The following is a 72,089-nucleotide window of genomic DNA, read 5'->3' as shown; positions in this document are numbered from 1 at the left end:
TGTTTGCCAAACTGGAAAAGTGTAACTGGTAATTAGAAAATGTACATATTCAGGTTATTTGGAAGTGATAAACTGATGGTAGCCTGACCAGAAACAACAGAAAAAGAGCCATAGTCTAAAAACTTGCAAAGCTTTAGGAGATGTGTAAAGTATATGACATGACATGATCAAAAATGTGGCTTATACTCATTATATTGGAGGTCTAAATAATATCTGCCAGTTTAGCTAAGTCGTATGCCATTCTGCAATAGCACATGTCCACAACTGAGGTTTTCTTAGTTGCATTCCAGATCATGTTGGCAGAAATTGTAGTGTGTGACCATGTGTGTGCAATTAATTTTGCTTTAGATGAACAATCAATTGGTGTATCTGTTTTGTATGTGTGAGCTATTAAGGGAAATAGAAAATCAATGTACTGCCCGTCCTAAATTATGCCAGCCAGCTGCAGGGATAACTCTGCTTACCAAAGCTACTCTCATTTGCTCTGAGCAGCAAGTTCAGCAAAATGAAACGAATGCCAAGAAAAAGCCGTAAGGGAGCAGAAGCCTACTCTACTTGGCTTTCCTGGTCATCATGATATACAATTCTCGTGAGTAGGAATTTTTCCTCTTTGTAGGAGTGTGATCATATTTATAGACCTGGAAGACATCTGAAATATTCCTAAATTTTTCAGAACTAGTTTCCTGACTAAGGTCTTTACACTTAATAGGTATAAGGAAGCAATGAAATACATGACTAATGTGCAGCTCCTCCTGAGATCTGTGGATTTCACGTTTCAAAACTGTTCTTTTAAGATGTTTAACTTCAGACTCTCGTTTCTTACAAATTTTACTGTAATATATAGGTTACTGTTTGTTAAACAACTGTTTCTAATTTTGATACACTGTGCCTAGCCCACAGCAAGTATGGTGGCACAAATCTGTTTGTTACACACTGGGAATGTAAGCTGTACAATTGTAAAGGGAACAATAACATCACCAAGCCTTTTAAATGGTGAAAGCTTGGCACTTTAGTAAAACTAAAAAAAAAAAAAAAAAAAAAAAAAAAAAGACACAACAACAGTTGTGTAAGTCTAAGTGCATAAGTATGCATTGTACAGATTTTCTTCTCCTGGAGGAGCTATCACAGCAGAAAATAACTTAGATGCTGCCTCCTGTGCTTGTGGCCTGACACAGAAAGCATGAGCTGCTGTTCTTGTTCTGCAGTAGGAATAGCTTCTGAAGGTGCTTTGCATTTAACTGCACAAATGACTCTGGGTCTAACAGAGGCCTACAGTGTTCCAAAGGGAACACAGAACTAACAGGCAGCAATATCTTAGAATTTATATGTTTGAAAAATAAAAGATGGAACAAAACCACAACTGAATTTACAGTGTTTTAATGTCTAGTGTTAACTTTGTCAAAGATAACTGTGTGTGTATGTGCCTAAAAAAAAATTAAACAGATAAATTCGCTAAAATGCCATAGCGAAGAAATTCACTTTGACAGGAATTTGTATTTTGTTATCAGGGTTGTACATGTTGAAGATATGTGGGCACTGTGGTAGATATCAGGCACGGTGACTGAGAGGTATCCTCTTTAAACCCTTTTGGTATTGTGAGACTTGGGACTAGAGATTGTCACAGGTGGGTGTGGTGAAAGTGAAGGCCATAGGCTGGATGTAGTAGCTAGCATATCTGCAGAACTGTGCTTCCAGGACTGAACTGTGGCAATTAATATAAATCATATTATCTGCATGTGAAGAAAACATCTTGAATTTCAATATACCCAGAGCAGTAATTGTATCACTGCTGTCCAAAAAAATAAAAAGGCTGGAATACTGAGCATACTTTAGTATCCGTGGGTTCCTTTGAGGAACAAAATCTGTGGTTAAGAAATCTTGTGTATGTTTGAATTCACTGTGTGTGATCAACATTGCTAATGCTTGTTGGTTATGCTTTTGCATTCAGACAGGCCCTGAAACTGCTTTGAGGATTTGGTTAAAACATGCTGGAAGCTGTTATGTTGAAGCAAACCCTTACCACATGTATGGTTTGAATATTTTCACGTGTGCCACACCACTCATTAAATTGTGGAACATACAAAACATAGCTGTGTCAATACAAATCTGGGTGACTTGGGGAAGGATTTGTTCCTGTGTAATTAGGAGTATTTAGTGTATCAGTCTTCCTTGGCCTCTGTGAATTATTCAGGTTGGACTTAAAAACATAGTGTGATCTGTAAATTGTGTGGAAAACAGCTGCTTGCAGGGGCTACTAGCCATTCCTTATATATACATGCAAAAACAAAACAAAAACCCCACTTCTGTCTCTGTCCTTTTCAACAGGGCATGTTATTGCAAGCACACACATGGGGCCAGAAAGCCACTCCATCAGAAAAACACATCTACCCAGTAGCAGCATTCAGACTCCTATTTGTTCCCAGACCTGACAGAAACATTACAATGATGTGCTGAGTTGAAAGAGCTTCTGGCTACTGGTGTCTTAATAAGGAGAGTAAGAATCCTATTTTCTCTTGGAAGGAACTTATTCTGTGCAGCCACCACAGGCGATTTTTTTACTAAATGACAACAGCTTTGATCTTGACTAGGCCTGCAGGCATAGATGCATGTTTTAATAGAAACAAGATCCCATGTCGCCACTGAACTAATATGAGCTAACAGATCATATATTGCATGAGAACCAGTGTATAACTGGCAGATTTTTTTTAATGTGGCACAGGGGATGTTTGCACTAAAGACGTAAGTTTTATCCAGGTATTAAAAATAATAATAATAATAAACGACAAAGTTCTGTCATTCACATTTAACTTCCCTATTGTAGTTTTGCTGCCAAAATTATAACTTTTCTGTAGCTCTGAATTGTAATGAGTTTTACTAATACTTGGTGGTTATCACACCACAAATCCACAAGAGGGTGCTGAGAATCCACTTCTAAATTTCTAGCCCATTTTCAGATCGTGTTTACTTCTCCTAATGGAAAGTGCACAGGCTTGCAATGCAGCTGTCTCATGTGCAAATAAAAAGCTTGTGATGCTATGAGATACACTGTACGTACATGCACTGAAATAGAAAACTAGAACCAAAACTGACAACTGCTAGAAAGGCTAGTACGGACTTGCACCTACCAGAAAAAGCTGGCAGGCAACGAAGCGTCTCATGCTGAATACACAGAATAAATAATCGTGAAATTGTCATGGTCCTAATGAAGGGCAAGTCTTGCATTTTAAAGAGTGTTTTATAAGTCGTGGCAGCTGCAAGATTTGCAGAACTGGTACCTTTTGTCTGAAGGCTGGGCAATTCAAGAACCGAGCTCCCGGAGCTTGCGTTTCTCCTTCATTAGTCCCTTTGAAACTGTTCTGTGTAGGCTTCCTGCATTTAACAAGATAGAGGAAGCAGTTCAGGATTAATTCATTTAGTCACTCATCTTTTGTATTCTATTTGTAGTTACAGCTGGTTGTTAGGAGGGGAAGAGACTATTACAGCTTCCTAGTGTTAGATTTTTCCAGTGACGACTGTTGAGCTGAATACAAGGGGTGTTTATGTTGTCATTCTACCTTATTCACTCTGATGGCACTGCAAAATGTTAATTTGGTTTGGTACTTAATCATTTTAAAACTTCACATTTCCAAGCATTTAATGCAGGTTAATTATTAAGATGCCTCTTAGAGGGAGCTCTGTGTTGTTATACCCATTCTGGATAAGGGAAAAACAAGTGTGCTTTGTGTGGGTCTTGAAGTGTTTCATCTGCCCCAGGCTCACTATAAGATTAGGGCCTCAGAGCTAAAAATTACTTGCTCAAGGCCATGCAGAATAAACTAATCCCCTGACTCCCTTGTTCTGCTCTAATCATTTGTTTTCTTAGCGCAGTGTGATTTCAAATGCAGCCTTATGAGGTTTGACTGAGGTACAGCAGATAAAGGCTCAGAGGCAGCAAATCCTTAGATACCTCAGTAATTAAAACCATGGGATTTTTATCACATATCTAAATATATATTTTTATATATTATGTAAAAATTATCTTTTCATATATAGATAATATATACATTTACAAAGCCATAGGGCTTTTTGTTTTGAAAGGCTGTCATAAGATGACCCACTTTTTTTCTTTTTTTTCTGCTTTTCCCGGCAGGGCTCTGTCTAGGATTTGAGAGCCCTGAAGACACCTCTTTTGCGGACAAGGGCACTACTGAAAAAATGAGGTGATTATCTTCCAGTATGCAAAGGGAAAGCCCCTCAACCGCAAGTCAGATGGTGCCGTGGGCACAGTCCCAGGGTATCTCAGCTCTTGCGTTACACACTGGAGACTGGCCGCGTAACCTGTTCTTCCTCAGGGCTTTGCTGAAGTGCAGCTGGACGATGTTCTGCAGCAGCAGCCTGTGTTGCTGTGGGCTTTGTCTCTCGCTTCTGTTACCTTCCACAGCCTCCGCTCACTTTTGCCTTGCACATCCCTCTCTAGGTGAAGTGTTGCACTCGTGCTTCGGAAAAAAGAGTGAGCGCTGCGGTTTACCGGACTCCTCAAGGTTGATGGGTCCTGCTGTATCTGCACTCCCATAAAGTGACTGCTTGCTTCGTGTTAGAGTATCTAAGAAACGAATTATTCACAACCCCGAGAATCAGCAAATAAATCAAGCTGCGGTGATGTGGTGGGAGGGAGAGACAAACAGCCTTCACTGCAGCACTTGAAAATGTCACGTTTGTTTCCTCTCAACTGCAGTATTTCTAGGAAAGGCTGAAGCCACTGCACTGTAGGTCCACATGTACCAGCTCATGCCAACCTCACCAGGAGCTGGAGTCACAGGGAAGGGCTGATGATCACATACTTCGCTTTAGGTGGAACGGGCCCTGACCGCGTCCAGAATTAATTAGTAATAAACCGACTCCCTCGGAGCCTCCCAACGCAGAAGGTGAGGGAGAGGCAGCGGGGAGGCCATTCGGCCAAGGGTGGCCCCGAATCTGTCCTGTCCCCCCGGGCCCGCCGCCCCGCGGCCTCTGGGGACGGCTCGCGCCCCCTCCTCAGGGCGCCATTTTGGCCTCCTGCCGCCTCAGGGGCAAAAGGTGTTTCTGCCTACCAAAATGTTTAATTTAAAGTTTATGCTTCTGAAACTAAAGCATAAAACCAGAACTTTACCTGAAGGCACTGATGAAGCATGGGGAGGGCGTGCTAAGATTACAATAAAGTTGTCTTGTGCAGCCTGTGTGTCACTGGAGAGCGCTACTCCCGAGTCTCTAGGCGTAGCATGCCTAAGGACAAAGACCTTGGTGGGGGCAGCATGTTAATATCGTCTTGTTTTGGAAACTGTGCTAGTATATTGCATTATTATGTGTTATGTGTTTCATATGGAACTGTTAGGGAAGTTGAATCTCTTCCCCTTCATGCATTAAATAATTTAATTTTTTTTTTTAGATTCCAGGAGTTTAGATTTTACACCACCACCCCCCCACCACCACCTCCTCTCCCTTTTTGGCTAATACTGACTAGTGCTCAACAAAAACTAGCAGTTCTCTCTATGTTGCACACCAGAATAAATGAACTGTAACATCAGCTTCCATGCTAAATGTTATGTTTTCACCCTCTCGTGCATTATCTTGGCACATAGTCTCCAATATGCATCATGAAAGTCTCCAATAAGGAAAGGAGGCAAAGAAAAATCTAGGAAAGACTATGTCTTCATATGTCAGTACAAAACAGGCTTTACATCTGTTGTAGCAGGGACACTCTGCTGCACAGGTTTCATGGGTGTACCACGACAAAACATTTAATTTCTGTGTGTTTTCTTTTGTGCTTGTCACAGATGGGGAGCTCTTCCAGGCCAGTCTCTTACTGTATTCATGTGCAACGCCTGCACTGCCAGGCTATGGTTTGTATTTTATGTTTATAGGTAATATGGATGAAACAGCAGGGTAGAGATCTAAGTAGCATTTCCCTTCCAAAAGGGGCACCAGCACCTCAGATCATCCCGGCAGTTCTTCCTAAATCAGGTTAGTGTTAGGATTGCGTTATGGACAGTTGAACTCCTCTAATTATCCAATGCAGATATGATAATGTACAGATGTGGTTGGCAGCATGTTCATTGCTCCATGGTACCAATCATCAGGTATCAACAGGCGTTTTGCAATAAGGAGGCAACATGGCCCTTTTAGGTGCTGTTTAGCCTGTTCTGTTTCTTTGGAGCCTCCCTCAATGGCAGAACGTGTCCCCATTTAGAATGCTGCCATTTTTGTATTTGTCACAGTGCCAGTCAGCTAAGCTGTGTAGTCCGCCTGAACAAATAAAGGTATTTTCTCACAGGAGATCATCTGTTCAGATCAATGCAGTGCCTTATATCCACTGCCAGCTTCGTGCTGTTTTCTTGGATGCTGCTGCCCATATTCCTTTGATTACAGGGAGAATATTCCACTTGTTTCTCTGCCTCTAGCTGGGAACTAGATACACTGCTCCATTGTTTACCTCCCTGTGAAAGCTGAGAGCTGTGACTCTTTTTGAGACAGTCTGTATTTGAATTTTCTGGGTTGGCTGGGCAACAGCTAATCAAATAATTACGTTTAAAATAAGATTTAACAAAAAAGCATCTCTAAAATTAAAGGCAAAGTGTAGTCATGATTCTTAGCAACAAAACTAGTCAGCAATGTACATACTGTGGAATGTTTCCAAAATAACTAAGGACCATTTAATCTTTCTTAGTGTTCTTAACTTTCTTTTGTTGCTGTTTCTTTTTCCTTTTTAAATGCTCTTGTATCTTCATAGCATGTCTGCAGATCAAGTAACTCCTCCTTCAATTCCCTTTTTTCCCAATTCTCCTCTGCCCTCCCCATGCTTTAAGTACAGTTGTCTTACCTAGAGCAATGACAAGGAGCTACTCAGACTTGAAGAGTTTCTGCTAATAAATGCCAGTTCTGTCCATGTTTTAAAATACCAATTTTTTTTTAAGAATAAACTGAAGGTCCCAGACAGATAATTATGCTTGCACTTGTAAATAATCATTACCCAGAAGCAGAAGAAATTCTGTAGTTTTCCCCTGTCCTCAAACCAAACACAGGACTGAGCGGGACCTTCTGGGTTGCTCTTTATAGTCCCTTCCGTAGTAGGGCTCATGTATATAATTGCTCTTTAAAAATACTTCAAACTCTGTTTTAAAAACAGTGTGGTTTTGGAGAGGAATTTTTGTTTGGTTGGGGTTTTTTTGTGTTCCATTGTGGTCATTTGGAAGCTGGTTTTGAACTTGTCTGGTCTTGTGGTCAGAAACTTCCTTCTAATTGTCAGCCCCTGGGAATCCAGACATGGACAAGGACCTCTTATACTGGGTATGGAGCCACTGGCCAGCATTTAACCAGACTCAGCGTTTCTTTCTGTCAGTCTATAATAAACACTACATTTACAGCTTCTAATTTGCTCTGACATTGGAACACACAGCTGCAGAATGGTGAGGCTGAGGTTTTTGCAGTGAGGTGGAAGGACACACAAGGTCAGCTGTGGGCAAGAGGGATCTCACCAGGATAAGCACCGTTCGTTCATATACACCACAGAGTGCTAAGAACACCAGCCTAATAATTAATGAAGTAGCTACAGCATGATGTCCTTTTTATGTGCTTATTGTGAGATACAAGACAGGTTTTGTTAAAAGTTTGAGTTTGCTGTGGCTATAAATAGCTTTCCTGGCAAATGTGGAAAAGGGAAATTATATGTAACGAAGGAATAACAGCAAATAGAGTTTAAATACTTGTTTCATAACAGTCTTATTTTGGGGCTGAGATAATGGACCAGGCTGTGTACTGAGAATTAGTTTGTCTTGTGTGATACACCTTTCATTAGAAATATATTTAGCATAGTGCTTGGCACCATGCTAGGCCTAGAATTTCTTTTCAGGTGGTGTCTTGCGGGCTTTGCAACTGCCTTCTGTTCCTTGATACCTTGAAGTTCCCTGCTAAGCAATATATAACATTCAATGTTGGCTTTGCTGAAGCTGGTGACAGCATGGCAGTTGACTTCAGGAGAAGTTTTTAATTGTAAAGGAAGTTCTAGCTGGATTTTTCCAGGTATTCAAAAGTCTGAATTGGCGTTTGGAAGGTATTTAAGAAGCTGTTGCAGCCAAACACAAAGAAGGTAACAATATTACACCTAGTTAGACCAGAAAAGGTAGTGAGGATGTTACCTAAATTGTAGCAGGGCCTGGGTGTTCCAGCTAACAATCTTCTGCTAATTTAGAAGTTCATGAACCTGTTTAATGAGAACAAAGGTGCCTAATTACATTTGATGTGGAAAGACATCATCTTCCCCTCCTCACATTGATCACTTTCCATTCATTCAGAATATGCTGCCATTGTCTGATTTCAGGTTCTGAACTCCCACTTCTTTCAAATACCGAAGTGTTCTTTGGAGGCCGCCCGAGCAGGCGCTGTAGCCTGCAATGCTGTGGCAGCACTGGGAATCACTTCAGTTGCTTTTACGGCGTCATCCAGAATCTTAAAATAACAGAAATATTGTTGTGGAACAGAGCAGTTCCTACCATAGTTGCGTCCTGAACTCTGCGTGAGTCATTCTGCCAGGCATTTGTGGAATTGCAGCTCACACGTTAGATGTGTAGGGTGCATCTCCCCACTTTCCAAACATATTACTATCCTTTCTACAGGCAGCTGTGCTTCTCTGGTGTAACACTGCGATGTCGTAGCCATCATCTTCCATTTTGTATCGTTAAGGCAGAAGGATTTATATCAATTACTAGCTAATACAGTGTTTAATGTGTGTATCTGTGAGGCAATTTCCATTTTAGCAGGGTGGAAAGCGGTCAGAGATATCAATATTCAGTATACTAATGACAGTACGGCATTCAGGATCACATTAAGGTCTCTATTGAGCTCATCAGGCTGACACATCTTGTTGCTGGGATTTGGAAGAGTCAAAAGTTTATGAATAGGAGTGGGCCTTTTAAGGCTTCTCTCTGCTTTGGGCACATGCTGCCATGACTTGAGGAGCTTTAGTAGAGCTTTGCAAAAAAACCGTTGTGACAGATGTAGTGTAACAGTGAAAACTACTTGATCCGAGAAGCTTTAGGCTTTTGTTGTAGTGTTTATACAGATAAAGGATATTCTGACACACCAGGCTTACCAGCTGTACTGCGGCACTTGAAGCAGTTTGGAGTTGTTCTGCCAGGTTTGGCTTTGGAGACTTCAAAGGTTTACTTAGAGGAAAAGAGAGGGCTGGGCAGTAGTGGAAACTGTGTGAGTGTGTGTTGCTGAGTAGGAGATGCTCATGTGGGAAGTAAGGGAAGGAAAAGCATCAGCTTCTAGACATTTCGAGGTGGACAGAGCAAGCAGGTGCTGTTTTCTAGGAATTACACAATTTACAGACAGGAAAGCTAACTGATAAAGCTAGTATGTTAATAGAAACATGGGGAAAATGTCCCTTTATTTTATGCGATTATGTTTAATTATCCTTGAAAGCACACAAGAAGGCTGTAGCTTTTTTCTACTACAGTTAATCTCCTCTTTTGATTTCTATTTACTGTTTTGATGGTTCTTGATGCCTAGGCACCATTTCCCTTGGCAACAGAGTGCTGGTTGCTGTATAAAGTACAGGACAGTGACACGGTCTTCTGCCCCGAAGAGTCTGTGAGTCAGACACGTGTTTTGCGTGTGGAAAAGGATTAATTATTTGAGGCGGGGCTCCCCACCAGCTTTTATAAAGGACTTTGAGGACCATTCAGAAAGACCGAACCAGTAAAATGGGTTCTTTTCCCTTGACATAGTTTTGTTAAATCACTGGATTGTTTTAAAGGAAATAAGTACATGGAGTTCTTTTGTTTTTAAATGAACTTCGACTGGCTAGCCTATAGATAAAGACCTGTTCTCAGTTCAGGGATTTGGTAACTGTTGAGATGTCAAGATGTACAACTGCATAAGAAGAAATTGTTCTTGTGGTCTTAAACTAAGAGCAAGCACAATGCAATATGGAGTGAACATGCTCGTACACAAAGCGTGGACTTAGTGCGAGATGCGGGGTCTGGGTTTGCAGCCTATGGCAGGTGCTATGAATGCTTGTGTGAAGGTTGCGCACCTTGAAAACTGCGTGGGGTGTGTCTGTGCAGGACGATGTCTGAGCAGTAGAGGCCAAGGTGGAAGGTGAGTTAAAAACACTCATTCTTTCATGCTTTATTTTCTGCAAATTCACTAGAACAGGCATAGCACAGTGAGACCATACTAGACTCACCCACCAGACTGCTCTTAGAACCAGACTTCTGTTAGTGCCTTCAGATTCCACATAACAAAACCAGAAAAAGTGGACTGCACAGAATAATTTGAGCCTTGAAATTTTATTATCTTGTTTGCATCAACCAGTTATTCCTTTCAGCACCAATAAAAGACAAAACTCCCTCCCTATTGTTCAAAATACCTTGTCTTTATCAGGTCCGAGATTGTGAGTTTCTTGCAGGCAAAGAAACCAATGAAAATATTTAATTTTTTATTTTTTTTAATACATTTATAACAAAATGTCAGAAGGTGTGTGCTTACCATATAAAAACATTAGGTTCCAGAAGGATACAATACCGAAAAATTATCGAAATAAAAAAAGGTTATTCTTATTACAGGATTTCTAAACCTTAGCAATAATACAAGTCTTTAAAAGCATCAAGATCATATTTAAAACAAGATGGCATGGAAAAACAAGACCTTCAGTAACAATTTGACCCTCATTGTAACGGATGATAAAATTGGGAGTTTTTCAAAGTGCTTGAATTGTATTTCTGTTCTCATCCTGTAGTGCCAGGAGGAGGTACAAATGCTTCATTTCTGAGCTGATGATATGTGCTGACACTGATGTGCTGCTGTGTGATCCCAGGGTAGCTCAGAGACCAAACTGGGGACAGTCAGATCGGTTTAATCTGGACTACCAAACATAGACCATTTTAAAAAAATTCTTTATTGGAATTGTAAGTTCCTTAAATCTTACTGTCTTACCCAACAAGCAGGACTGAGTGTCTAGCCAGACTACCCAAGAGTGCATCTGAGAGAAAACATTGTCATAATACTATCACTAGATAGGTAAACTCTACGTACCAGACAGCTCTCTCAAGGGTTTCTCTATAGCAGGCTGCAGGCTTCTCTTGGAGCCAGTACAGTTTCTGTTTGGTTGCTTTAGACAGCTTCTATTAATCATCCAGTTTGTGATGGAATAAAACTAGCTGGCCACGACTTGAATTGGTTACAGTAAACACTTTTTCACTCAGTATGAGGCGCGTTGCTACCCTGGTCCTCAGTGGCTGAGCTGTGGTGCAAAGCGGGTGGATGATGCATCCCTCAGACAGACAGCGCACAGATTAACTGGATCTGTATGTGCCTGAGAGGCTATGTTCTATAGGCTGTGGTTTTGAAGTGATCTAAAGGTACCAACTTTGTAAGGATCTGACGTCCTTGAAACTTCTGGAAGTTCTTAGTTTTCTGCTGTCCTCATTTTGTGTCTTTTGTTCACTTGTTCTAGGAGTGCTGTCGTAAAATGTAAATTCAATGTGAGAAACAGAAGATGTTATCTAGCTTTTACAAAAACAGATGACACTTCATCTACAGTATCCCTGTTGAGTGGCAGTTATTAAACCAAGAATAGCGTTATCACCCACTTCTTGAAGATACCTGAAATTCCTGTACAAAGTGGGGTAAGCATAGCAAAGTGAGCTTAACTCAGATTTCTTATAAATAACATCCTGCTAATAAATTGGCTCATGCTATCCTTAAGCAAAGTGGGATTGCCATCTGAAAATCTGTCCAGTGTTTGATTTCCTGGGCATGTTGTCCATGGCCCTCCCACCTGCCGTGGTTTGGGTTTGGGTTTGTTTTTCTTTTAATGCAAATATTCTGTTACATAGTATCTGTCTAAGGCTTGTAATGATTAATATCCTGCCAGTACAGGCTTGCCTGAACAATTCTTTGTGAGACAGTATATGGAACTGTAGTAGCAGTGGTATAGCCAGAGCTAATTTTTCTCTAGGATGTTACTCTTCCGGAAAGGAAAGCCTGCGCATTACAGTTTACCGGTACATATGCTCTCTGACTCCTGCAAGCATACCAAGGCATCAGAAGGCACAGGATCAATGCAAAAAACGAAAGGAATGTCTGTACAGTGGTGCCACAATGCTGTACCTCCCAGCATCATTCTCCTGCAAAGTTAGATCCTTGAGACAGTAAATTAGTAAGAACTACCTAGACTGTTTAAATGTATGGGTATTGTTTAAAGAGAACATTTTACATCTATCCATTTCCTGATCACTGAGAAACTAAGAACATCAAAATCTAAAACAGTTCATTTTGAATTTGAAAAAATATTTCTCAATGTCTCTCAAAAAGTTGACAAAAGTGCCCGGTTTTAGCACAAAGCCACAGAACTAGTTTAAGAGTAATTTAGACCATGTTAGTTGTACTGTAAATGTAACATTGTTTGGCAGTAGTTGTATGATTATAACCCACACAGTGTCAAATTCAGCTCCTGCAACTGATACTTAGTGAAGTTGATATCAAATTGTAATTTACATTGTTAGGAAAGCTATTAAAAATACTGTACCTTGTATTTAATCTTACTACTGAGAAATAGCTGCTGGGCAGCACACAAATTGCTACTGATAATGTGGTTTTTAAAAAGGTTAATAAAATACAAGCAAGGTAGAAAAAAGGATTAAAAGCATTGTTTCAGGTACAAGTTTTTTCTGAATTGGGAGGAGAGATAAGAAACCAGAAAAACACATTGCACATACGTGCACTCTCTGTATAAAGAGAATCATACAAAGTGGGAAACAGGTGGTGCACTGGGATAGTACACTGAAGTCTCTGATGCTGTAAACTTGAATTCTTAATTTTACCAAAAAGGGGAATTGAGCCTGGTTCCATTTTTGAGTCCCCATGGGTTACACGTGCAGACTACCCCATGGTTTGGCACGGTACACTTTTAAGAGGCAGTTGCTGCTGAAGGGATGCCAGGACTGGAAAATGAGGCATAAAACGTGTCAGACCAGGGAGAGTGTGAGCAGTGGCTTACTACCTACTTGGAATTAGCCAATACTGTTAGTCCAGTACTTTTATAACTACTAAGAGTTTCTCTACATGCAAAATCAGGCTGATCTAAGTTCTTTTGTTTACTGCAGCTAATTAAGCCAGTACCAGAGGCTGTGCGGACTGGGATTTCTAATTTAAACCTATTCTGATTTAGCTGAAGCTGATTCCTAGCAGGTGTAAACTAAACCAAAACAAAAGTATCTTCAGGAATTTGTGGCCAGCATAACTAAAACAGTTTACCTAATGCAGTAAGTATAAGCACTAAATTAACTCTTCTCTTTATAACACAATTTGTAATGTAAGAGGAAATAACACTAAAATCAATAAGGAAGTAGGCAGAAGAAACTAAGTACTGGTTAAAACTCAAGGGGTCACATTGTTCTCCCAGGAAAACCAAACCCTTCTGTATTTAAATCCCTAAAAAAATGCCAAGTCTAGTTATGGACCTGATTCTCAGCTTTTCATTATTTTTATTAAGGTTACAGAGGTCAGTCAGGTCTTGGGGATAAGATGGCAGAGGGGAGCCCCACATTTAAAGAGCTGCAGTGGAAAGAACATACGAATTAGATGGCAAGACCCCTACTAAAGCCTGTGAGTGAATGGAGAATTGTGTCTCTCCGATACAAACAAACCCTCTGCTCCTAGGAAGTAGTTACCTAAGGCTGAGAGTCACACTTCTATTCTCCAGTAGCTAGCCACGCTCCACTTTAAGTGTACTGATTCCTTTGGAAAATTGTTAGGTTATTCTGCCTTATCAACCATACACTGTTCTATACTTTTTCTCCCAAAATGTTATGTTTATTTTAACTCTATATCTAGCATGCATTTTACAAGCTATTTCCCACTTACTCTTTCTAGCTAAGGCAGAATGTTGGCCCTGGTGTTACCAATTGTACTACAGGAATCTATTCACTCTACTGTAACACACATATCATCCCATACCATAATTCAGAACTGTCCCACATATGAGAAAGAAAGAAAATACATTACAGGGGAACTATATTTCTTCATAAGGGAATAAGTTGTGCTTAGAAAGCTAAAGGCCCAATTCTGGAGTCATTGCTCAGACAAAACACTTCATAATTTCAGTGGGAACACAGTTGGTAGAAGAGTAGAACTCCAAGGTGTTATTGAAGTCTTAATTCCAAATCTTTCAAGTATCCTTAAATAGGACAGGAAGATACTGGTCTGCAAATTGAATGGAGTGTGTGTTCGTTTGAAGATCTATCTGTAATGACAGAAGAGTTTGCCAATCCCAGAATGCCTTGCTTTGGCTGGTATCTGATTTTTAAACTCACATCCATTCTGATATTCCCCATGGTATCTTACTGACTATTTTATCTCAGAGTGGCATGCAGTGCTGGCGCATGCTACTGATGCAAGCACGCTACTACAACTTTAACAGGCTAAAAAAAGAAAAAAGCTTTAGCTTCTTAGTTATACAAAGAAATGATGCAAAAAACCATTGAGCAGCACTAACTCACAGACTAATTACAAACTAAATTGTGCTATATATTAGTATAAAAACAAGTTTTAGTAAGAATGGCACTGGTTCAGAAGGAATTAGGACTTCCATCTTGGTTCCGTTCGGTCCACAGTGTAAGCATTGTAGTACAGGCCTGCCCTGTTGCCTGAGCAACTTGTGACAGTGGCTTTTGGCCACAACCCCTTCCGTTTCTTCCCTTTTTATATCCTCCATTGTTGGTACATTCTGGGAGTAGCCCGGGTCAGGTCTGGTCGTCTTTCCTAACGTGGCATCAGAATAGTTCATTCTTATCCTCTGATATTTTCTTAATACCGTTAACGTTTCCCTCTTCTAATCTCTCAAAGCTGGTCAGTTTTAAGGGTCATCTTCTCCTGTAGACACCATGAGACGCATTGCTACTGGTAGGTGGTCTGTCAACCCTGCTAACTGGGTAATAAAGCTGAACTCTTCTACTTCCTGCAGAGGGAAAAAAAAAGAAATAATTAATTTGAAAACTGATCTGTTACACCACACACCAGGACTCAGCTTTTATGCCTCTTCAGTTTACTTCGAACTGCCTTACTATATTAGTAGATGTATGGGACCAGCCGAGATTGGCTGGGCTAATGGTAAACTCTGCCACACAGAGCATGTCAATGTGGTGCAGTTGATGAGGTAAACTATTTATACAATACACAGTTGAATTAGTCCAGAATAAATCTATTGTACTTTTTTCTTCCATTTACAGTACCATCTGCGTTGTTCCAGACAGATTTTTTCTAGTAGTGCCGCAGTAGATAATCCACATGCATCAGGAGGCACTCACCTGGGAGGAGGGGCTGGCTGTACCGTACTAGATTTGGTACGCAGCTAAAAAGGAAGCCTGTCTTCACTAGATTGAGGTGTTAAACTTTGTGGGAACCTAAAGCGATAAGGAACCCTGCTCCTTGCATCTCTGAATTCTAGCCTTTATGCTGGCCAACATTTTATAGGACTAAAAGTTCTATAGGAAATATAGCTTGCTTCCCAGCTTCTGAAAGCTGGACAGAGCAACCTTAATGCTTGGTACAATGTAGCTGTCCCCTCCTACCAGCCAGGTACTTACTTTGCCAGTACTTTGGGCATGGCTTGCCAGAAGCACAGATATTTTAGTTCTTCAGGAGCCTTTTGGCTAGCATTAACTAGCATGCCACAAGAAGAAATAGTCTAGTGTCTTCCTAGCCACTCATTTATCTTTATTCTCCCAGCATGAGCCTTGTAAAAGACTTAATCTGAGTCAAAACTATTCAAATATTGGGTTTGTTGCTGTTTGTGTGAAATATAAGACGGGTTTACCATACAGATGCACCATGGGCATTTGTGTATTTGAAAGAGGAAGTCTGAAAAGAATTTAGCTGCTAAGCTGCTGTGTCCACAGACCGAGGTATGTGCTAAGTTATTGCTCAATCACCTGCTCCTCTGCAGCAACTACAGTGGGGTGTAGCAAGTGTGAACTGATTTCTCATTTTCAGCATGGAATTCCGCATAAGATGAGGTCCTACACCAGGAAGCAAACAGTGCACTACAAGTCCTCATTTTAATTAGCCCGTGTCAACTTCTGCCTGTGTAAACTTCTGCTTGTAACTTAGGTCGGTTTTCTTAGGCATAATAAAAGCACATCCAGACGCTTTAAAAGGCTAAAATCTATTCAGACTGCTGGCATGGAAAGCATCAGCCAAAACACTTAGTCTGGCAAAAGTTTAAGGAATGGAAACAAGGTTTTTTGTTTGTTTTTGAAAAGTAGGATATCTACGCATATCCCTAAACTAATCTTAAATTTGTTTATATAATAGGTTTACAAACTGGGTACTTGCATGCAAAAGTAGAAAATAGTAAAGCAGTAGGTTCTCCTTGAAATACGAGTTTGAACCCAAGCACAACGGGCTGCAGTGCTGTCCTGACTAGTTTGTTCTGCAAGTTATGGTTCTCTCTGTCAACTCTGAAACTCACCACTTTCCATTCCAGGTAAAGACCTTCTTCTGTATAGAGCATATAGTCAATCCTCCTCCCGTTTCCTTTCAGTGATGCCTTCCTCCCCTTTTGACTGGAACTGTGGTTCTTGCTGGTGGGATAGACTAAGTATCCTTTCCTTCCTTCTTCACTTTCCAGCACCCTATTTCATCAAAAAAACAAAACAAGTGCTTTAAATGTTTGCTCATTTGGTCCCTTTCTGCATTACCCTAGATGCTCTCCAAATCCCTGGTAACACTTGTCCAAAAGCACTGTTAGACTTGTAAAGCACCTCTTCTGCCAAACATGTTTTCCAATATGAGGCTGTACTAATTCCTGACAATGCTCTTAAAGCCTCCTGGTGGGTTTGGCATCGCTGGTGCCATACAGTGGGCCTGTCCACCTGCTCTCGTGGCCAGTACAAATACTGGAGAGGAAGACCTTGCCTGCCTATCTGTAGCATATTGCGGACCATTGATTTGCAGTGTTGCTAAAGCTAGCAGAGAAGGAAACTGTTTCATAGATTACTTCAGAACAAACCTGAGTACTTCGATACAAACCTCTCCATTCTGATCAGAGCAACTCCTTCTGAAATTAAGACAACGAGCTTTCCAGACAGTGTATGGACGAGGTTTTCAGGAGCACTCATTTGGGTATGTTGTAGTTGGTTTTGAGCAAGCCTCTGCATCAGGTTACTGTGTCTTGGACCCCAAGCTCTTACTTCATTAGTAATGATAGCCTAATTGATTTCGTTCCTGTAAGTGACACTTTTGAAACTCCTCTACAAAGATGAACTTAATTAGTGGGTGTGTTAGTACTGCCTTATCTTGCACAGAGATTACCCAGCCCAAGACTATATACAGATGCAATCAAAATTAAGAGTCTCCCATTAAAATTTTTAGTTTGAGTGTTTAAACCTTAAAAATAGATTTTATACAGAAGACTATCATGGCCTTGAGCAACTTGATTTAACTTTGAAGTTAGCCCTGCTTTGAACGTGATTTTGGACTAGATAACCCACAAAGGTCTCTGTCACTCTATTTTTACAATAATTCCATGTTGCTGTCTGTTCTGTGGGGGTTTTTTTTCTGTTTTATTGGATTTAAAAGGAAACTTTGTTTACCTTCTTGTATTTGATTTAAAAGATCTACCAAAGTAGCACTAAAGGCAACAGACACAACTGTGCATTCAAAAGCAGGTGCTGCATATGGTAACTGCGTGTGTAGGGTATTATGCAGACAGTTAATATCAAGTAGAATCACAGCTGGTTTGCTTCATAACTGTGCATGTAGCAAGGGTCAGATTAGGTTGCGGTTTTGCTATCTGGCTCAAAACACAGAAGCAAACTACTTTCAAAACCACCTCCTTGAAAATCACTTTCCTTTACTTACCTGCCAAAACCTGAGCTCAAGGTTCTGTGGTTTCCCTTGTAAGAGTTGATTACGCCATTAAGCTACATCATCAACTGTCGCAGGAGAAACACTGAGCCATGAACTTGGGTACTAGCAGGTACAAAGCCTTTAATTTCACCTTGGAAAAAAATAAGATATTTTTGATCACCCAGTTTTAAGACTTGACTTTTGATGGGTTTTATGGGGTTGGGTTCAGGATTTTTTTTTTTTTATGCGTGCATGTGAGAGTACAGAATGAAGGAAAAACGAAAGACAAACACCAGACTCTCTTGATGTGTTTTAATGTCTGAGATTCAAATGCTTTCTTTGTCAGTTTTTGTGTCTTTGGAAGGATCTGAATGGTGGCAGAGGGGACACAGCACTTGCTACCATTGATTAGGTCTCAGTAGTATTGTAATCTATAATTTTGGGTTAGTTGATACATACAAAAAATACTTTATGTGCCTTCAAAATATAATGATGACAAAATTATGGTCATTCAGTTATTTCAAAACTCTTCTTAACCGCCTTTGAATTTAGTGAGGTATTGAAGGTTATTAGAGTTTATTGTAACCAGTTTATAAAAGTAAGCTTCCTTTTACATATTATTCAGTTTTAGACTGACATCTAAAAACTCACATTAAATTAGCTTACTGTCTGTACCTCATTTGCAAGCTGATTCTACAAAGAACTAATGCAAATGATTCACTTCCTGAAATTCTTTTTCTCAGTTCAAGGAAGCAAGCTCTTTGATGGAACTGACCTCTTTCAAAAGTGGTATTTATATTTGGCAAAGCTAATTAAGTAACAAAGTAGAAGAAACTGCTGATTAGCGCTGCAATGCTCCTGAAAAAAAAAATTTTTTTTGCATTAATTTAAAAGATGAATTTGTTTTAGCTTCAATTATGTCCTTTTAAAAGTCTGTGAATGCTGGGTGTTCGCTTAACCTGCACAACTTCTCAGGAGAAATGTTAATTTCAAATTCATGAGGAAAACAAATTGTAAATGTGCACTATCTGCTTTTGACTAAAACCGGTGCCACTTTGTATGCGATGGTTTGCTGCTTGTCTCTACAGCAAGTAGACACAAGTACTGGATGTCCGGCTATGCCACGCCAACAGTTAAATGCTAACAGTTTAAGTGAACGTAACTAATTATGACTGAGTTGCACAACTAAACCTGAATTTTGTCAGAATAATTGTCTAAATTTATAGGGGAAAAAAAAGAAAGGAAGGATAAAATGTAATTGGCACTTTATTTTTTCCTTGAAAGATTTTCAGTCCCAAATAACTCCAAAGTTTAAGTATAAAAATTCTGTCCAGCAGCCCTCTGGCTTATAGTTTCTTTGTAGCACTTACCATAGCTGCAATGAACAGAGGAGGATGCAGAGCAGGATGTATAAGGGAGCCATAAAGCAAAACTTACTCCCACATCATAAAGCTCAAGGGACCATCTCTCTCTCATTCAGGTGAGAAGCACGTGAGCTAAGGAAGACTTTTCTTACTGGTGTTGCAGCCTCTCACTCAGAATTGTGGTCCATTGTCCAGCAGTGGAAACTGGGAAAATTTGCACTTAAATCTTGTTTCTTAGCTGTGCTGTAACATGCTCTCCTGTGCCAGGCTCTGTTCAGGGTTTAGAGCACTAACTAATCCTACATTTCTACAGTACTAAAATTACATTCGGCCCTTTGAAGGCAACCGCGAGGCTGTTGTGGCCGCCCGTGAAAATTAGTTTGACACCCCTGGTTGAGACGCTTATTCCAGCGCTTTGGTGGAAGGTTACAACCATCTTTGTGAGATGAGATTATTTGCGTGCATTTCAGGAAGCCTTTCTGAGCAGAAGCTTGTGTGGCAGGGCCCAGATTGTTACATCTAGCTTATTAATTGTTCTATAATTATAGATGACTGGCTCATTATTTGTACCAAGTATGTTCTTCTAGACCAATGTTTTACATATGCTGTACTTAACATGAAAGAGATATTTAAAAACTAGTTGTTCTGGTGGTTTTATGGCCTAATTAGTTTAGTAATGTGAGCTACTTAATTTTATTTATAAACTAGAGAAGAGTGCTGGTGAAGAAATGCTGCTCTGGATAGCCTACATTGCCAATTTAAACGTATGTTTTAAATGTCTGTAAAGCTTGATCAAGGTCTATTATTGAAATACTTGAGAACGGATCCATTTTAGGCTGCACCCTGTTTTGCTGTGTCTATGAATGATACTTGTTGGCTAGACAGTGATCCACAGCTTTTGTGCTATTTAACATTTAAATGTCTTTAAAGTCCAGATTCAATTAATGGCTTTAAATTTTACTGAACTTATCAGCAATTTTTCTGTTTACAAGTCCCTTCAGAGATGGGAGGAAGGGCTCCCTTGGCCTCTCGTGGAGTTGATGGTTTCTCTCATATATAAGCACCTCTATATAACATACACATGCAGATCCCTGTTTCCCCGCAAATCTCCATGAAAAGCTAGTGGAAATTCCTGTCTAACAGAGGGTTTAAGAGAATTTATAATGTATTGCAGAAAACTGAAAGCCACATTTAGTAGGCAAAAAGTATTACGCATATTCTGTTACCAACACTCAAGAGAATATTCCAGTTATACTGAGGTGCTGTACATACACATAGGTAGCGGAAGTTAATACTCTTAAATCTTTACTGATCATTTGATGGCTCTGTATCTGTTAATCATGTGTTTGTCAGTTGAACTTAACTGCTCAATAGAAGTAACTCTTCAGAGAATAAAACAAAATACCCAAAAGTAATTTGGTGACAGATTGTCTCAAAAGGCAGCTTGACAACACAGGTGGGGGGTTTTTTTGGTTTTGGAGTTTTAAATTTTTTTTTTTTTTTTTTTTTTTTAAACAGCTCCAAGCCTGCTCTTGGAACCATGAAATAGAATGTTACGCCCACATACAGATTTGCATTGGCAAACTTGATTGTAGGGCCAAATTACCTTACTTTTGCTTTCCAGAAATCACTTTCACATATACCAAATTCATGTTTTCAACACGTGAATAGAAATGCCTGGAAACTTTGCAGGCCATTGAATGTGTAAAGCGTGACTTGCTGTAACAAATCCTTATTTTGAATATAAACTAAACCCAGACCTTATGTCTAGAATTCAATTTCTTTTTTCAAAGCTGATACAAAGAAGACTTCAAGGGTAGCTTCACCTCATGCATTCAACTAAGTCTCCCATCTATACCATGCAGTGTACTGTACTTCATAAAAATGCCAACATGAACCATGCCTATATAATGTACCCCCTTTCCATTATGTGTTTTATCTGAAGCATCTGCACAGACTCATTAGTTCAAATAACTTTAACTCTTTAGCATATTTTCATAATGAACATCTTTTACAGTTACTCATGATAATAACATATTGAGTCCATTAAACTAGCCTGCAAGTTAGAGAAGGTGTAAAAAGGATTATCACATTTACTAAATGCTTTAAAATGTACAAAGCTTATAAATTTCTCGAATACCTGTACTGTTAAATAGCATACCAGTGGAGAGAAGTTAATCCTAAGACTTCTGCAAATTAAGGTGTGGGTTTTTTTATTTCTCATAAATCCACTAGCTTAATGTTTCAATATCAAACACTCCTTAGAAGTAATGCTGCGCTAGGATCACTGATAGATATTAAGCCATATTCCTAGTTACGTCTGATGCTCTGTTTAATTCCTCTCTATACTTGTAAGCTTGCTTTTTTAGGTGTATCAAATTCTGCAAGCTTTCCAACATAGGTTTTTAGCTGTTGGATTGGGAGTGGTGTTTTAAACTTTATGGGTATTTTCTTTGAGGGAAACTACAGTTCCTGTTATTGCTGTCCTTACAGTGCTGTGACCACAGAACTGGCTGCCTGCAGAAAGACTTTCAGACAAGCTGTCTGCCTACCCTTTTCAGGAGTGCTTGGAGTTTCTTGTCCTGTGGGCCTGTCCACAGTTGGTAGGACCAACTCTAGAGACATAAGAACACTGACTGCAGTTGCTCTCATCTTTACACCCATTTAAGCCAATTCTTTTAGACTTCAAGAAGCAGCCAATTTTCCTTCCCTTTTATTCCTTTCCCCCAAATACTCCTGAGTAAAAAAAATCATGGTTGGTTGGGATTTTGTTTGCTTTGGTTTTGTTTCTTTTTTGTTTTTTGTTTTTTGTTTTTTTTGAGTCCATGAAACACCCCTCAACTTGTGAAATGTTAAAGAGCAAGCGATGAACTGGCTTTTGAAGGAATTGTCTAAAGCATGTGGGAGGATTAGGAATTGCATACTTCTGTAGGTTATCTGGAGTGCACACTTCTTCATCATACAATCCTTCAGGATCCAACAAAGTACCTGTGAACAGAAAGGGAGAGGTGACTGTCCCAGCGTACCTCCTGGGAAGTTTTTGGGGGCACAGGTGTGTGCAGGCAGGGTCCATGCTGGGGAGGGGGGACCTCGCTGACTGAGACCATTTTGTGTTCAGTTTGGAACACAAGCCATAGCCGTGCACAGCAGTTATGTTTTTTACAGTGATTACATCTCACACCTGACTGAAGGGCATTTTCGGTCTGATTCTGTATTTTCAGAATAAATACAGGAAAATAATTTCTTGTAACAGTGAGGATGAGGATACTTGGCTTTAGTACCTCAGCTTTTTTTTTTGCTGTCTCCCTCCATACATCATCTATTCCATTTTAACTACAGCATAGTCCCTGCCTAAGCCTCTTATGTTTTCCTGGCAGACATTCCAATGTAAACTTGACCTTCAGTGTTTTCTGTTACTTGTCCTTTCTGTGCTCTGTACACTCAGTCTCTTGTTCCTTAATAATTCTTGCTCTAACTGTTCTTTCTTGCATTCCATTTTCAATCTATATGCACAGGAGAGAAGCAAAAGTTCATAGGTTCTAGTGGCAGGGAACTGACCTGTTTGCTGCCTACAGTCTAGATGAGCAGCCTTTGCCAAGTCTTCACAAGCAGCTCCTCTATCCAGACCTTGCTACTGCCTGCCACCTTTCAAAACGTTGTCTCCACCCTTCCAGTTTGTCAGCCCCCATCTCCAATTTTTTTGTTTTTCTGCTACAATAAAGTCACATTATTAAACAGTTCCACATTCTTAACCTTCAGCATCTTCAGTTATAGCTGCTTCTCTAAAGAAAGTCTAATTCCTGATCTAAAACTTCACCAAGATCACCTGAGGTTCACCGGGTATGAGTTATCTCAGAGTTCTACAAAATCTTTTATTAGATGAACCCTACAGGTTCACAGCATTGAATTGCTTTGTTACATCCTCACATACAGTATTTATAGAACACCAAATGGAACATTCTGATCAAAAGCTGCAGGCTTTCACTGCATGCAGAACATAGAGAAACAATAATTTGGCTTCCCTCCCCAAGCAACCTAGAGATTATTTTAAAAGTAGACTTGGTGTGGGCAGGCATTCGAGTCCTTGATGCATAATTTCTGGAGTGTGGACTGAAGTTTGAGATCTCTGGTTCTAAATTATAATTCAACATCACACTGTTGAGGTCTCCAAAATACATGTTACAGAAATACCCCTTGTAAATATTTGGTCTCCACCTCATTCTTACTGCCCCTTAGCTGAACTACCTGCTGCTTATAGATGTGGTGGGAGTGACAGAGAAGTATATGTTCATACACTGATATCATCTAGAGGAGGTCTTACCGATCGCCCATGGTTTATCCTCCCCAGGACCAATTCGACACGGGTCTTTGTAGTGTGTAAACAGAGAATGCTGTTGCTCCAGCTTGTCCTCTGCAGGGGAAGAGCAAGTCCAAGAAAAGGCACATCAGCTACGTATTGTGGACAACTGTGTGTTCTGCCACAACAGAAAAGGCAAGTCCTCCTTCCTACTTGGTACACGTATATAGGGTTGACTAGCTACTATTTGGTAGTAGCTTTATTGCACAGCTTGATCAGAAACTCTAACTAATGCTTGCTAATAACAGCACTTTCCTATGAAGTCTGTCTACGAAAGACATTTTTGGTAGTTTCTAGCTGTAAACTGAAGTGAAAGTTTTCCAACATATTTCTGTATGCTGCCATTGACATTGCATTGCTTACACTGGCACTAAAGTTTTGTTGAGATAGATCACACAAAGGAGAATTGGACTGACTTCACCATGAATGGCTGTTTGAGGGTGTATATACACATCTCTGTAAGTCTGACAAAAAAAGCTTATGCTTTACTGGCTTCAGAAGAATTCACTGACTGAATGTTTTCCAAGTTATAATAGATAAGAGAAAGCACAGCCAATTGATAATTTGCTTGAATATTATCTACAGCATTAAAGTAATTTTAAACACAATGAGCATAACCTATCAACTTCTTCCTAATTGCTACTGTGCTCCCTGCATTTAAAGTATACAGTGCATCAAGCTCCTAGGATTGTTTAGTAAGATATCCTACAAAAATGTATACAGCAGAATTTCAGACACTGAACAAAATAAGCAAGTTCTAGTTCTGTGCATGCTGTTTAACATAGCAATCATTATACCTGGGAAGCAAGTCAAACCAGAACTTGAAAATATCAGCTGCTACAATTCCATTTTTGTTAAATGGTAAAGAAACTGGTAACAGTTCCTGCTGACTTTCTTTCTTGCAGCACTTAGACCTTTTACTAGGTTAAAACTTCTTAGCAACACTTGAAGGCTTTCTCTTGGGATCAACAGAATATTCACCTGTGTTTGGAGCTGCTGCTGTAACGCATTTGTCACTGTCTATTGCCAAGACAACAGAATATGCAAGTACGCCTGAAAATGGCCTCCTCTGCAGTCAGAAACAAAACTTTGAACCGTGAGCTGTGTATCTGAGACAGAATGCAGCTCACACACTATAGGAATCACATTAGATCTCCTTGTGTCAAATGCTGTTCTTGCCAAGTGAAGAAGCTGTTGACCTCTCCCTATTAAGAAGGAAGAAGGACACAAACATGGAGTACAGTAGTACTGTGGTCATAGCTGTAGGCACATTTGCCAGTTTGTTATGAATAGTCATTAATACAGGTGAACGTCCTTCAGCTACTGCATCCACAGCAGCTGAACTGTCTCATTACATCTTTCTAGCTTCCCCCCACCTCCCCTGCCCCAACCAGCTCTTCATCTTGAGAACATCCTCATATATTGCAGGGAGGTTGAAAACTGAATTTGCCAGCATATCCTGGAGTTGTGGCAGAAGATCGAAGGACTGACCCTTCCTGAGATGTGCCAGGTAAGCCATGCAGAGAATTGCTCTATCTGTACAGCCAACTGGTTTGTTTAATGTTTATGGAAAAGTAAATTAAATCTGTGCAGTTGTTCATTTCTCTAAGTTTTCCCTTGTTATATGTATACAAATTGCCCTCAAAACCAAGACAGACAAAGTTTGTGGTGATTAATTGCAACTGTGGCACTGACAGTGGCAACTCACAGCTGATAAGACAAGCTTAACCCATCTGACTTGAAGGTTTTTTACCTGATGCTAAAAGGTTTAAAAACATAATAGATTTTTACACAAGTCAGTCCAAAGCAACCTGACAGTAAGTAACTTTCTAATAATGTTCCCACTAAGTGTGAATTCATTGTATGAATGTTGTCATAATGTTTGTTAAAGCTGGAGGGGAAAACTGAGCTGCAGAAAATTTGTCATAAGCGTAAGGTCGCTCGTGGACCTGGAGATCTCTGAAAACTGTACTGTCGATACATCTAAGAATAGAAGCTTGATATTTACCAAAACATTAATTACTTGCCATATCAGTCTGTGGAGTGGGAAAGATTACAGAAAATCATGTACAAAATTACAGGAAACTGATTATTGTTAAAAAAAAAACATGTTCAATTCTATGACATGCTAACAAATGTCCCTAAAACAATGAGTAATGCAAAAATGGAGGAGAAATCTTTAGAACATTGCATTAATCTTGCTTAGTGCAGAAGGAAAGAAAACAATCTAAAAATAAAAAATTAAATAGCCAGCTTAATTTCAGTTTCCAGGCTGAATGAATTTTAAAGGGGAGGAAGATGTAAATAATCTGCAGAGACAGCAAAAATAAAATGGATTTTTATAACCTGCTTTGTAGTCGTCTTTCATAGTAGTTACAATGTTTGCAACTACTATTTGCGAAATCAAATAGTTGTTTTCACTTTTGTTTCAAAAACAGATCAGGCAACACTTGCTTTTGTTTCTTAAAATTATTTTTGGCACAGTTGCTGCTCTCAGCCTCTGTTACCCAGGCTTCTTATGAAGAACACAGAATTCACATTAGATGCTGTTCACAAATTCACCTGTTAATCCACAAACTCTGATCTGAATTGCTGAATCCCACTTTGAATGCTGCAGCCTGGGCTCACCTGTGCACTGCACATCTCCCTGGTAACAGTGCAGACGAAATCCCTGCCATGACCCCCCACCACTGCAATGGCCTTGTGAGTTTTCTGTCTCGATACTTCAGCTTTGGCCCTGTCACGCAAAAGGCCTTTTAGCCACCAGCCTTGTGGGAGGTTGGGTGCTGGGCACCGCTGATCTGTTTGCCAGCTCCGAACCAGCAGAGTCGATTACCAGCGTGTAAAGCCAGCAAGGAGCTCTGCTGCACCCCTGAGCTGTACGGAGCAGGAAGGCAGAGAGGATACACAGACATAATGCTCTGCACTCTGTGTTGGCAATTTAACTGTTAACAGATCATAATGTTTATGTTTGGTAAAGGCTACCATCTCTATGAACTCAACACCCATTAATTATGGTTTTGTGGAGTTCTTCTTCTAGTAACTCCCAGTATTAAAAAGTATACCAAAAAAAAAAAAAAGAAACCAGAAGTACTCAACACCAGTTAATTTTTTCCAAGATGGATTCAGGAATGTTTGGTTCCCTGTGCAGCATTAATCCCCTATGTCTGTGTATATGCACTATCAAATTATTTTTAACTGCATGAATTTACTACTTTGTCTCCACAAAAATCCCATAACATACATGTCTTTCAATAGTAAGTAAAATTCTAGAACAATAGGTACCTACCTAATTCAAGTAAAGCTAAGCCATTGGCCATTATTACTACTGCAAGTCACAACTTATTGCCCTTTGTGCCTTAAAAAACATCATGCTTAATAACTTGGCAGAGCTCGTAGGTGTGAGCTACTCTTCTTGGCTCATCTCAAGACTAGTACCTGTTTTAGAAGTATCTGTAGCAATTAAGACTTTCCTTGCAAAAGTCAGTCACAACTTAGTATACTGCGATAACCCAGAGGAATCAAGAACTTTCCTATTCCTTTTAGGATTTGGTGGACACCAGGAAAAGGAAAAGCTTGTCTTACCAGAGGAGCAGTTATCGAAGTTGAGATCTCCACAGATGACATCAAAAGCCACCAGCTCCTCTGGATTGGCTGTACTGGAGGAGGAGGTAGATTTTCTGAATTCAGACAGCCAATCTTGAAGCATATCCAGTTGCTCACATCGAACAGTAGTATCTCCTGTAGCAAACAAACAAACAAGTAGTAAGACCTCCTTTCAGCACATCACTCCGCCACAGATTAGTTGCTAAGCTCTAGCTAGACATCTTGAAAAAGAGGGTGCCAGATGAAAAATGGCATGGCTAATATTGTACACAGTGCTTATTAGCCCATTATCAGGTTCATTAGGAACCACACTTTTTGATTATTTAAATATCTCCTTCTGGAATCAGTCATATTAGGCACATCCGAAGAAATAAGAAGACAAGGCATCTGTGCTGCAGACAACCAGCCAAAATGATGATGTTTCTAGCCACAGAAGGAGGATGATGTGATGCACTACCTTTATAATCAGGAGTTCAGAGTTAACATCCTACTTCAGACAAAACTGGACAGCATGTTCTGGCATAAATCACTTGATGTTGCTTTGCTTTCTAATTTTTAAAAAGGAAAAACTTAACTTTCAAAGGTTATCAGGAAATATGCATTCAACTTACTCATACTGTAGTAATCCATCCAAGGGAGGGTTCTTTTGTATTGAAGTAAGAACACCTAAACTGGAAGTATTTTCTAGTATTTTTTAAAGTATGTGTAGTTACAGGTTTAGGTAGGCAGTACTTCAGAAATGAAGAACCAGATCCTTTTCTCCATTTGCAGGGAAGTTACACTAGGCTACATGTGCTGAGGATGTGCCTCTGTTTTACAGGAGTGATAGGAAAGAGTTGAGATTGATTGGTTTCCAAGTATTTTTTTTTGTTTGTGAAACCATCTGACACACACAACAGCTCTTTAATTATAGCAATAACCACACTTAATTTCAAGCACATTAGGTGACATGAAGTCTAAGAAAAAATTAATTGCTGTAATTGTTTTAAGAGAGCCAGTAAAGGCTTGAGAAAAAGGCGGCACGCATTCTAGAAATAACTGTTTGCTGTATTGTCCTTCCTGTCCTTTTGTTTTCACTGTACCTATACTTAACAGTTATAATTTTGCTTGTTTCAGACTTGAAATGTTATGTCAAGTCAGAACAATATTACTTTTCTTCAAAATAAAATATTTATTTTCAAATGCCACAATTAGAAGTAAAATCAGCAAACCCAAAATGACTTATTCTAACTACAATTTTATTTTAACCCAATTTACTACTTTGTGCTACCCATTAAAAAGGCATAAAACACAATTAGAAACATTAGTTATGTATGTCCAAAGCTGCTTTCAGTAACCACTATGGAGATAGTGAATCTTTAAGTCTACATCCTCTCAGCTTGTTAATTGCTCATCTCAACTGCTGCTGTCACCAGCACTCTTTCTAGACTTAAACTGGGGACTTTGCAGCACACTGGAACCACATTACCACACAAACTTCAGGCATTAGGACTTCACTTTCCTACCACTAGTAAGCTATGAAGGGTTAGATGTTCAAAACCATCTCAGGGGTGGGGGGTGTTAAAACAACAGTCAAAACCAAACTTAATCAGAAATGTTCAACCGAGCATGATTTGATACAAAGCCTATATAATTTAATATTGACCAGAGAAAGAGAGAGAGCTTTAAGTAGGTTCTGACACTGACTCATCTTTTCAGACTGGTACTTCCAACAGCAAACAATCTGATTTTTTTTTTTCCTTCCACTCGTGCATTATTCCCAACAAATCTTTACCAGCTGGGCTGTCATACAAAAGCAGGTACAAGTGGTTCCTGGATCTATTCCCTAACTTGCAGTTTCTGGTTGCTTGCACCTCAAGTTCACATAATACCCAATCACACAGCTTGACGCAAATCCAGACCAATGTATTCTTGGGAAACCCCCTTGCTACAACAGCACAAGAAAGCCCTACACTGGAGACTTAGCTAGACAAAAGCACAAGAAATAGGTCACGTGGAATAAATACAGCCTGGAGCAGGTGACACTAACCACAAAAGGTGTACGTGACTAACATATACATTCTGCCTAACTATAGATAGAGATGAAATTAGATTCACAGAAAGCATGAGCTTGAAAAGGACTGCTGGAGATCATCTAGTCCAACCCCTCTGCTCAAGTGCGGTCACCTCCAGCAGGCTGCTCAAGACTATGTCCAGTCAGGCTTTGAATATCTTCATGGTTGGAGACTCCATAACCTCTGGGTAACCTGTTCCAGAGCTTAGTCACCCTTTGCGATAAAAAAAATGTTTTCCTTTGTTTAAATGGAATTGCTTACATTTCAGTTAGTGCCCGTTGCCTCTCATCCTGTCACAGGGCACCACTGAGGAGCATCAGCCTCCATCTGCCTTACACCCTCCCATCACGTATTTTCACACTTCAATAAGAGCCTTCCTGAGCTGCCTTCTGATGCTGAACAGCCCCACCTTTCTCATTCCTGGAGAAACATTCAAATTCATGGACTGTCCTCCTTCTGCAGCATCAGAATTTTTCTATCCTATGTTATCTCCTCAGGCCAGCACTTTCCTTTGGCCTGCCTTTGTTTCCTCATAACTTTTAAGCACAGTGCTCGTTGACAGGGATACTATAACTTGCCTTGCTCCCCACGAAGTCCTGATTATATAAACTGCTTAACTAAGATGGGCTTTTACATTCCTGAACTGCCACAGGGGTTTTTTTTTTCATTTTCTGTGAATTATCCATCTAGCATGGCTTCACTAGGGTGAGAGAGAAAATAATGCAGCCATTGCCATATAGGTATAAAACTCAGGCAGCAACCTGTCACAGAGCAGCATGAAGAACACAGCAAACCCACTTAACTGAAATGTACAAATGTAGACTTCTCCAAAACAGAAAACTCTTGAGAAAAACAAAAAGACAGGCAAAAACACTTTAGGAGGATATTGTGAAAGGTGTCTGGTAACACGCATTGCTGTTATTCAAAAAATCCTTAACTACATAGTGACATACATCTCCCTCAGTAATCATGCTGAGCCTTTGTAGCAGCACTGTACACCGCCTAATCTCAGGGCTCTACAGAAAAATAGTAGCCTTGAAACTCTGGAAACAGATGACTCATTTTTTATAAAAAGTGTAGGACTTGTGATAGTCTGGCATCCCTAATTATCCCCACTAGGGGTCAGAGAAGTAACTGCACTTCAGTACACTCCATGGAGCGTGTGCAATGAAGTGAGCTGCATTTCCATGACAAAAAAAGGGATCCTCTAATGTGGCTTGAACATAACAGTTTTCTGCGATTAGTATTAAACTAATGGTATCCAGCTTACTTCAGCTACACAGCAGGTACCGCATGTATCTGTATGCAAAAGTTACTAGTGAGACTCAGGCTTACCAGCTGCCAATGATCAATAGCTTTGGAGATGAAGATACCTGAACTAATCAGGCACCTAAGTAGAAGAGAAGCCAAACCTGAATCCAGAACAATCAGTGGAGTAGACATTCCAGAAACTGCTGCTGAAATGAAACAGCATCAGTAAATATTAACAGAAGAGAACTACGCAGTAACTCCCAACACTGTAACTTCTTCCAGCCTTCAGCTCTAATTAAACATTCAGATAGAATCACTGATCTGATTGACTGCCACTAGTGATTAACCAGAGAATACAGGTTTGTGCTAACTGCTCTACAGTCTTTTCCTCAGTAACTGGCCTGGAAAAATGCAAATAATTGTGTTGTGACTGGTCCCTGCAGTCAGCATTTCTGAATTCTTTGCAAGTTCCCTTCAGCTTCAAATTTTATGGAAGGGTGAAAGGGTACTGTGGGAAACCTCAGCGAGCATAAATACATACTTCACCTTTGTTCATTTTAAGGTAATCATAGTTGCCCTTTCCATTCATTTTGGAAATGTTTAAGTGAAATTCTGGCTTTAGTTAACACTGCAGGCAGGTACTGGAGGAAGCGCTGTTAGGAGGAGCACTATGGTGGCTGAACAACGCAGCTGACAGGCCTAGTCAGAGGAAATTAAAAGCTCCAGTGGAGGTTTTTAAAAACAGAGTTCTCAGCACTGATAAGCGCTATGGGATATATTGGCCGGGAAGACGAGCAAAAAAAGCCTGTAAAGTGTCAGATGTAAGGCTTAGTCACAAGGGAAAATTGTTTCCAAGTCATAACCTAGGGCTTTGGTTTAGCCAGGAGACAGACTGTGTCACACCTGACTGTGTGACAGATGAAGCAGACCCCTACACTAGTGACATACTTAATCCATGATAGGCTGGGAAAACAAATTAAAACAAAACACCCACAGCAACAAAAACCCCTTTTAATTTGCTGGGTTACTTTTCAGCTAGGTCAGGCCCTTGATCAAGTGCAGCACAGCCCACAAGAGCTGTGTTCGCGCAGCTGAGAGGAGGCGCAAGGGCAGGCTGCGGACACGCCAGCTCTGCTACGGCAGAAACGTACATGGAGTCGCTGTCTAAGGATGCTTAGCACTGAAGTCACTCCCGATGGCACGGTCAGAATTTCAAACACGGAAGGATCTTTCTCAGTCCTGAGCTGAATTCTGCTTAAGCTGTGTGTAGGCTTGTGGAAACCAAAACCAGTGCTAGAGAAGCATGAGTTGGCAGTACCTGTACTGCTGACAACTAGATCCCACTAAATGCAAAGCAGGGACACGAACGAGGTTATGAGGCGGCATTCAGCGCGCTACGTCATCTGGGCCTGGGCTGGAAGAGCTTGAGGCTTATGCTGTTTTGCTGGCTTGGTGGGGTGTCCGAGAGGCATGACTCAAAGAGACTCAGGAGACGGGTGGATTCTAGGCAGCAAAACCTGTCCAGAACATTAATCACTGACTAATTGAAAGACATAAAAGAACCATGTAAACTTAACAGCCCCTTGGAAAATAATTACATTCAAATCTCATTAAAGGATCCCTTCATTTGTCACTGAAGCGCAGCTATTTCCACAATGGAAACGAAGAGCTGCTTCATCACACCATTCAGTAATAGGTAGAGAATTGAGAGGATAAACTACATCTAATTCTGAAGTTTTATTGAAAAACATGAATGTCAGGTCTGAAAAAATAGTAATTGCTCAGAACAGAGTTGAGCCAGCACACCTTTTGTAAAAAGCATTAATAGTTTGTCACTGACCATGAGCAGTTGGATCCCTTCATTTTATACTCGTATAAGTATCGGAACTGTCAAGCGTAAGTTTATGTATCCTAGGAGGGAAGCCAAATTGCACTCAGCCATGCGTGACAAGATGATTTAAATGGCTAACCTTTTAAACAGCGCTTGTTTTTATAGATACCACATCTTTACATCGTCAAACCGTTTTTTGGACAATTTTTTAAATACGTGAAATGTTATGAATCAGATGATACATATCAGAAAGCGCAGCTCTGCCAAACTTATGAACTTTAGTTTTCCATTACATAAACTAATATGATATATCAAAAGACAATTAGACTCTTAAATCATTGTCTCCTCTATTTGACTGTAGTTTGAACCAGATAACCCTAAAAATACCAAGCGAGAACATAAGTAGGAAAATGAAAGGTTGTGTTTTACCCTTGGAGAAGCTTTAGGCTGACTTTGAAAATAGAACATTACTTTCCCATTTTTCTTCTCTCTCCCCTCTTCTTCTTTAATATTTCATGGATTTCACAATGTGGTTATCAAAGACTAACTGAGAATACATGAATAGGGAGTAAAAAGGAACAGGACTAAAAATGGAGGTTTATAACCTGAACTAGAACAGCAACACAACTGAGCTCCACAGAGCAATCTCACGGAACATTACCATAATTCCAGAGTTAAAAATAGAAAACCAGAGAACGATGTTACATTGTTAAAATATAGCTGAAAAATTCATGAATCTTCTTTAGACCTATCCAGTCTCTCTAATGTACTTCAGGGACTGGCAGTTTTGCTCGCAAGTCATTCTCTCTGCAACTGAAGTAGGAGGAATGCGAGCTGCCCGACTGGGTTAACCCAGACACGCTGCAGCGCACGGGTTCAGAGTTCTCCCATTTAGAATACACGCCTGTCTTGCCTCAGTCTGCAGCACACATGCTGTCTTCAAGCAGCCTAGGAGGCTGCGTCCTGCTCTCCAGCTCTCAGGAGCACAAGAATCGCAGTCACGTCAACTAAAACTAAGGATATCCATCCCTCTGGCTAAATTAAGTTCTGATCTTACACAAAGTAAACGCTTCTAGCTTTGGCTTTCATTTTATTGCTACACCTACTCTAAGTATAGAACTGATACTTCTGATGCAAAAGATAGGAAGATACATGGAAAATTTTCCCTAGACAACTCCAAGAATTTAAAGCATTTGTCAATTTTAATTGATTAGTGCTCAGGTGAACAGCTAAAATGGAGTGGTGTCCAGATTTCAAAATGTATACATCAGGACACTGAAAATGGAACAAAACGACCCAAAGTTACAAACTTTTCTTCCCCTTTCTGGACTTGGGTTGTAAAATGGAGTCCCATCTACCTCAGTCTTGTTCTGAATATTAATATTAAAAGGAGAGCTGAGTGTTGAGATACTGTCATTAAAAAAGGGCATAAAAGATCATGAGATGGTTGAGGAGGAACAGGCCCCACCACAGCCTGACAGAGCTACATGAAATTCCAGTCTGATTACGAGAAGCAGTGGAGTCCAACTGCCTCATAGACACAGAAGTCTGCTATTGAAGAACATCTCATTCTTTTTTTCAGATAATTCAGTGCAAGAAAAAAAAAAAAGCCTTCCACACCCCACTAAGACTTTTTGATTTTTATTTATCTTTAACAACCTTAGAAAATATTGCTTCATGAAATAAAGGACAGACAGTCTGCTGTGTCATGCTGCAGTAAATGTAATAGTGGAACTACTTTTAAAAACTGGACCAAGAGAATTTTTCAATGAGTGTATTAACTTTCTAGCTATTTATGTATGAAATTCGCAGGTCAAAACCCAGAGAATTTGGGCTTATTCCAGCCATTGATTTCTGATGGAAAAACCATCCCACCTTCTATCTTCTGGTAATCCCCTGGTTATGTACAAAGAGATTTTAGTTTATATGCTGATATTCACAGTATGGGTTGACAGGTGCTGTTGACTAATGATGATAGCAATGTATTTGCTAAAATAACAGTATTTGGTTAAGAGGGAGCAAAGAGAAAAAAAAGCTCTTTAGGGATATATTTTTGTTTGTGTCCTGTAATACTTAATTGCTCTGAGACTGAAAATGTGAAGGTTTGGGGATGTACTTGTCTACCCTTCTTTCTTTGCTATTTCACTGCTATTTGCAATGCACACTGAACTTTGTCAGAAATACTGGAGGAGCAACGCTTGGTACTTTTGCACAAGAATACCACCACAGGCCTAGACGCCATGAAAACAAAGATGTAAATTAGGACAGTACCTGCAATAGCTTGCAAGTGAGTGCAGGAAATGTATCCCACGATTCTTTGGTCCTGAGGTGTACTTCCCACTTGCACCTGGAACGGAAGGAAGAAATATCAAGGTGATTAATGCACGAGCTCATGTAACTCCATTTCCAGCCCTCGCTGTGCAGCCTTTGTACACAGCATTGGCCTTTTCACCGCTCTTTCCATCTGGCTTCATTGTGAAAACACGCACAGATAAAACCACCAGAAGGACACACTGGGGCTCACTGGAGTCCTGCTTACTGCTAGCACGCTGACTCTCTTCATCACCACTGCTTCACTGTTTCAATTTTCATCTGCAACACAGGCAACAATTTGACTTTCTCCTTCTCTTTACAATCCTGTTGGTTCTCTACCCCAGCTGCATTGCCACCCTTTTGCATCCCAGCTCTTGTTCACATGCAAGACTCAGCCCTCCACTGCAGTGCCATTTAATACAAATCTTAACTGCAGTCTAGTTCTTGGGATCTGTGTAAGACTAGAACGCAGAAGGAAAAAATGTCAAGGGACTCTGGGGAACATGAAATAAATATTGGGCATGACTATGTTTTCTCTATTCTATAGCAAGTTTTGGATTTTGATGGATTTTTTACATTCTTCTACAAAGGTGTTGGGGATTTTTGCTGTTTCAGCAAGGCATTTACATTCTTCAGCTATGTAATTTCACAGCAGCAGCCCCTATGTCTGCCAACCAGATGAAAATATGATGTGCAGCCCTGCTCTTACAGAAAAGGCGAAGCTTCCAGGGAAGCTAGAACATAGTATAATCCCTCATCTATACCATATGCCATGATCTTTTAAGAAATATATTTGCTGGGGGACACACAAGCAAATTAGAATCAAGTTCTGGTTTACATTTTCAACTCTACAAAGATTTTGGTGGTTCTGGGCTTACACAGCTGCAAATCAAAATTCCCAGTGATTCGAGGATCAAGATTTGGACTGAGGCAAGAAACTAGTTTGAGCGTAAGGTTTTCCTGTTGACAAGTGGCAACATTGCAAGGACTACTACAGAAAATGCCCACTGAGGAAAGGTGAACCCAGGGCTCAGAAAACAAAACCACAGATGACTCTCCTTCACAAGGCTGGGCACAGATTTCATCTGACACCTCTCAGTAACAAGCAGGGCTCCATTTCATACAGAAATAATTTTGTCAGCTTGGTTGGTTTTCTTGTTTCTCAGCTATCCAAGAACCACCTGATTCATTTTATAACTGGAAAGTCAGCTTTGCAGTAAGTGAATTCAGAAATCATTTGTACTCAACAATGCCTTGTTAACTTCCAGTTTTTGTTCCAGCTAGAAGAGTATGTAATAAACAACTTGCATTATTCTGTCCTCAGTCTGCTCAGTCCTCTTAGACAGTTTTCCAAATGGGTATTGATGGTGTTCTTATTGCTGCTCCCACAGAGTTAACCTGCTTCAGTGAGGGCCAAGGCAGAGGAAGACAAGGAAAACACGTGCAATCACTGGTGGAGCCACCGCTAAGCCAGAGGGGGTCCTGCTGCACTCCCAAGACCCGAGCAGTCTCAAAGGCTGAGCCCAGCTGCTGGGGACGACTGCAGGTGCTTGGCTGCGCACACCTCGTTCTTCCTCCCTCAGGCTGCCTTGGGCTGAATAGATCACAGCGTCGCAGGTGCATTAAAAGGAGCAACATAAGCCATTCCAATAGAAAAGTGGGAAACTCTTAATTTATATCCTCTACTACCTAGGGCAGGCCGGTGTAGCTATTATATTTTCCAAATTTAGTAACTCAAAAGCAGATTTTCACTTCAAGACTGAGAACCATATATTGTACGGTCTCTACAACTTCACAAATTTGCAGTGTCCCCTGCTGCAGAGAAAAACTGTGCATGGTGTACATCTTTCAATGTCATCTACTGTAACCACACTGAAATGAAAATACTGCATGGGAAGTTTTCTACCTCCTACCAAGGATGTTCTGCTTCTAATCCTCTTACTGACTAAAGCAGATGGAATAATTTCCAGTGTCTCTACCCAAGAACTACAAAAGATCTGAGTCTGAAAGTTGAACATCCAAACATTGAGTTCAGAAAAAGAAATCAACTCAAATGGGCTTTAGAATTCCCTGTGCAGCCTTAATGGAGTGCCTGACAATGTCTGATACTCATCAACCAATGCATGTGTAGGATCACACTCATTTCTATTAATCATAAATAAATACTTATCACAGTGTGTCCCTGTGTGCACAGATCTATACTGAAATCGACTGGGGATCTTTCGCTCTCAAAGAATGAGAAGAAATGGCCTAGAAGAAAGACTGACTGCCTCGATAGCCAGGGCGGGAGCACAACAAATGCCCCTGGGGTTCCCCACAGAGGGACAGGGCCCCAGGGCCCCGCACTCGCTGGGAAGGACACCCCCTGGAGAACAGGCACGGGGCTTTCATCGACACACTGCTAATTTAGAAAAAATAATTTTAAAAAGCTCCAAAGCAAGACCTGAAGACATTAACATAATTAGAATTTCCTTGGAAAGTGCCAGCATGGAAGTACATCCAAAGCCACGCATCTCCCAGATTTCACATTTCCTCCAACTTTTTTGACTTCTGAGTCTAGGGTTTTCTGAGCGGCAGTATTGATGTAAATCGCCAAGCAGAGTCATTTTGAGTATAATCATAACGGAGGCAAATATTTATTTTCTCTCCTAGTAGTTGTCATAAATATCCTTGCAGCTTCCTAGTTAATTCCCAGCTACAGTCGAAGCACTAGTATATTAAATATAGTCCAAAATAAAACAGTAAGGAAAATCTGATTATTCAGTCTAATTTGGTATTTCACAGCTGGACAAGGACTATGGGATATGCAGACAGGAAAACTACTTGATCTCTGGAAAATTACAAGCCCTATAATTCTGCATAAAACCATCCCTTTGTGTGGCCAAATGCTATAGCTACTTTTAGACTGTTCCATTTTCAAGGGTATATTATACTGTGGTGACTCGGCCTGACGGGTTTCGTGGCAGTCCCGCAGGAAGACAACATGGAGCGTTCGTGCCAGCCTGCAACGTGGATCTGGGCAGATACATTCCACTGCCACCAAACCAAGTCAGCACTTCATGAATATAACATTGTTTCTGCTGCTTAATACAGATAAAACTTCTAAATTCCCACTTACCAAGAAAATACATGTAAGAGTGGCTCCTTTACATAGGCCTGACTTAAGTCCACCTCAACAGTTTAACATTAGTGGCTTTGTGTCAATTAGACATTAATTGAATTACCCCTCTACAGGGAACTACTTCAGATGCTGCTTTCTGAAAATCATTGTATAATCTTGGGTGTGTCACGGATCACTCTGTGTGTCTATGGAAATGTATAGGAACGTAATATCTAAACATCTAAATACATCTATAAGTTCCCAAGGTTTTACAATTGGAAAATTATTACAAGAGGAAAAAGTTGTATGCGATATCCTGTTAAACTCTGATGTTATCGAGAGGTAAAATGAAACCTGAGAGAACATATTCATAGTTTAATAAAGTGCCCCAATTATATAATTTTGATAGAAATAAATAAATGTTTTTCAATATTATGCTGAAATATGCAAAAAATATTCAAATGCTCAGTACAATTGCAAAGGCTAAGTAATCAAACTAGTCAAACATTTGGAAGCTACGAGTGGATTCTGATCCATGTTACACCACTGAACATTACATTTTGATAGCTGTTGTGGGGGGGTGACATAAAAAGCTTATTACAGATGAAAAAGAGGCTTTTTTCTGTAAAGGGGAAAGTCTACTAAGGTTGTGTTTGGAATTCAAAATGCCTGTTTCTACTGCTACATATTTACATTTGTTCTGCCTGCAAATTAAATAAATAACTGCAAAACTGACAGCTCTGAATTTTTATTTTCAGAGTACTGACTGTGTCAAGCACACAGATGTACTTGTCATGAAGTACTTTTTATTAGAAGATTTCATCTCTGTGCCACAGCACATTAGTATAAGCTGCTGGAGAGACCATGTACTGTGCAAAATTGTGTATATTCCTATAATTGTGTATCAAAACCTTGTCCTATACGGACACAGGAGTAGCATCTCCTCCAATTAGACTGGTATTGGTGATAAGCAGCGCTCATGAAAGAAATCAAACCAACAAGGCTACAGCAGAAAGGTTCTGGTTGACAAGAATAAAAATGTAATGAGTAGCAACAGTTGAAATTTTAGAGACGGAGTGAAGGAAATAACTTTAAATTCAATCACATTACTTGTTGTCATGGGAATTTTCTGAGCTAACTGGAAAATCTTGTACATCTCATGTTTACCATACTCCAGTATAAGTATACGAAGCTGCAAACGTGACAAATATCTTGTCTTCAACAGCTTATATTTATGCACATCTGTCCCAGCAGTGCAAAGCAGTTCTACTACATCTGGAGGTCAAGAAAATAATCAGCAGATACTTAAAATATAGGGAAATGCTACCTAAATACCAGGAGTATTTCAATACCAGCTTAAAAAACAGCTTTGAACATGTCATTGCTTTGTTAACAAATCATCAGCTACTTGGAAGGAAATAGTCTTTAATGCTTACAAATTTGGGCTGTGCCATACATGAGAAATCCCACTCGAGAATCAAATTAGATCCTCAAACACTGACCTACAGTGTGTAGACAAAACCAAAAGGTTTGTTATTAGGGGAATTTAACATTTACTGACATTTTTCTAGAAGCTTCACATTTCCAGGAGGTAGTCATTTAAAAAAAAATCTAAATAAAAGTAGACAGTTTCTTAAATGTGTACCCTCCAACCTGAAGCGTTTATATACATCCAAGTCCACGCATATGCTATTGCCTCTTCCTTCAGGAGAAGCAAATCCAGGTGTTCAAACCAGAAGAGAGCTAAAATTTTGGCATACCCCAGGAAAAAGAGCTCCACAGAGTTTATCGCCCCACAATCCACATATGTCAAATAAACCCAAAGCTGGGAAAGGTAAATAATCTGAATGTAACATTAAGAATCCTCAGGGAGATGGGATGCTACAGAACAGCTCTAGCTTCAGCCATCATAGTTTAATCACATCTTGGACTGTAAATGAGCAAAACTATTCATTTCATCAGCCTAGCTGACCGTGAAGGTGTCAGTTTTGCCACTGGAATAAATGTAAACTGAAGTACTGATTCCTGCATTATCCTTTTGAAGAGAGCGTGTCTCCAAAGTACATAACTCTATGGCAAACAAATTTACAGTCATGACGAGAAGCAAGCTAATGATGCTCATATTATGAAGAAAAACTAGGCTGAAATCTGGGCTGAAAAGCACACCTCCATGTTCTGTGGGAAAAACCTCTCCTTAAAACTAAAAGCATGAACCCAGCATTTGTAAAGAACATCAGCTAAGCAGGGGCTGCAAGTTACTGTTTGTCTAAGAAATAAAACACCCCAGACAGAGAGAGAGAGCACGGCACAGAAACAGACTTCACAGTAGATGTGACAGTGACTTACTCCCACAGAAATATCCATCTTACCATATGCAGCCAATATTGTTTAAATTCAGGGGAAGCTCCATTAAAAATACAGGAGCATGAGATTCAACTGAATTACGGCAAATACAGCAACTGTCTATGCACAAGTAGTGATATCCCCATGGACGCTCCGGGGTTTGACGCTCGGGGACACGCTGGTAACAGCGCATTCCTTGTACCTCCCGATGCCGGCTGCTGTGGGAATATCATCATAGACATCCCACGTCATTATAATGAGCAAACGATAGAGTGAGGAAAAGAAAGAAATGGAAAATACGGTTCCTCCTTTTCAGTACCACTTTTCCGTAATCTCCCAAATTGTCTCAACCGTTCTGGACATTTTTCTCCCATTTCAGCAATTTTCCAAGACAAACAGGAGAGTCGGCACTGAGAAACTAACTGGAATAGCCAGTCAAACTGCGTGCCCAAGTCCTCATACGTTACTGTTGAGAGAAGATGCCAAGGAAAACTTGCAGCTACTCATATTCACAATTCAAACACTCCTGTCCCACAGAGGTGACTTAGATTAGCAGTAACTTCCAAGAAAGGTATATTTTATACTTGTACTTTGTGTTCCTTGTAGTAGGGTTTTTGTTAGCTTAGACATAATGTAAAAAGACCTATCTTATTTTTAGTACTTTGACAGCTCTGCCTTTTGCCTTCAGGGATCTGTAGCAGCTTCTAAAGAAGATGCATTAGTTAAATTACTAATTTATTATTTTAAATATATTATTTAAGCATATGAAATAAATTAAAGAAGTTTAAAATGTTACAGGGATCAGCTCAAAATCCCATTTGGTGCTCTGCAATTCTTTCTAGCCACATTTGCACTTGATTATTCAGAATCCTATTTTTCCCCACCTACCATTACTGTTCCATGAACTCAGAGAATTATTTATTTGGCAAAGCTTCATTAAGCTTATATGTGAGGGAAAGTGGCTGTAAATTGGTGCACGAATGAAGGGCTCTTCCTCTTCTGAAGAGGATAAAGCCCACAGCTCACATTCTCTCAAACCTGTATTTCATTCTGCACAACAGTTTTAATTTGTCCTCATTAATGAAGGAGAAAAAGACCATGATTAATAGCATTAATTATATCAAAGTGAAGGAACAGTGCCATGGTAGGGTCTTTTTTTCTTTTTTAAAAAAGTCTCAGGCGGTTTACTGGACTCTATCCAGCTCCTGCATTAACACTTTACAGCAGAAACTGAACATGTGGAAAATGTTTAGGTTACCCTCCTGACTTAAATGGCAGAGCTTTAGAGTTATCTAAACAAATTCATGAACAGCACTAGACATTTCTTTTATACATCTTGGGATAACTGTAGATACAGGACAACAGATCAAGGACAAGAAAATTTAACCACTGAAATCTCTAGAGGATCTTCTACTGGGGTCAGAAAACAGCCATTCCGCTTTTCTGTGTAATCCTCGTGTAAAGCAGCTTCCCTTTAGTAGGTTGTGCAGCTGCATAGCAGAAGTTGCCCCTTCACTCTCAGCCACAATACAGACAAGTTGGCATGGACAGGAAAGACAGCTTAAACTGCCCGAGCAAAATGTACCTGCCTCAGTAACGGCAGAAAGCAGAAAGCAGAGGTTAACTCGGGGAACCCTAATTTTATCATACAAAGCCAGAGCCTTGGAGTAGCAAATAGTAAAAACTGTGCTTGAAAGCAGTTCTGCAGTCAGAGCTACTGCTCCTTCTACCATCTGTTACCACCATACCAGCTCTTTTGAAAACAAGTTCAGCTTTGCACATAAAGCAAAGGTTGCTAGGTTTCCTTTAAGCAATGAATAATAACATGTTCTCCACACAATTACTGTACTTCCTGAGAACAGCAGTAATTTTCAGAGAATTTGAAAAGTAAATCTGTTAATAAGCTCAGGAATTAATATTAATTAAACTTAAGTTATTTCAGAAATTTAGCAAAACCCACGTTTTTCCTTCTGATTCCTTCTGATTTAGTTAGAATACTATTAGCTGTTCAAACTACTCACATCAGGCTGCAGTTTTGCTCTATGTTCACATATTGTGTTTCAAGCAAGAATTCTTATTTTTGCTAAAATTCTCTCTCATGGCAGATGCCAAAAAGCAGAATAATTTCCTACCAAGAATGGTAGGAAGAACAGCCTTCTATATGCAACATACTTCCACGTCTCCCAGTCACAGTGGGAGGAAAACCACTCCAGAACCTCTCCTCAGCTACCAGCCTTTCTGAGAAGGACACGTCTTCCATTCACCTCCCAACCCTGAGTATGCACTTACATGTCTTGCACGGCTTAGACCTACGTTACAGGTACAGCTGATACAATTTAAGTTTAAGAGAGAGGCAAAATTTGTCAGCAGAAGGGACAGTTTTTATTAGATTAACACATCTGGAAAACTATGGACAAGCTCTCCAGTAATGCATCAGGTCAAGTTAAGTCTTTTCTGGTTTTATCACACTCCTATCCAAAACTTACACAGCATCCCTGAAATACAGCGTAACTAAGGCTACGTACTAATTTCTCTACCTAAAGATGAATGCTGACATTTTGAAACCTCCTAGTAAATTACTAACAAGTGACACATTACACAATTTCTGCTCAGCACTCATTGATACCTTTTAAATTTGATTTGACTGCAAAGTCATCATCCAATTTCTGAAAGGGGTATGTATTTTAAAACTCCCTTTAAATTAATCAAACCCACTGTCAATTAAAATTATATAGGTGACAAACCAACAGCTGCAGAGTAACCGAGGACACTGAAATCTGCGTCATGTTATATACAGACATAGGAGCTGGGTTTTTAGTTGGAACGGCAGCACAGGACAGCAGCCAGGTCAGTCTTGCTTCTCTCTCTGTAGCAGAGCAGCAGTAAGAGACAACTGGAGTTATAACATCTACAAAGCAAACTCAAGGGTTCTTTTCTTAGGCATTTTAAATTAATGTGAAATGCTATGCTAGAACAGAGAGTCACGGCAGAGTCTCCCAGGGGCCCAGACTGTCAAAGTATGAAAATGGATTGGCTGATATATATATTTGCTAACTTCTCCTCCGAGTCTTTAGCAGCAACTAGGAAGAGTGGTTTAACACTTCAGACATGAAACTGTCACTTAGACGCAAGTGACATTTCCCCCCTACTTACATGACATTTTTGCTGTGACTATGTCCCTCTTATGCCCCAATGAGACCCTCAGATTGGACACAGAACACTGCTAGAGTTTGAAGAGATCAAAGTGCTGAATGTAAATGAGTCCTCCAGTTATACAGAAAATGGGCTTTACACAATAGCTACTCACAATTATGTCATCCTTGTGCCTTCACCCTGACCTGGAAAGCATCAGCCTACACAGATGGAAAAACCAGCCTGTGATCTGTCAGGAAAATGCTAGCAGCAGCAGCACCTTTAGTGGCAGACATCTTTAGCAAGAGAACAGACCAAGGCCAGCAAATTCCTGTGCACAGGTCTCCAGATAGCTGTTAGCTAGCATGAAGTCAGTGGCATGAAACAGTGTTAAAAGCCTCTGTAATTTACTTCCAACTTGTTTCCTTGGTTGTGACACCATAGGTGTTAAGCCGCAGTGAATCACTTTACCTTCCTGTGCTTTAATTTCTCCTTCTATTAAGCAGATATTGACCTTTCTTTATCATGCACTCTGAGACATGGGAATGCAAAGCACTACATAAGAGGTGATTGTTATTATAGCTACTAATAGTAATCCTTGAGCTGTGTAAGTCTCTCAGGTCAAATAATTCTGTATGACTTAAGCAAATCTCTCAAATCCTTCCAAATCTCCACCTGAACTTTTCAATCTAGATGGTGAAGACAAGGCAGGGAAGAGGGGAGCGATGGAAAAATCATTTCTTCTTCACTGGAAAAAGAACCTATTCCAAAAGGAAAAATGTGTGAAACACTTGTACATGGGCAGTTAGGATCTGTTTTGTAACACAACTCCCTTAAAACAGTTTTGCCTTTTTGTTCAAAATAATTCAACTTTTAATAAATGATTACTTCTGAGACCTTTAGTTTACTTCCTTAGCAGATATATTGGTAATAAGGAGAAAAAACATACTGATTAAATGAGAACCAGTTTGTTTCTCCAAACATTCTTCTGAATTTGGATGTTGGGTCTTTCTTAAGATTCAGAAAGATCTAAATAAAGGCTTCATCCTCCTGATGAGTGGAAACAAAGCGATTTTATCCATATTTTCAAAATATGCAAGTCTTCCCCCTTCAGTTCTCAGAACTTAAAGGAAAAAAAAAAAAAAAAAAAGAGCGCAATTGCTCCTTTACTCAGAGATGAAGACTATGCAAGGGGAACAGCCTTCCTGAGTATAGTTCAAAACCAAAACTTGATGCCTTTTCTGCTTCAGAAATGAGAGCACCGTGCTTTCCACAGGAGTCAGAAACTTAAACCACAGAATTTGCACAGGACGGAGACACTTAACTCCATGCCACTGCTGAACAGAAAGCAGTTAGGAGACTCGTGTTCTGCTGGGCTCTCTTACTATCTTTTGAGACCACACTGAGATAAACTCTAATGTAGGGTTGGATTGCATTATACACATACAAAATACTGTAAGAGCCAGTAACATAAGTATGTAAAAGCAGTGATATAAGCTGCTTACAGTTGGACTCAATGATCTTGAGGGCTTCTCACAACCAAAATAATGCTATGATTCTGTGATCCTAAGGGTCTTTTCCAACCTAAATGATTCTATGATTCCACAAGCTTCCCGTTCTGAATGGCAGCGTTCTGGCTAGAACGACACCTTCCAGCCCCCGGCACTGTGCGCTTTGTGAGCTTGCTGCTGTCCCACTCACACCTCAGGACATCTGATGTTAATGGATTGATTCTCACTTCAAAACAAGCCAGGCTTTTACTTACTGTACCTTTTGTCTCCAGAGTCTGCACGTGCTCAGTTGCTGATTAAACACTATCAAGAAAAAAAAAACCTTCAAACCTACTTTGTTTCAAAGCTAAAATTAAATAGATCATTCATACTTTTTTTTTTTTTTTTTGGGTCAAAGAAAATGACCAATGAAGACTTAATGTACAATTCAGACAGAAAGTCATTTCATATCAGGATAGACAACTCAGAATTAAAAATATTTTAGGTACGAGGTACAGTATGTCGGAACGACGCAGACAGGACTAGATGACCATTGAAGGTCCCTTCCAACCCACACTATTCTATGGGGAAAAATGGTCTTTTAGCTGGGCCAGAATTCTGTCATATTTAAAAGAATGTTGTTGTCTTCGAATCTTCATAATAATTGGTCCCTATTCCCTGCTCAACTGTAACATTACTTAACAACTCAAATTTATAATTAAGTTCATCATTCCCATGGAATTTTGAAGAGAGGCTTAATTTTCTGCCAGAGAAATGGAGCGGCTGCAGCCTGCCAGGCAGGGCAGCGAAGCAATGACTCAGCAACGGGCAGCGGAAAACAGATTGGCTTTAATCTCTTAATCCCTAATATATGCATATGTTGAAGGGTCGTCTTTGTGACCCCGGTAATATTTATATTGTACAACATATATGTTCATTTTTTGCGTGCAGCACTTCATGATGAAAAAAATAACTTTAGCTAGTTATAAACGCATAAGAGTACAGGATAGAAATCTTGGACCAAATCTTTGGAAACCTGTATTCAGATACGGATAGGCTTTTGTTTATGTCCAGTGTATATTAAATACTGAATTATTATCAGACTGCAGATTCTAATATTTGCTTCTTTTATGCAAAACACAATAACAAAAGGTTTTGCTTTGTTTAGAAATTACAAATACAGGATACAAAACCCCACGCTGATCCCAGTTAGCAATCAATATTCTTCATGCTTATTAATGGATTTTGTCAAGGACTCATGGACATATGCACTAGAAAGTAGATATAATTTGAGCACCTGATGTATTTTGCTTGCATTAAGAAAAAGTTCAGGTTTTAGTTAGTGAAACCCATTCTGAACCGTGACAAAACCCACAAAATCTGAAATTCAGTATTCTAGGAGATTTTCCTGTCTAGGTTTGGGTCTACAGATTTGGATCTCTGCACAAAGTTTTGGTATTTGATTAATCACAAATTAGAAGATCCCACTTCTCAGTTTATGAAGAGCACAACCAGACTCGCCAAAGAATTAAGCATGAACAGCCAACAGCCTTGGAAAAACAAATAATTGCATGCAGACTTCTATTTCTGCTTTTCGTGATTTACAGAAGTATAACCCCAGGCTTCCTGTTCTCACTCCCATTAGTTAATATAAGTAAACTGTGTTAATAAAAAAAGCCTCTGTGCTCCCCAGTGTCGCAGACTTTTTTTTGTTGTTGTTTACTCTTCTTCATATCTCTCCTTAACAATTCTTTTGCAACAAAGAGAGAGGGATAGCCACGTATTTCATTGCAATTCTTTCAGTTTTATTCTACTAGCATTTAGACTTGTCATTGTCTTTTGTTTCCCACGTAAACACACAACATGTATAAGCTGGTTTCCAACAGTAATGCCCATTGTATTATACTTGTGTTATGAGGCTTAGAATTTGTGCATTTTATTGAAGAGATTTAGGTAAAAAAGAAACTAAAATTACATGAAAACTACTTCAAATTTTGACACTTGAAATTATATGCAAGTTCTGCCTCTAGAAGTCCCCCATTATTTCATGCACATCCATCACTTTAACACAGTATCTAGGCCACAAAAACCTGTATCTAGGTTACATCAGGTGATGTAGATCAGAACATTGCTTCTTTGAATAACTGAGAGAAAATAACTTTCTAACTTGTCACATATATAGAGTCAAGATTTATGGCTTCGAAAAGGCTCTTACCTTGAGAAACAAGGCTCCCTTGGAAGCCAAGGAGTCCGTTCCTCTTCCATTGGGGTAACAGTGATAGGCAGCATCCATTACAGGATAGCGGCTGGCAAAAAGTAGACCACTGTTCACAAACTTAAAGCTACAGCAGCCATGGCAACTGTAGACCCCAACATCATAGACAATGTATTCAAAATAGTGATGAAGCTGCTCTTTCAATTTCTCCGCAGCTCTTTTGTCAAACACTTCCTGCAAACACAGAAAGTCCAAGTTGGCAGGGAAGAAAGCAGAGATCTCATGATCAAAGGTCTCATCTGTATGTTTCTTTTTCCGCACTGAAGTCTTCTTCATGATTGAAGCTTTGTAGAGGAGCTTGTTGTTGACAGTGCTTTGGTCCACTGTACCATCTCCAACGCGAACTTTAACTAAGGACTCTCGTGAGGCAGAATAGCTGTCTAAGCTCACAGAATCTCCTTCCTTCTGTTTGTCATTAGGTGTTTTTGAGATCTCTGTGTCGCCTTCCAGTGAGGCCTCTGCTGGGCCACTGGCATGAGCCTGGCCATTGATGGTACCTGTTTCTGTGTCTGACATGTGGCCATTATCCTCTCCATTTATGCGGACAATGCAAGAGTTTTCTTCTCCCTCATTTGGCTCTCCAGCTCCACCTTTATCTTCTCTACTATCCTCACCGTTGTTTGAGCCAGAATTGTCTCCTTTATACTCCATGGATGTTGTCCTTTTGATGCCAGCATTAACAGTACGATTAGTGCTATCTCCACTCTGGGGGGAGACCAAGCTGCTAAAACTCGCCGCACTGATGGATGTGTTGGTAGGAGAATCTATATATATTTTGATTTGTGGTCTGCTTGCCCCATTTCGGATCCTCCGTCCAATCTCTTTAGCCCTAGCCTGTGTATTGAAAACATTATTAAATCTTGCCAGAGAATCCGGCAGCAGGCAAACATTGGCACTGCCAAAGCAGAAGCTTTTCCCGTTCCCTGCAGCCTTCCATTCGGTGAGCAGCGTGGCTCCATTGGCATGGTTCTTGTCTTCTAGTCTGGAGTAGATGTACGGCCTTCTGGCTGACTGGAGAGGGGACCACAGCAAGAAGCCGATCAGAGCGAAAGGAAGAGAGGCCACCAACAGTGCCAGGTAGATGGGAGTGGTGATGATGATGCAGAGTGCATGAAAATAGCATGGATCATCTGCTCGCTGACGTTTTTCATAGGTGGTTGGAACGAAAGAGGCCACAAGCCTATCTGCTAACCAGTAACATGGGAAAATCAGGCCCCAGGAAAAAGAATGCAGAACTGACAGAAAGCTGTTGGGAAATGGGGAAGTGTATAAAACCATTGCAACTTACTTATGACAACACCTCAGGGCCTACTACATGATGTCACTGTGTCAAGCAGCCATAAGAACGCTGGGAGAGGGCTGGGGAAAAAAGGTCCAGTCAGGAGCTTGGTTTTTTTCCAGTGAGAGTCAATAACAAAACTTTAAGAGCACCATTTCACTGTGTTGGAGTACAAACGAAACAAGGCCACTGTTTTCGTCTGGCTTTTTGGCATCTATATTTGTCAAAGGATGTCATTGTTCACTGGAGGCTGCCATAACGAAACACTCCAGAGGCAAAAAGGAAATCTGTAAAAACAAAAGACACAAAACATACATAACAGTTATTAAAAGTTTAAAGCAGATTTTCTCACATCAATTTTGCCTCACAGTCTAAATTATTGCCCTTTTTATCCATTTAATTTATGATTTTTGATACTCCGTTAAAGACTATGGACCTAGGGCAGCTCCAACAACAAGAGACTGGTATTTCCACAAATTAAAACAATACCTTGACCATTTAATTGCCATAAAACTGTATCTTAGAGGTCTTATGTAGATTCTCAAAGACAGCAAACACCGTTTAATAAATATGCATGTGCTGATATCAGGAAAAGATTGCCAAAACCTGACAAAATAAAAGAAAGGTGGGGGAATAGAAGAAAAAGGAGCTGTTTCACTGCAGCTCCGAGTGCAGGGGGAAGAGCCCTGCACGGCTCACAGCCAGCCGCACTGACCAGGCACTCAACCATGTTTCATGGAATATCCAGTCCTGTGTATTTTTGCCATCATGGTACAGTTCAGATGGAAACTGGAACGGTTGGATCAAGGGAGGGTTGGGGGTTTTTTTATTTTTAATTATCAGCTTAGCATAACCTTCACAATCTTATGCAACATGTTTGAGTTTAAATAAATGAGTGACTAGTCAAGTGCCAAATAACAAATGCTTGGCATTTACTCATTGCCAAAGGCATTTTAGGATGTTGATAATAGGGGGAAGCCTAGCAGATCTGTTTTCCTGAATGATTTTTAGGACCCTTTAGCAAGAATGCTCAAAAGAGACTGTAGCATCTACATCTCAGGTAGAAAAAATAACTTAAAACCTGTTGAATTATGTAATTACCATTAGATGAGAAAAAAAACTGTAAAGAACCTATTCTCTTCTACCACATGCTTAAAATGCTTTGTAAAAGCCTGGTGAAAGCTGCAGTTGTGTTGCCAACTACAAGGTCAATTTGACTTTTACTGTTTTAAAATAACACGGCAGAAAAAATGCAGAACCACAATAGAGACATAATGATTTGTCTAATTAGGTCTTCTACAGGTAAGTATTTTTTTAAGTATACGATGACAGTGTGTTAACAACTCCTAGGGAAACATGACATCAAGTGAAAATTTGGTAAACAGTCAGTGCCTGCTCCATCATGTGCTGAAGCGAAAAAAAAAACCAACCAACCAAATCAATCCAATGTAACTCATTCCAGTTCTGTTATAGACTGCAGCATCATTAAGGTACAAGATAAAAAGCTGCCTAGCAAACCATAAAATACTCAACTAAAATGGCTTCACAAAAGCAATTATCCAGATTATGTGGACGCATTAAATCTAAAGAATTCACGCTTGCTGTAGATACAACATACTATCATGTGTATTAGTAAAAAAGGAAGAAAAATGAATGCAATCAGAAATCCTTTCATGGGATAAGATTACACAGCAAGTGTCATACAGCAAGTGGTTCAGACTGAGGTCTGTTTTAACAACATTTAGCAAGAATGTAATTCTTTGTAAACACTAGGGACTGAATGATGATGGTTCGAGGCCACATTGGTGACTTCTACACTTCCTCTCCCTTAAACACAGATAGTACCTTTGAAAATGAAGGATTTGCTGGACAGTTTTTGACCATATGCCAGCTGCATTCCTCACTGTTAGCTAGCTGAAACAGGGGGGGCAATAGGGATTTGAGTACAGGGGCACATTTTATCCAATTTATTCTATGAATTCTAATAGAATTCTCACAACTAATGATACAGAAGTACAAAAACGCTGGTACCACAATAGTTTTAAAATATGATAGCTGGAGAAAAGGGAAGAGGGAATCATGAGCGGGATGTCCTTTAAATTTCTGCATATGACAGACATTGGCACATCAACGCCCTCATTAAAAACACTCTTCTTGCAAGTAAACTATTTTTCTAATTTATTAATCTTATAGATGAAGGAAATCACACAATTTGCCAAAGCTCTGCTACAGACTCACTGGCAGGTGCACAAACAGGAACTAAATTTCCTACCCTCACCTCAGCTCCAAAACCACATGCACGTTAGTGCCCCAAAGCCACCCAAAAAGAGAGAATTAAGAGAGCCATGAGAGACACGTTTTATTTCAGCAAGGTCTGGACGGGTGAGGGAAGGCGCCACGCAAGGGAACTGCAACACGGAAAACATGACGTCAGTAACATCTCTCCTAATGCAATGGTTTAGATGGAGCCTAAAGCTAAAGTGCCTAATTCCTTGTGATGACAGGTATTACTTGGTAATCCAATGCTTTATTCATAGGGCTTTGAGAGATTAAGGGAGAATTTAAGATATTGCAATGAAACAGATATATTTTTATGCTACAAAGACATAAACTGCAGTCTTATTTAGTTGTTTTTATTATCTTCTAAGTGTTTGAAGGCTAAAAAAAGACTTTATTTAATTTTTTTTATGGTGCCAGTATAGAACATCTCAACTTTAGTGATAAGAACACATCAGGTGGAAAGGTTCCAAAGATTTTTATGATTATAATTATGCCCAGAAGTATGCTAGAGACATCATAGATCAAAAGAGATGTTCCTAGCTCCAACATAGCTTGCAAACTAAAAGGACAGTACAAGTCAACAAATAATAGAGATACAGAAGAAAAACAACAAATGTGGCAATAATAAGGTTATGTGGATAGTCTGGAACAGTCAGAAAAGTTTTAACTTGCTTTTTCTTAGAAAACTAAAATACATTTGCAAATTCAGGCAACTCAGATTTCTTCAAATTTGCTATTAACATCTCAACTGTATTTTTAAAACATATGTAAATCACTGCAAGAAGAGCTATTTTTAAAAAACAGAGTAAGTCTGCTGAAGTGACTGATTTGGAGAGTTATTCTCCGAGTAACTTCGCATTATAATTCATATAAATTCATTAGAACTGGTTTTCCTTGATTCCTGACAATTGCTTGATCTTCAGTGAAAGTCGTAGCCATACATATCTAAAATTGGATTCTAGAAGACCAATTTATTTAGACTGTGTTGACTTTTTGTTAGCTTTAGTTCATTATTGTCACTGTAATTTCAAGCAGGGAAATACAGCTTACAGCAATGCTACTGCTGCACCTCGCGAAACAGCAACAATGTTTGAAACTGGGAATAGGAAAAATGAAGATCTGAGAGAATTTCCACTGAGGCTCTTGCTCCTCCTTATCAGACAAAGCAGAACTTAATCTCTGCTTTCCTCTATGGTTTCATCTGGTTTTGCTCCCACACACACTTGATAAATTCTCCCTTTCTTAGTTCAGTCTCTTTCCCCTGATTATTCATATACATGCTTTTAATTAGAGTCTAGTTCAACAAGTAACTACCCTTCTGAAAAAAACCTACTCCAAAAGGCAAAATCCATGTGAACTGTTTTCCATGCTTGATTACATAACGGTAATTACAGAGCTGTACCCATCTCAAGGTGTCAGTCGCTCTAACGGAGATGCTTTCTTGTTCCCTTGTGATCACTTCACAGCCTGATGTTTTAACTGAAATCCTGTCATCCTGTATACAACTCATTCCATTAAGCAGTTCAAGATGTAGGGTAACAGAATTTAAGCAGCACTTACTGGCTCGCCTTAACTTCCACTTAAGTCAGTAACAATTTACACCTTATGAAAATCTTAGTAAAAACTTCGGAAAAATGTGGATCCATTATGATATGAGAAGTTGAATTAGGTGTATTACTGATGCTGATGAAAAAGCAGTATCCATTCAAACTAAGGATTTGTCAGGAGGAAAAGGGGTTTAAACAGGAAAGTGTTTTTGCAGACTTGCAATGTTCATTTACCAGTTTCTCCCTAAACTTTCTTCTTTCTTTCTAAAGGAAGTAATCAAACATTGCCTAGCTACTCTGCAGCTTGTCTCTTTTATGTCCATAGGCTGCCATCAGGCAAGAAGCCATTATAAACAAGATGTCTAGCTTAATGTGTGAATTTACAAGTCTCATTGAAGACCAGTGATGTCGGCAGTTAAGTACCTGTCTGCAGAAAAAAAAAAAAAAAAACACAAAACCAACACACACAAAACCACCCTCACAATTTCACAGAGCCTGCTCAAGGCTAAGGCATATTAAATAAGGAGTAGAGTTATGGTGATGCAACCTCTGTTCAAAATAAAGAGGTATTGAGCACTTGAGCTAAATTTTCAAAAAGAGTTTTTGGAACCTGAGTGATGTCACTCACTGAATTTCTGTCAAAGCTGTACGTTTAGCAGAGACAGTGCCATTATCAACCACGGCCTTGGCAGCTCAAGGGACCTGAAACAGGGCTACGAGGTCCATTAATGCTCAGAGCAAATCAGCCCCTTGCAGTGGAGCCCACCCTACTGGAGTTGGATCACCAGGGACAAATGCAGCTCTTGTCACCCAAGCCTGCCCACAATGAATGGCAGGTAGTGATCCTGCTCATTTGACACCAGATTGGCTGTAGCGGGTCTCCTGCTTACTCACTTTAGCAGAGAAACTGAGCTTCATGCTGGCACAGTATCCTGTGTGCCTACTCACCCCAAATGGGAGGTTTTGTGTCACAGAGCTGAAGATTTTCTGATGATCAGACTGTAAAACTTGGTCTGTGCTATACAGTTAAGTGTGGCATGGCAACAGATTCTTATTTCCAAAAGCAAATAATCTCAATTTGGTAGTCCCAGATCGTATTCCTACACCAAAATCCATACCCACACACCTTCTGCTACCTAAATCGAATTGGATTAAATTTTAAACTTATTATTGAAATATAAATTTAATTATGTTAATGTATGGAAGCATGCCTTAAAAATATATCTAAACAAATATAACCAATTGAAAAACATGATGGTTTTGTCCCTTTTTTCTTTCAAAATGGATGGAAAATTGAAGCTGGATTAATTACTGAAGAACACAAGCAGCTCTTATATTCCTGCAAGCGACCTTGAATCCACTCTGACACAACAGCTATTACTTGCTTAAAACTAACTTCTGGAATCATAAATGCAGAAGGGACACATTATATCTTTCAAGCCTAGAAGAGATTTATTCTTTCCTTTACACATCTGAACTGCACTCCCAACAATGACCAGACGAGCCGTGTGTCTATACTGAGCTCCACACCAGTGGTACCAGTGGCTCCCAGCAGGCCCGACCCAAACCCAGAAAACCTCACCAACCCAGCTCCAAATTCTAAAATGCACCTCCTGTGCGTTCTGTTATTTGCATGGGCCTGCACCAATACCAGCCTGGAAACATATGCTGACTAGGCAGATACAAGCCCACTTTTTAAGAGGGCATTTAGTTCTACTTCACTGTAGGGCACAAAGACTCATCTGAAAATCTGGAATCTGGAAACTGTCATCAATTATTTTTACGTCAGTGGAAATAGAAGCAGACTGACAGTTTCTGTTGTATTTTAGAATGACCAATGCCACAAATGCCTCTAAAAATATCATGGTTATGCAAACTAAGTAAGGCAACAAGCAATGCCAGTTATGCTCAGCAAGGACGTTACTTTAAAACATAAATTTAAGTGCATCATTCGAGTAAGTTCTTCGGGAGTTCATACAAAAAATCCTAATCAGCAAAACTGTCTCTTCTTGTACAGGAGACACAATCATGTATTTCCAAAATATCAATTCATATTTATGGCCCTAGGAACTGGTAATAGAATCAACAGCATGTCCTCTAATGGCTGAAAATAACAGCAAATCCTTCATACAGTTTTAAGTTTTCAGAAAAGCTTTGCCATCAGGCAAGATTTAGACCAAAAAAAAAAAAATCATCTAACTACTTGGTGATCTCACTCAGTAACTGGAAAGCTAAACACTCTCTGTTTTGAGCCCTTATTTGGTGCACTTCAGCAGGGAGACAACTGCAGCATACAAATGCATGAAGCTGTGACACTAAGCTCTGTTTATACAATAGAAATGGAATGGGCTCTATTTACAAAATCACCTTTTAGTGTGCCTTAGCCTCGTCTTTTACAGGAGTTGGAGTAATTCAATAATAGATAAATAAATCTGATCTTTGTTGATGGTTTGTTTAACAAATCTTAGTGAGATGGAACAATATTAGCTTTGGGTGCCCAAGACAGAATTGGAGATAAAATTTTTCCTACTCATCTTTCACCATCTGAACCCACCCAGGCCTGACTGCAGCCAGGCCAAGCCCATAAATTGTCAGGGGGCACAGGCTCCCCGTAAAAAGGAAAGCTGAACTTTCTCAAGCAGCACTTTAAGCCTTCAGGCTTCTGGTTAGTCCAATATGGCTCAACAGATAGAATTATAAAGTAATCGATTTTCCCCAGAGTGGGTATTTTCATACTGTTGAAGTTGTTCTTAACAGTTGGCAAAGAAAAGTTATCTTAGCCTACAGTAAATCCAGCACAAATCCCTGCCAATAAAAATCTGTTCTTCTATAAAAAAGCTCACCTACAATTCTCAAAATATTTTACAAAAGAAATTAAAATACAACTCAACTGAACTAAAACACATCTATCCCTATAAAGAAAATTAAAGTATATTTATTCATGTTCTACATATGGAAAATTGGAAAAACAGAGCATTTGTAACTTAAGTAAGTTTTCATGGAAACCCCGAGATTAAACTCCTTAACTCACAATTTCCTGCTCTACTGACAAAGGCATATTTCCTCAGCGTTCATGGAGATCTAACTGTATGCTGGATAATCGTATAAGAATCAGCATTATTCAAAACTCAACACAAATATTGAATCTTTCCCCCCAAACCCATTACCATATCAGCCTCTCTGATAAATATGCAAGAATTGAAACTCAAGATTAAGATTAAATTGTTCTGATATATGAAACAAAATTAATCAACCTTTCTCAAACAGTTAAATGAAAGTGTATTAAAATTATTATTTTTTTAAAGAGGAAAAACAAAAAAGAAAAACGCACACTTGACTTTTCGAATGTGGTAGCAAATTCAAGCAAAAATGTTTTGTTTATTCATCTGTAAATCATTTCACTGTAACACCCTGGTAGACTAAAGCACACCACTTCTCTCATATTTTCATTTCTTGTTACAGAGGAAGACATTAAAAGACAGTAAGCAATATACATTGTTTTAAAAATATCCCATCCAATCAGTTCGTACTTTACCTAAGACAACATTTGTTGCCATCTTTACCTAAAGCATGGCTGAATTTTGCTCAGATATTACAAAGCTATTAATCTCTCTAATACTTGTGAATGAAATATTTAAAACCACAAAATCTGTTTGGTGATTTGTCTTAAAACCACTCCTAAGAAAGCAGAGGGAAGCTTTTGTGTTTATTCTAGGAACACCCATGCCACGTTACAACTCCAAACACATCAGAGAACAGTTGTGCAGACCTGTTTCAACTCTCTGTTGCCTACAACGGAGTAATATCCCACTGTTACACCTCTGGACGAACAGGGAGTTACACCTAATGAGATCCCTGCCAAGAATCTACTTACTATCTAACTACTCGACTCCACATACCTCAATGTGGTTTTGTGTACAAGTGGGAAGGGGTTTGGTAGAACAAAGTGAACTCACAGTTGGAGGGGTGGGGGTTAGGGAGAGAGGAATCTTATTTCTGAGCCAAAAGATTTTACATCTCTGCCAATAAACAAGAATAAAGGGAAATGCCACTTTTGTGGTATGGACAAAATGATGCTTAATCCTAAACACATCCCGATATATCAAAACTGTGGTGGTGTTGCTCAAAATGGTCCATGTTTAGAAAAGAAACAAGAGAGCTTATGCTAAATACAGAACCTTCTAACACTTCTACCACTAAATTAGTGAATAACATAAGCCAGTAAAGGAACCTGACAAGAATTTAAAAGAAAAAAAAAAAAATCAAGTGAAAATGAGCAGCTACTTCATCTAGATATGCGTATCTGCATGCAAAGTTTACCTTCGTATTCTCTGGACATTTATTTTCCTTAAAAATACAATAATTGTTTATGCTTTTTTTTTTTTATTAAATGCAGTTGTAAAGATCAGGACCATCTACAGATATTTCATTTTATGCTCCTGACCCCCAGGTTATAATTATTTTTGCAACTACAATGAAATCAGCAAGTTTGCTACACCCAGAATGAGCAGAGGGGACAGAGTCGCTTATTTACATACTTAAAAGGAATCCCTGCAGTGTTCCTGTGTGCTCACCAACAGATGATGCACACTACATGTCTCTCTTAGCCACCAGCAGACAAAAACTGTTTAACTATTTAATATGCTTTTAAAAATTTCTACTGAGTCAAACTACCAGTTTTTTCATTGTGGCTGTAAGTAAAATGTTTAATTGAAACAGCTGTTACCTATTAAATAACCAGAAAAGCTGTGTGCATTAATGAATGGTATTTCCAGATTAGATTTTAATGCATGGTATTTTCTATATACCAGAATATAAGACAAGTCTAAATAAGATCCCAATCTACATAACAAATTTAGAGACCAGAAGTGTTGACTCCAAGATAGACCTGGGTCTATCTCCAATATAAACAGCTTGATCTCGGCATTACATTTAGGATGCAAAGCAAGCACGCTAGACACTACAAATAAGTACTGCTATTCCGGGAGGGGGCGGAAATGTGTGCATTAAAATTTGGTCCAAACACAGTCAGAAAAAACAAAAAAGCGGCTTTTTTTTTTTTTAAACCAGATCTCTGATACATATTGACAGTGCAAGCAACTAATTCTACTTTCACAGAGTTTGGTTTTAGTAGCTTCTACACAGCCAGTTCTACCATGGTAAGTTCATCAGGGTTTTGGTTTTACAAGATCTGCATTGTTGTACTTGTCCAGTTTGTTCCATTCCCCATACCAGCTGTGCAGTCTATTATTTTCAAAGAGCATCCTTAGACATGTACAATGCCTGTAGAAATGATCAGCGTTACAGAAGCGCTAAGAAGTACAGCATTCGCACAGCAGAATCTTTGTTAACAGCAATGCCTAAAGCTGGAAAGGCTTTTGCTACATCTTCCAAACCAATCTCATCTTGTCCTGCCACTAAATAAACTCAGTTGGCACTGTCATTCACTGGAGAATTCAATTTTTAAGAGTCATTTTGTAGAGCAGAAACACATTTGTAAAAAATGCAATTCTTTACTAGAAAAGCAGGCCTTCCTGTGTTGAACGCTATGATCTTTCAGCACTGAAACAAAACTCATATTCCTGTGTAAGCCTGCATTATCTCCTGCACGTAACAGGATGGTTGTAAAATTTAAAAAAAAAAAAATAAATAAAAATATGTTGGTCGTGGAATGCTACATTTCTGGTACTTTTAATCTCCTTGGTATTGCGTTATCTCACCCCCACAAATCTGAAGTCGGCACGTACCAATATCTGTGAGTCTGTGTTATGAATAGTCCAGCTTCAGTGATGAAAGAGCAACAGTGATTTTTTTTTTTTAAGGGCAAAACAATCTTTATTAGCTATTAGTTGCATTTCTACCTCTGCTAACATCCTCTTGCCTATGCCACACTTTGCAGGACAAACATTTACCCGAGTACTGAAGGTAGAGATGCCATTTGGTTGTTGGCCATGGCTTGTACTCCTACATTGCCTTTAGTAGGTAAATTTGCATTAGTGAAGCAAATGCATACTGGGAAAGTATCAGAGCGCTGTTAGACAGAATAACATTATTTATATAATTCTGATTATTATGCATCTCAAATTTTAGTAAGATTTGAGGTGATGTGGAGGGAACATACTGTTAGTATCTTACATAATTCATCCTGATCACTTAAATAGTTTCTTAAAACAGCATCCCCTGGATGCCTGCTTTTGAAGTGTTTAACGAGGTATACATAAAGAGGGTAATAATTATAATGGGGGTGTAATGAGCTTCACTATCAACGGGAGTCAAAGTACAGTAGATTTTTACCTCAAATAATTATTGCTATGCGCAGTAAACGCACCAGCAAAACTGAGGAAATAAAGCCTTTGGATTACCTCTAGCAAAAGGAATTCACAAAAGAGAACTTTAAATTTTTATTCTGCATTTGTTGTATGAATCTGACAGGTGTTAAGATGATAAATCAAGAGAGCAGAAGCCTCACGTACTGACACAAAGCTATATAGTACAGCACGGGAAGCAGAAGTTTAAATTGCAGTGTGTCTTGGCTACCAGTAACAAGAAACTATTTGTGTCTATGGAAATATATATCGAACTTTCCACACCAAAAGGCAGCTCATAATATGAAGCCACATTCATTCATTCCTGAGCCCTACAGCCAAAACAACCGAGAAGCTCCTAAGTACCACTGATGCATTTCGTAGTAAGTGTTGACAAACTAGTCAGGGCTTGGGCTGAGGTCACTGAACTCGCACAGGACACTGAAGGCAGGTACTACCAGCTGGTTACACTATTCATTCTGCTTAACAGGATTATTGACCTGTTTTGATCGGAAATGCTACTGCGCAAGATCCATAAGGCCGGTACATGCAAGATTAAGCCATTTCATCTTTCCAAAGACAAAAGCCCCTTGTACTAAAATAAAAAAGTCTGTCTTCTGGTTTTTTGTTCAGTATTCCATTTTTCCTAATGAATATTTTTTCCATTGTACCTCAGACTGTCTTATGCATTTAAAGTAGTTGTTTTGTAGCTGAGACCAAAATTACTCTCTGAAGTTATTATCCTGAAACTAATTGAGAATTATGACCAGCTCCACTAAGGCAAAGAAGCCCAACTGGTAACAGTGAAGACAGCAGGACTCTGCAGCTCACTCAGCTGATAACACAACTGGATTTTCAGCATCATGAGAAATTAAGTAAACAACTCACATAGGTCACTTTGAAAGCTCCAGCCTCATCTAGTAAAGCTGTTGTTGGTAAACGACAAACCTGCCAAGGTTCCTTCGCAAGCTGCTTGGCATATTACTTATGTCATTGTTATACTACGCTTTTAAATATCCTGTTGATACATATATCAATGAAATCACAAGGAACTGACAGAAGAAAGGAAGGTATGAATACAAGCTAAGTAAATTCAAAGCAAATACACGTAATTTCCAAAAACACTCCTCCAGATTAAAAGACATTCTTTGAAGTCAACTGTTATTTAAATGCAGGTTCACTGATTATTCTTCTTCTACATCCCAGGATTTCTATGCTGCAACATTATCTGAAAACAAACAAAGCAGAACAACAACAAATAACAGCCCTAATTCTATGTTTGTGAATAGTTCTCAAAAGCCAAATAGCTGCTTTGTTTTACCACATTCATCTCTCTTTTCAACTGCAAGAACCCTGACAAACAAGTTTTGAGGAAACAACTGCTCTTATAATCAACACTGATCTCTACAGGCAAATGTATGTTGGCTGTTCACTGTCTTAAGCCTCTAGTAAGCTATTTACATTCAGCAGCTGTATTACAGCTACTGGTTATAGTTATATAACACATATTTATACGTTACATTTACATAAGTATGCATGGCAAACTGTGACATATTTAAGTTAGGATGCACTCTTAGGACCCACTTTTGGAAGTTCTTCACTGGGTCCATCTACCATAGCTCGTTCCCACAAATCTACACGACTGTTCTGCAACAAGTAATTCAGCCAGGTCAACCTTTTTCAGACTGTAGTTGTGCCTTTCCAAGCGTTGGCTACCATCAGTGTCAGTCTCTGAAGAAACTCTCATCATTTACTTGTGGCAACAGCCATGTAAAACAAACAAACAAACAAACCAAGTACTTTAAAGCAAAACTTTACTTGGAAGAGGAAGAAGATTGGAGACCTCAAACTTTGCATTACTCTAACAGCACAGACATTAAATTTCTTATAGGACAGAGTTCAACCCAAAACATTTCTCTACTGCGTTGCATTCAGTAGAATATTTGGAAAGTCAAAATAACAGAATGTTTTATGGGCTGAGGGAAAGCGTCTATATATATTAAAAGAAAAAACAATCTTTTTTTTTCCTGACCTTCTACCCACATATGCAGCTCGTAAGCAAATCTCCCACTGGGGCTGAGAACAAGACCTTTCGTAATCTTGGGATATGCTTGAAACAATACGTTTGAAAACACAGATTAATACTCTTCAGTACCAGCGTTATTGTTTTAAAATAAATGTCAGAGTAAAGGATTTGAATAATACTCTATGCAAAACGCTCACTTTCCCTCTTATTACTACACACAAAAGGTGATGCTGCCTGCGAATGAAGTTAATACCACAGCTGAATGCCAGCATCTGTCACCAGGACCACACAGGACTTGGATATGGGTGTCAAATGCTACAAAGTCCCCCAAGGGAGATCTCCTATTATTGACCTTTTCTTCCTTAAATTGATTGCATTTAAAAAAAAAAAAAAAAAAAAAGCATGTTAAAAATAACATTAGAAATGCTAACAGAGCAACACGCAGAGAAGTCAAGAATTGAATTACAACAGCTTGTACACAGCAAGCCCAAACACAACAAAGCACTGAGGTGAACAACTCAATCCTTACTCCACTGGGTTTTTGAAGTTGAAATGGATAGGGATGACTCATATGAATCTGAATTAAGAACTCACCTATAAAAACCCAGGCTTTTGTATGCAGTACCACAAATAGAAAGAAAAAGTTACCCTCAACCAAGCATATGGAAGGCTTTTTATAAATGAATTTAATGATTATATTCCACTGCATAGAATGACCCTTTCTCAAATCCCACCACTGCAGGATCACCCACACAGACCCTTGCTGGCACTAACAGATCTCAGTGTTAGATTTTACAGCACACGGATCCAAAGCCTGCACATTGTGATTACCATTCCAGCCATAATCCTGACCAGGAATGGGACATCTGAGAATGAACAACTTCTGCATGCATACATTTGGCTCAAAGAAACACTTGTGATTACTGCAAACATACAAAGCTCTGGCTTTATTTGGAGGGCATAGTGATGGCACATTTTAAATTGTGAAAACTTAGAATGCCACTGATTACATGGTGTCAGCCTGCTGTGTAAGCCTAAGATTTCAGTGTCCAAATGCTTCAAACAATTACCAGAAAACTGCATTTTTTCAAAAGAGAATAATCTCTGGGACTATATCTCTGGGGTAATCAGAATGATCAACAAACCATGCACGCTTTGGTGACCAAGTGTACTGGTATCTTGGTTGTTCGGTACTTCAGTGGACTAACTTTTTTTTGTTCAGTCATCTCCAAGTTGCAGTGTAAAGAGAGGAGAGCTTCGGCTAGTTCTCCTCTAACTACATCTTTGCTTGCTTTTACAAAACACGCAATGCTTCATGTTAAAATACCATCAGCAGAAGAATCAAAACAGAAGTCTGATCACCATTAAGTTATTTTTACGATCTGTAAAAATCACATCGTCTTACAAGCTAACTCAGAGACTGCTGCATGTTTCCCAGACAGGCACTGAGTAGTCAAACCCTCACATATCAAACTATCACTGTCGTCAGCATACACACCGATTCTGAAAAACAAAATCCATTTGTATTCTGAATACCCTCAGTCTGAATTCTCCGGTTACCTCTAAAAGAGCTGGTCTCTGTCTGAAGCGACACACTTGAGACTTGTCGAGAAGCACAACACCCAGGAGCAGTCAGCAGCTGTAACACCAGCAGCAACAAGGAAAACAGCTGAGGAGGATGATTTGATATTGTGCCTCATTTGAGAAGGCTGCAGGCTGATGAGGTTTAACTGCTGTAATTTCAGTTTTGCATGGTGAGGATAGGACAGACTTTACCATTTAATTCAGTGAAAAAAAAAATCTTACTTATAAATGGATAATCTAGGCAATGTTCCCATCAAATACTCAAAGTAATCACAATGCAGGATGTGTAAATTAACTTTCTGTTTTGCTGTATGATACAAACCTGCTAGCCTCAGCTTTTAGTGATTTACTAGCTATTGGACATATTTATCCCCATTTCTTTTTCTCTATAATCTGTGACCACATCTTTCATTACCTTAGAAAAATCCTTTGCACCACTTCTATTTCTTCTTATTTGAGGGAGTATAACTATATTATTATTGTTATTACTACTACTACATGGAAATTCCCAAAATAGGAACACCTGAAGTACACCTACACAAACAACAAGACTTTGCCATTCACACAGTGGGAAACCTGAGTCTTACGATGTCCCTTGTTTTTTCCTCTGCCTAATATTTTCTATCGTGGTGTCTTTGATGGACAAATTATTATTCACAGTGTAAGATTTCCCATTATATATAAAAATATATGTATTTCATCCTCATCACATTAAAAACTGATGCATTTTCATCAATGTCATTAATGTTTGTTGTATTATCACTCAATTAAGTATAGACTGTTGTCGTTTGAGAACAACACTCAGCTCTAAAAATCACTCTCTTCATCCGTAGATCAATGCAAATGCAGCCAGTAATTCAGCTTTTGTGAACAGGTCATCAGCATGACTAGCATATTAACATCTCAGCCAAGGAGCAACACTTAGAGGCATTCTTTTAAAGGTTAATGAAATGGCTCAATATGTACTTCAGCAGTGATTATTTCCAAGAAACTGGTTAAAGGCAAATGGGCCTCATTCGAATTTTAATTCTAATTATAATTTTAATCTGAACAGTTAACATAGGTGTAGCCTGATTGTTATGAATATATGCCTGCTTCCGATTCTGTTATAACTGGCTTAGATTTGTTCAAATTAATTGCGTATGGTGTTACTGATTAAATTCCCTGGAAAAGGGCACAATACTCACATATAATGACTAATTCTCTCAGCTTATTGATTCTAAGTTCAGAATCATTACATCAGTACAAATGCAAAACACATGAAAGATAAATGCTACACTTGGTTCACACAGAAAGCTCAAACCAAGTGTAGCTCATAGTAGCCATAACTATTTAACATTAAAGTTGTACGCTGTTATCCATTTAATTTTACACCGATCTGGCCAACTTTCCGACAAAACAAATAAATAAATACATACACCCCAATCATCAATTTGGAAGCGTGCAGCATATTCGTATATTATTCACCGTAAAGACCCACCTTGGAGTCCTCCAACAGATTTTCATGGCAATCCATTATGAACAGATCAAAAGCATCAGTCCCAAAGACCTCCAGACTAAGGGAAAGAACAGATTCATCCAGGCAGCCTACCTGCTGCTACACAAAAGCTACAATTATCTTTCACACTTCTTTATGATGTCTTTTGTAGGGCAATCTTCACCTTTGCAGTCTGAAATCTTTGAGGGCTTCTTAGAAATGCATCCCCAGACCAGACCCTTGAGGTGGAATCGCATCATTCCTCGAATCATTACGCCCCAGGCTCACTCAGGGGTTTCTCAACAAAGACAACCAGCAACAAGAAGAGCTGAGAACAGTGTGTAAATGCAGAGACCCAGAATTACTTTCAAAATGAACACTATCTAATTGTGGTTGCTGTATTCCCATGTACAAGAGAGAATTAAAAGAAAGGAATTCTTCCAAATTCTGCCTACATCTTATTGAGGAGAAACATAAATGTTAGAGCCAACTTATCCTAGTCTCATTATCTTCTAAGGAGAAGGGTTCTCTCTGCTGAAGGCTGCCTCTCAGTATTTTCTGCAGATTTTGTTTTTAACCAAAGAATGTTTCTTCAATCTAAATCTGCTGAAACTCCAACTCATAACTGGTATCATACCCTGAGATACTGGAGATAAAATTCAAAGCACTGTTAGCACTCAACACAGTCTATTAAATGTTGTCAAAGGGATTATTTAAAGCTACTCCTTGTCTCCTGCAGACATAAGACATGAATTTAGCAAGAGATAAACCCTTGAATGCAAGTAGCAAAGTAACATGAAACAGTAAGAAACAACGATAGACAAGCAATATTATATTCATAAAAATAACAAAAGAAGCTCCCAACAAAGAAATAATGCTGTTTGCTTAACCAGCACGATTGCTTTTTAAAGTGTTCGGTAGTGAGCATTGTTTGTCAGATTTGTTGTTTCGTGTGCTTGCACTGGAAGTGCTAAGCAGAATTTTTTCCCCAACAGTACAGTCTTTAAAACAGATGTAAATAGTAACAGGCAAAAACCCCCTACCAGTGTTGAGGTTCCACAGTGTATGAGAGATGAATCAGTATCTGCTTCTGTATCTGTGGTGGTAGATTTCTTTGCAAGGATTAGGAAGGAACTGGCCTTGACAAAAATGTTCTGCATAAAGAAGGAAAAGACAGAGCTCCACAATCACTGGAAAAATATACAGGGATTTTTTGGGGCATTTTTGCTATTTATTCTGCTTTGGTTTTAAGTTGCCACCTGTTTTAACATTCTGCAATTTATTATCTAGTATTCTTTACTTCCTGTATTGTGTGTTGACTTTATGGAAGCATGAGGTAACCTAAATTATTTTAATTAAAATTTCTGTTTGCATCTACAAAAGTTATTAAATAACTTTCTATTTGACTGCTCTAACTGTATATCACTGTAATTGAAAAGGGCATTTTAAAAGTCTTTAGATAATTTCTGTTATTATTGTTAATTAAATAAGCATATAAATTATGTATACTATATAAATTAAACATGACATTTGGAAAAAAATCTTACAGTCTCTGCCAGGCAAAATTCCCAAATTAATAAACCTTTACCTGAGCTATACCTAAATAACAGCTAGAAGAGATGGTCACAGTTGGCAACTACCAACTCTTAATAATAAATACTAACTTTAAAAAATATTCTAATGCATATACTTTTTTTTTCCAAGATCAATTAAATTCTCCTGTAGGTACCACTGAAAATCATCTGAAGGTAACACTTTAAAACCTTTCAAGATACACCAAAGTAAGCTGAAGAATCTGTACAGACAGCAATAAATTACTTAAAACCCATAAGCATGTGCAGTTTAAGAATGCAGGTATGATAAACGACCTAACCTGACTTGTGGGTTTTCTATTGCTCAAGAGAATCTGTTCCTAAGAGCCCGGCAGAGCAGGCTCCCTCAGTGGGACACAGCGCAGCAGGCACCGCACACGGACAGCCCCGCTGTCCGTCTGTCCTCGCACACTCCACTCCTGTGGGCCAGCTTTTACCCCTGGATTTCTGTGAGCCGCTCAAATCTGAGCAAGCGGGAGCTTTCCAGATCCAAAGGCAGAATTTGTCCAGCAGCCCGAGCTGTGTCACGTTCCACAGGGGCAGATCATGACACTCGGGCAGCTTTGACAGCGACGAAGCCAAAAGGCAGGAGCTGGGAGACACAGCAGAAACCAGCCAGGGGCACTGAAAAACTTGTCTGCAAGAAGGAACTTACTCTCTACCACACTAACCATGCTCATGACTTTCTTCACCTAAGACTTCATCTGTATGAAGTGATGAGTGTGTAGGTGTGCACGAACCTTCATTTATGTATTTGCATAAATTAACATTGACTAGTAGGACTATTCAACTGTTTTATAATTGCTCATATAAGAGCTGTAGGAAAGAACCGGTGGATTTATTGTGGTGCAGATGTGCATGTTTAATAGTGCCACAGCCCATCATTCTCCTTAGTATTAAATAACTTATTTCATTAAGACAAGGGCAAAGTATTTTTACTTTATGATATAAAATCTTCCTAAAAACAACAGAAGATAATTAAGAGTAATCATAGATAACGTGGAAAAATTTGTTTAAAAAATATAAAAATCAGCAGGAGTATCTATTTCTACTTGCATAGAGATCCGAAGGGAGAAAGTGCTGGGGAAAAGGAAATTCCTTCATGTGTCAATCTTTTCTGGAGATGAATCAATAGGAGTTTGCACCCATGTCAGTTAAGAAACTCCAAGTACACAGAGTATACATTCACCTGTGCATTTTCTCCCAAGTATAGAAAAAAGAGACACTAAGAAACAAGAATCTCACTCTTTTGAACTCTTTAAGGAACTGAACGACTGCCCCCTTTACAGCTCTGAAAGCCACCTCCGACTAAAATCAACTTAAATGCTACTATGATGAGTGTTGATAATATTATGGTAACACACACGGTTTCTTTCTCTGAACAAAAGAAGCTGGTTTGCCCTAATTAACTTGAAATCAACCCACTGAAAGTTGCTTACAATGAATAGTTGCATTACTAGACTATCTTTTCATAATTGTTAGTTTATATTTGTCTAGGAGATAAAGAATTCATACTATGAAATGAAACGTTCCGTGCAGCTCAGTATGACAGAGTTATGCTCTGGATTGCCATTCTTCAATGGCCTTGACGTCCCTTCCCAACTGTTTATATCTCATCTCTGTGCCAACTAACAGCTCATTTTTACTCTCAGAAATGCAGTTGGCAGTACGTAAACTGCAAAAATTCTCAAGTCTTCCAAGTCTTGTTCTCAGGTAATTGTAAGTGCTTTATTTTTTGTTGCAATTTGTATGCAGCAATTCATTACACCAGCTTTTCTTCTTGGCCACGATAAAACCTGAAACAGTAGTTCACTTTTATTTTAATGAATAATATTTTTTACTTTGTTTCAAGGGTTTGGGAAATGCTTTATCTTTATTGTCTTTGGCAAGGAAGGGTACATGAAAAAAAATATTACGTGGGCCTTTCTGCACCAGCTCTGTTTCTCTCTCTGTTGCCTGCAATTGTGAGGGCTTTGTATTTGGTAACCCAGATGGTGCCTCCTAGTCTTACATTCGTTAAAAAGGACACTAAGTACGGTAAACTGATGCCACATGGTATACAAAAATCACAACATTCTTTAAAATGTCATGTAGCTATTGAACAAGCTTTAGCCCCATGGATGCAATTTCACTAAATGAAAAATACCATTTTCCCATGCAGTTTGCATTAACAAGCTCTGAAATCAGAAAATTAAGCTAGTTATTAAACAAAGCAATAAATGCAGCATATTTCTCTCCCAGATCTGCAGCAGAAGTAATATGATTATTGAAAACACATGCAATTCTGACAATACAAAAAAGCAACGTTTTTTGGTTGTGATGATCCTAAAAATAGTGACCAAGATGTATTTTTGTGTGGAGATGCATATTTGACAAACACAGGAAGAGCAACCCTCCATCACTATTATGATGATCTACATCTTGGCCTTTTTGCAGCAACAACTGTCTTTGAATGACACGTCAAGATGCCAGCGAGCACGGTGAGGTCCTGAGCTCCCAGGAACCTCTGCCATGGCATGTCAAGTAAGTGAACACAGCAACTGAGTTTGTATTAGGAAACAGGGTTTGTAGCCCATTTGGTCCTGTGCATATTCCAATTGTTCACGGAAGTTACGCTGGTAATGGGTAGCATTTAAGATGGTTAGAAGTTCCAGATACATAACCCTGACTACACAAAACCACCATTAACACAGGATGCCAACCAAACATCAATACCCTCAGTAGGGATCCAAACCAAGGTGGTTTAGAAGCTAGGAATAAGCGAGTAAGGAAACATATGAAGAAAAGCACCAAATCCAGTTTGCAATACATATGGAGATGAGCACTGGAAATTTAATACACATTTAGTTCCTTCTTGACTGTTAGATAAAGCACTGCTCTCTGTCAGGCATCTCTTTCAGGGTGCGCTGCTCACAACTCACTCTTTTCAGGGATCCACATCAGGTATTCAAACATCTCTTATGGCTTCCTTATTACTACAAATGCATTTGAAAAAGCATGCGTTTGTTTCTAAGCAAGTAGCTGTTAGATTAAGAATGTTTTTCCTGATATTATGAAGCCAGTATGAAGTCTTAGCAAAGGCTTTCCAAATGAAAAGCGTTTCTAAATCACCTTTGTTTTCACACAAGGGATTTTCAAAAGGCACAAAGAACAGTTTGGTGCTCAAATGCCTTTAAAAACGTCTTTGATAGACAGTCATTGGGGAAGTGTTATAGCGTTATAGCTCTGACTTTTTCCAAGCCTACAAATCCGTGCTTTGTTCCTCCTCTACAAAAAGAGCAACATAGATTTAAGCAGTCTCTTGGAATTCAGAATGAAATGTACCCCTCCTCACACACGAAGCATCGAAGGCAGGATTTTCTGGTCTCCTTAGGAGTCAGTAGCTCACATAAGACTCCATCTTTACCTTAGAGGGCTCAGAGACCTTAACTCTCACGCCAGTTTGTAACAGTGGTAACAAACCTACACCTCCCTTCCAGATGCGGGCTGACCTACTTCAGCAAGAGCAACAAAAATTATAAATAAATAAATAAATAATAATACAAAAATAATCAAAGGGAACATGACAAATTCTCGACAAGTATCTGCAATAAATGGTAGTGGGAAAAAAACCCAACCAACCAATCAACCACAGCAATAAGAAAAACGTTGCATCAGTAAAAGAATTCTTCGCATGCTTACAAGGGAAAGCACCAGGCTGTCACACCCACTGTGAGCAGCTGCTTAAGGAAAACTACACACTCTTTGGATCACTTTCCCCCTAAGTTTTCTCACTAGAGTAGTGACTGATGGGAAGTTCTGTGGCTGGTCTATGATGGGATTTACAAGAGAATAATTAGGTTGCCTTCCTATAACATACAGTAAAACAATCAGTAACACTTGAAAGTTTGAAATATTCCTGCTATGCAATTATTGACAAAAAAAAGCATTTGTACAGCTTCTGCTAACAAAAGGAAGATCTGGATGAGGCATGTATCACACACGTACCACAGATGTGTAAAACAATCCACTGAACAATTTTCCAGTATGCGGTAAGCTTGCTTTCCTGTCATCACCAGAACAAAACCACAAGTGCTCAAGAATTATTATTAAAAGCCAAATAATCCAAGATGTGACAAAAAGACATGTGCCTGTAACAAGTATTTAGAAACATAAATCCTTTGTGAGGGTCTTGGATCCACTGGCTATGCCTGAACGAGGAAACAGCATGACAACGAAGAATGAAACTAGAAACATACTGGTTTGTTTTTTTCCAATTGTTAGCTCACAATTTTTTAAATGAAAGCTGCCATGAAAAAAACAAATATCAGTGAAAAAAATCTCTTGTGAAAAATAAGTCTAAGATGTTCCCAAGCATTTCACAACCTTCAAGAGATTTTTAATAGCATCATTGATTTGCAAGAGCACATTCAGTTTTAAGGTAAGTGCTTCTAACTGGTGGGACAAGCAATGAAATGCAAGCCTTAGTTAGCATCTTCGTACCAAAGAAGTGCAGGTATGTAGACATCAAATTTTATTTTACTAGACATCTATTCTGTCTTGGGGAAACAAATTTTTATATAAAGGGGAAATTTGATACAAACTGGGTTAGTAGAGAGGAATCTATTTTCAAAGTTTAGGATCACCTTTGGACTGGGACCAAATATCATTTGCAATAGATACGGACTTTATCCCAAAATCCATTTTCAGTGTCAGCCTTTGAAAACTCATAAACTTCACTCTTCAAGGTTGCTACTGAAGTGGAAACATTTTACGGTAATCACTTTTATAAAAAAAAAAAAAAGGAAGGAAGAAAGAAAGAAAGAAAGAAAAAATAATTCTGTTCCATTTCTACCAGTCACCACTTGCCAGCAGAGCTATGTTAAGGAAGACCATTTTCAAAATTATTTGCCAAAAGCAGTTTCTGGAGGCAGAAGTGGATCCTCAGAGGGTGCAAGGAATACAGTTGCTGCTAACACGCTTCATCACCATGTGATACAAATTCAAGCACAGCCAACGGTCATTCTGAATCTCAGGAGGCTTTAAGAATCGGTAGAAGTACTTGCAACATTTTTACTTAAAAAAAAATATATTCTAGAGAAAACACTAGGTCAGTCCATCATTCTGTTCACACGTATAGATAAAAGTTGTACACTTCTACTTCTTACATGGAATATATATAAAAAATACATAACTATTTATAGTTATGAAATACATTTATGTAGTACGTATATGTACACATACTTTCCCTATCTTTTCATTTGCAGACCCTCCAAAACAATTTAAAAGACTGATCCAGGAAGGTGGGTTTCCCTTTTTAATTTTTTTTTTTTATCTAAACCTGGTAATGGAACCCTTTTGCATTGCTTGAGTTTATTCTACAGACTGAATCTACAGCCAGATGAAGGGGATGATTTTTCAAGTAGGACCCTAAAAAAAAGAAAAATAAATCTTGCTCAACTGTTAAGGCAAAGCCTACTGGGGACTCTGTAGAGAACTGTATCTTTCAAAGAAGCATTTAATCCACTATAATCAGAGTACATATTCCAAATATAAGCACTGTTTTTAAAATGAGTATTCCAGTTGTCTTAAAGATCAGCTTTCATTTAAATGAAAGTGTGAACTATTCCTCAAATTTATGCTTCATTAAAGTGAAGTTTGTACAGAATAATAATTACAAAAAAAGTACACAAGCTTGGGTGAAACTGTGTTTTTAAAACTACATGAAAAGAAACAGGTAATATGTTTGACATTACCTTTTTGTGACATTAATCTGCTTTACAATGGCAGTTCTTACAGCATATCTGAGTCACGAAGAAGCTGAGTACAAGATCATTATCATACTGCTGCCACATCTGTCATTAAAAACAAAACAAAAACCACTAAAGAAATAATATTTCACCCCGATTTCCCTGTTCTGAGACATAGTGTGAGTGTGCTCTCTTTTACCTAATTATTGGAATGCAATGAGTTGCAATTCATTTTCATATCTTAAGTCTCTTACATGTGCTCTCAGAAGGGTATGTAATCTCAAGTGCTTTAAAGCTGTATTATTCTATCTCCTAAAGCATTGCACGGGGAGGAGAGGACGAGGGAAGAATGACAGATGAGAGATTATTTTCTAAAGATATCCTGGACAGGTAAAGCAACTGTCTGTGATCTAACAGAAAACTTCTATTCTTACAAACAACTGAAAGCCATTTCATTCCTTAGCTTCTAGGCACCTGGACTTGGAAGGGGAACCCTCTGAGCTGGACACTCAGCTTTGCCAGGCAGTTCACACTGAAAGTTAGCTTTAGAGTTTAGAATTCAAAATAAGTGATAACATGAGCAAGAAACTAGCTGGAACGAGCTGCTTAAAGATATTCTGTTACTTGGTTAAAACTCAGATAATCATCTCATAAGGCTGCAGAAAACTGTGCCACCCTGTTGGCCTCCACTGGCTTGTCCATCCACGGCAAACAGGCCCCGGGGCACCTCCCAAGGAACCAGCAGAGCTCAGATCAAGCCCCGCCACAGCACTCACGTAGTCAGTTGGCTTTTTGTCCGTGACAGGATCAGTGACCAACACGGCAGTTAGAAGGTGGGTGTTCTCCCCACTGTCTAGGAAATGTTAGCCCAATCCTCTCCAGTATACAGCACTGCATATAGGGAATATTAGTCCGAACTTCACCAATACACAGCACAAGACAGTAAACATGAATCAGAAATATGCAAAGGGAAAGCAAACTCCTCGGTTTTGGACAAAGATTTTACTAAAGCGGCAGCACTCATACACAGGGAGATGAGAGGTTTCTGTTTCCTATCACTAAACAATAGGACAACAGGAACAAAGGTTCAACAAAAGGAACAACAGGGTTCTCCAAAATACAACCACATCGCAACTTCCATCTGCTTAAATGTGGGGGGATTCTTATGTAAGGCTGCTAGCGAGGGTTTGCTGTCATTTACCCAAGCACACTTACCCCAATAAGCTGGGATATAAAGGTCAGAGGACCAGCAAACACACAGTTCACCTTAAAAGGATTACAAAATA

The 72,089-nt window shown here is 39.2% G+C and overlaps 1 protein-coding gene across 1 annotated transcript; it reads right to left on the bottom strand.

The window, feature by feature from the left end:
- Window positions 1–14,875: 14,875 nt before the first annotated feature.
- Window positions 14,876–48,262, bottom strand: SMPD3 (sphingomyelin phosphodiesterase 3). Its single transcript, XM_065641189.1, has 7 exons — window positions 46,925–48,262; window positions 34,603–34,678; window positions 27,175–27,330; window positions 23,554–23,643; window positions 22,157–22,220; window positions 16,490–16,652; window positions 14,876–14,977 (listed from the first exon to the last, which is right to left on the bottom strand). Exons 1-7 carry the CDS (start codon window positions 48,260–48,262, stop codon window positions 14,876–14,878), a joined length of 1,989 nt encoding a protein of 662 aa, XP_065497261.1.
- Window positions 48,263–72,089: the final 23,827 nt, after the last annotated feature.

This window comes from Caloenas nicobarica, chromosome 9 (genome assembly GCF_036013445.1).
Source record: "Caloenas nicobarica isolate bCalNic1 chromosome 9, bCalNic1.hap1, whole genome shotgun sequence".
NCBI lineage: Eukaryota > Metazoa > Chordata > Aves > Columbiformes > Columbidae > Caloenas > Caloenas nicobarica.
This window is presented reverse-complemented; position numbering and strand designations above follow the sequence as displayed.

Excerpts from the sequence above, each read along its gene's own strand:
- SMPD3 (XM_065641189.1), bottom strand. The coding sequence starts at position 48,262 with ATGGTTTTATACACTTCCCCATTTCCCAACAGCTTTCTGTCAGTTCTG. Across the intron at positions 23,644-27,174 it reads CTTCGATAACTGCTCCTCTG|AGGACAAGCTGGAGCAACAG; the intron begins GTAAGACAAGCT and ends CTTCCCCTGCAG. Across the intron at positions 22,221-23,553 it reads GGATAAACCATGGGCGATCG|GTACTTTGTTGGATCCTGAA; the intron begins GTAAGACCTCCT and ends TTCTGTTCACAG.